Source organism: Perissodus microlepis, chromosome 5 (assembly GCF_051167445.1).
Source record: "Perissodus microlepis isolate ML-2025 ecotype Zambia chromosome 5, ASM5116744v1, whole genome shotgun sequence".
Taxonomy (NCBI): Eukaryota; Metazoa; Chordata; class Actinopteri; order Cichliformes; family Cichlidae; genus Perissodus; species Perissodus microlepis.
This window is the reverse complement of record NC_140465.1, coordinates 30,062,743-30,134,831: the sequence shown is the minus strand read 5'-3', so window position 1 is coordinate 30,134,831 and position 72,089 is coordinate 30,062,743. Positions and strand designations below refer to the sequence as shown.

General features: G+C 36.5%; 2 protein-coding genes across 2 annotated transcripts; both read right to left on the bottom strand.

Moving 5' to 3' along the window:
• Nucleotides 1–1,717: 1,717 nt before the first annotated feature.
• On the bottom strand, nt 1,718–10,701 carry LOC146387578 (immunoglobulin-like and fibronectin type III domain-containing protein 1). Its single transcript, XM_084929282.1, has 19 exons — nt 10,602–10,701; nt 10,305–10,386; nt 10,037–10,229; nt 9,754–9,867; nt 9,210–9,378; nt 8,838–9,110; nt 8,439–8,675; nt 8,176–8,238; nt 6,441–6,556; nt 6,082–6,223; nt 5,696–5,989; nt 5,277–5,579; nt 4,839–5,018; nt 4,610–4,738; nt 4,422–4,501; nt 4,041–4,233; nt 3,571–3,867; nt 2,090–2,416; nt 1,718–2,000 (listed from the first exon to the last, which is right to left on the bottom strand). The coding sequence occupies exons 1-19, from the start codon at nt 10,699–10,701 to the stop codon at nt 1,996–1,998; spliced, it is 3,297 nt and encodes a 1,098-aa protein (XP_084785408.1). The 3' UTR covers nt 1,718–1,995.
• Nucleotides 10,702–25,153: 14,452 nt separating this feature from the next.
• On the bottom strand, nt 25,154–50,240 carry igfn1.1 (immunoglobulin like and fibronectin type III domain containing 1, tandem duplicate 1). Its single transcript, XM_084929281.1, has 25 exons — nt 50,070–50,240; nt 46,741–46,826; nt 45,570–45,605; nt 40,527–40,646; nt 39,614–39,756; nt 39,400–39,499; nt 39,216–39,260; nt 37,973–38,006; nt 37,701–37,884; nt 37,435–37,548; nt 37,177–37,345; nt 36,641–36,913; nt 35,381–36,322; nt 32,629–32,753; nt 30,801–30,942; nt 29,873–30,166; nt 29,474–29,770; nt 28,597–28,776; nt 28,361–28,489; nt 27,964–28,272; nt 27,454–27,539; nt 27,163–27,355; nt 26,775–27,071; nt 25,991–26,317; nt 25,154–25,745 (listed from the first exon to the last, which is right to left on the bottom strand). Exons 2-25 carry the CDS (start codon nt 46,787–46,789, stop codon nt 25,741–25,743), a joined length of 4,593 nt encoding a protein of 1,530 aa, XP_084785407.1. The 5' UTR covers nt 46,790–46,826; nt 50,070–50,240; the 3' UTR covers nt 25,154–25,740.
• Between the last annotated feature and the right edge of the window lie 21,849 nt (nt 50,241–72,089).

The window sequence follows — 72,089 nt, the reverse complement described above, 5'->3', positions numbered from 1 at the left end:
CAACTGAAAATATCTTGATGATTTTCTTTATTAAATTATGTTTGGGACATTATTATAGGTGTAAATTTACAGGATAATCATTTACTAGAACTAGACTGCACTTTCAGTCCTAATATAGGTCTTATCAAATAATACCTTTTTGGTGTGCCATAGTTATAAAATAGTACTAAAAGTCTTGCCGAATTTGCTTGGTTGTCAAAAGCACTGCATAAGAATTTCAGTCAAACCTCATGTTTAAAATATTAGTTTAGCAGTTCTTTTGGGACACTCATTAAAATTACTAACACACATTTTTTTCTAATAACATAAGTTGTACTCACTTTTTGTTTTTTGTCGTCTCTGATCAGTTATGCGCCTTCAACTTGTGCTCTTCTCACTACCCAATATTTCAAAGGGGACACTCCTTTTTGTTCGGTGATAAACGTTTGGAGCACATAGAAACCCTTACATGGATAGTTGGTAAAAATCCATATTACAACACTGGTAAAGGCTCGAGGCTCATCTTACGCATCTCTATGAAAGCGATCACTTTGCAGTTGTCACTGGAAATACATTATGACTGTTCATTCAATCTGGCATTGGAGATTCTGAGTCAACACTTTTCAAACATTACTGTTGAGAACATAAAAATCCCATCAGCACTGTATATTAATATGAAGATTTAAATTGCACCAGATTCAAATAAAACTAAGATGAATTCCAGCATATTCTCATTAATTACAGTTACATTAGGGATGGTTATTACCATACTCCATGGTTCAAGGTTCAGACTTATAAAGCCTATAATTTCATTTTATAGGCAAACTATCTAACTTAAAGGTTTTGACTGGCAGCTTCACGAGGTCTATAGTAATATGATCACTGTACTATGGACTTTATTGGTCAATAAACATTAACATGAGACATTTTATTTGGTAAAATAATCTCTAATTGAAATGAACAGATTGACTGTTCCAATAGGCCGCTAAATGTATCAGCAGAAACTCTCACAGCATGCCTTAGGTATTTGGGAGGTCACACTGTATCTGCTTTGGCATTATAGAAAGGTGGTTGCTCGTGGTGTTGGTGGTATGTTGGACTCTGTACTGAGCAGTGGTTAGCAGTCAGAGGTTAAACAAGCATGGCATATCAGCGCAGTTAGAATAGTTACTGACCTTTTTAAAGTAAATGACTCAACTGCAAGAAAACTCTGATGACATCAGGAATATCACCACTGAGCTGACAATGGAAGGAAATGCGGTAAGGACTTTTACATAATCTAGTAGACATTTACACAATTTCCTTAGGGATTAATACAGTATTCTGATTGTGAGACATGAAGCTGTGTTGCATTATTTTACTCTATTCAGTAACTATACACTGCTAAATGAACAGGTTAGATCTAGTACAGTAACAGTAACTGATTGTCAACATGGACTTCTTTCATAGTAGCTTTACAACACTAGATAAAATGCAAATCGATGTCTTTTTATTTAGATCTACATGAATAAGTATGTAAAGGAAATGGATATATGTGGGAATGAAATAAAATGCACACTTGGATCATAAGTGCTTGATGTAGAACTGTGACGTGCATGTTGTCATGAGCTCATAAATTGGAGCCATGTGGTGCTTGAAACCCATGCAATGCTTTGTATCAGTGAAAACTAGAAAAAGTTCTCAATAAAACAAGAATAAGTGAGAAGGCAGAACACTGAGTACACATCAGTTTGTTGATTTATTGCGGTTACAATTTGACAGATGTTTTTATACTGAAGATTGCCACTTCACTCATTTTAATAGTTATTATTACCAGTGACAGGGTAACAATTGTAGATATTGCACTTCAGACACATCAAATGAGTTTGCATTAAAGCTCTTTTTTTTCTTCCCACACTTTGCATTGAAAGTATATTATTTCTCTTATATAGCAAACCAAAAAATTCATTCATTTTATTTCTGTATTTTCCACAGGATCTCAGTAAGAAGAAAAGCTCCACAAAGGTTTGTTGCCAATTAATCTGTTCAGAAAAAAAGCAAAAACAATTATAAGAATAAACCCTTCATCACAAACTACAAAAATATAATAATACTCTTAAATAAAGCTTACCTCTGACAAAAATTTTAGTGGAACACTCTGCCTTGCCAAAAGAGTTAACTGCGACTACTTTATATTCCCCACTGTCCTTTGGCCGAACTCGGAGAATATACAGGGAGCAGACACCAAAAGAGTTGGTGATGTAGTAATTATTGTCTGAGTTGATGCAGATGTCGTTCAGGTACCAGGATACAGTTGGGGCGGGATATCCTCTAACGGCACATGTCATAAAGAGTTGGTAACCTTTAGGTGGTGTGTGGACTTTCAGAGGGACCAAGATAGATGGAGGTCTCTCGAAGGAGACCTCTGTGGAAATAATTCCATTTGAAGTTACTGGAACTTAAAGAGAAGGAGTGTTCAAAGTTAGTATTTAAAGTCAGATTTTAATAATGTCAATAAAGGTCCAAGAATATTTGCAAAATTTCTTCGTACTAATCATATTTCAAATAGCAGCATTATAACAGTTTTACATATCCAGTGCAACCCTGAACTTTTCTTGATATGTGGTAGAGCTCAATGTGAGAATACATATCCTGTCAGCTCCTTAATGCAGTCTGTGCCTGAGCGAATGTAAGAATAATAATCATCTGGAGAATTTACAGTGACGCTGAAGAAGTTGCCATAGTATGGCGTCCCACACATGATGCAGCTAAACAACTAAACAAAGCCTTTATATTGTGTGCTAAATTTGAGAAAGGACAACTTCATAAGTGTGATGACTCTGCCCAGTCTGCCTGATGTGTGTTTTTGAGGTTGGCAGGGAATGAGGTATGGTAGTTTCTGAGCAGGAGCACAACTGTTGGCTAATTGTTGCATGGTAAGTGCATGGTAGCTATTGTTCTCTCTTGTCCCACCAGGTGAACATATGTTTTGCTTAAGTTTTATTTTGTTTTCTTTTTAAAGATGCAGGACTTTTGTTTTAGGTTAGAAAAATGTATTAAATTAAATTAAACTCCTTTATCTATTAGGCTCAGGAAGCATAAGTATACATTGGCATATTTAATCAAATGTATCCCATTCTTTTAAGAAAACTGACAAAACACATCACACAAACAAATCAGAATAATGCAATCATTAACCAAGACATAGCAATAAAGAGAATGATGAGATGATTTCTGTTTTAAAAAATGTATATACTGTACTTTTAGTTCTTAATACAGTGTATTGTCCACTTTTAACTTGCAGTCTTTTATAATATGTTGGCCTGGGTTAGCCAGGCAGGTTTTAAATACACGAGGAAAACCTCAGAATCATTCTAACAGTTTGATTGTTCTTGATTGTTCAAATTATAGTACCTCTTACATTATTATTATTAATGTAGGGTGTGCCTACAGTGATGACAACAGATTTTAAATGATACAAAATGTATTTCATGAAAATGTTTGTTTCTGACAATTTAGCTGTTATGGTCTCTGGAAAGCACCTAAATTATCAAACTAATGCACCCTATAGTTTAGTTCACCGTTATGGCATAATCAAAATAACTAACCCACCTTTATTGATGTTGATGCCCCATGTAGGTGACGGAGATGGATCTGACAGTCCCATATCATTCTTGGCATAGATTCGAAAATGGTACTCTGTCCCAGGAAGGATGTTGCTAGCTGTGTATGTGTTAGTGAATAGACGGTCTGCTATAGTTTTCCAAACTCTGTTGAGGGAGTCATGTTGAGAAACCATGTAGTACAGGCGGTCATCAAGCTCCTGGTCTGGTGAGGGAGCCCATGATATCACTAGCTTTCCATGTACTGTTTGCTCTAGTTCCACAGGCCCTGGAATCTTGGGTTCATCTAGCAAAAAGCAGAATAAGTTACAGAAAGTGGGATAATTATTTTGCTAATACTCTGGTTCAGTTCGGCAAATTGAATAACAATATAGTCTATTATATATTTCACAAAGTTCAGAAACTAGTAGTGATACAACCTGTTTTACATTAATCATAGGCTGATATCTATGTCCTTACCTGTGACTCTAAGGTCAATGTCAAATGAAGCCTCACCCACAGAGTTTTTGGCTTTAATAGTGTAGATGGCTGAATCCGAGCGCTTTGAATTGGGAATAACAAGCTGAGATGTTCCCTCTGTATTTATGACATTAATCCACGCAGATATTTTCTCGTCATCCTTCAGCCAAGTGATCTGAGGTGGAGGTTCAGCCTGAAGATATCGATATTGGATAAATTACCTTAAATGTGAGGCAAATCCTCCCTTGTCATGCTGTGGTGAACTTACAACTCAAAAAATATGAAAAGGGAAGTAAATGCAGAAAATACTGGCATGACAGATTTAAGAGTTATTAAGGGATGAAAAAATACTTGGAAACCTGATTTTAGGTTCATTCATACCTCAAAGCAAATTTTGACACGAGCAGAATTTCCTGCTCTGACAACAATGAAGTCCTCTGGATCCTTAAAACAAGGTCTCACTGGATATAAAACACACAAAACATTCAAATTCATGCAGGAAAAAAAATCACTGCTCTGGATAACTAAGGTAATCATTTATATTCACACTGAAGCATGTCAAGACTTACTGTTGGGATTCTTTGCACACACCATCGCAGATGGAGGGCTTGGATCTCCAGATCCTGACTCATTGATTGCTGTAACCCTGAACTCGTACTCTGAACCCTCAGTGATATCTTTGACTGCGTACTTTATGTCTGGAAAAATATGATTAATGTCAAGATAAAAGAGTAATTTTTTTTTAAAGACAGGTTCTAATTGTTCTTTAGGAGTAGAAATTATTTTTGTTTTACAAACCTTCAATAGGTTCATTAACTGCATTTAGGGGAATCCACTGATTTGTGTCCTTCTTTCGTTTCTCTACTTGGTACCCAATGATCGGCACTCCTTTGTCATCCTCTGGAGGGGTCCAGGTCAAGTTGATACAGGTTTTTGAAGCACTTACCACTTTAGGAGCACCAGGAGGACCGGCGAGTACTAAAAAAATAGTAAGAAGTCTAATTAATTAAATACTCTCGTCATTAATATTTAGGACATACTTAAATTAATCAAAGACATTTGCAAGCAGTTTCTCTTAAAGATAGAGCATAAATTCCAGCCATGATAAAATGTTAGATTTCTATAGTAGCTGTTCCAATGATAAAGTATTTAAAGCAATCACAAAAGCTACATGAAGGCATTTTCATTTGGATTTGCTGAGAAACACTAAACACGACTTCATTTTTCTACACTCACTCATTATGCCAGCCATTATGCTTTCAGCTGTCTCCAGGGCATCACTAATACCCTCAGGGTTTTCTGCACAGATGCGATAGTTGTATTTCTTTCCATGTGTCACATTCCTGTCTCTGAAGGAGGTCTTGTCCGCTGAGACGTCTCCAAGTTTTGTCCACAGACTCTGTCCTGTCTGCTGCCGTTCTATAATGTAGTTGGTTACAGCAGATCCGCCGTCGTCTTTGGGAGGGTCCCATTTAATCTCAATTATTGATGAGGTAGTTTCAACCGTCTTCACTGGACCCTCTGGTGGACCGGGTCGATCTAGATATCATGTTAAATTTTAAACATAAGTATGGGAGTTAACAAATATTAGAAAGTTTATTGATTTACCCTTTAGAAAATCTCATTTTCTCATATATTTATCTTTGTTTCCATACCAAGCACAATAAGCTTAGATGTGGCCTCTATGGCTCCAAATGGGTTTTTCAGCTGGATCTTTATTTCCCCTGTGTCTATCCGCAGGCAGTCTCTGAACAACAGGCGGCTGTGATTGCGCTCCCTCACAATCTTCACTCCTCCTCCATCTTTCAGCTCAGTGCCATCCTTGAACCAGTTGACCTCCAAAGACTCCTGAGGAGGAAAGGGCATCTTGAAAGCAGCATTTTGTCCCGCTCTTACTATCACAGGTTTAGAGAACTTGTGAAGGTCATCTGGATCAAACTCAGGTACATCTATGAAATACAAAGCACAAGTCCATTTTAAAGATCTGTAACTTTTTTTGCCATTTAATAGAAGTGTAACAGCGAGAGAAAATATATTATACCTCCAACTGTAACCTTCCCTTGTGTGCTGTGTTCCCCTGATGTAAACTGATAAACTCCAGAGCTGTCATCACTGCAGCTTTTAATTCTTAGCTCATGAGAATTTCCATCTTTGGTTATGGTCATCCCAGCACCTGAGTTTAACTAAAAAGGAAATTAAAAAAGCAAAAAAAAAAAAAAAAAAGCAAAGGGAAAGTACCTGATATGGCAATTTTGTTAACACAATTTGTTATATAAAATTAGTTAATGATAGAAACATACTGTAGGTAGAGTTTTCTTGTTTTTCATAATACTGACTTATTCCAAATGCTATCTAAAATTGAAAAATATAGATTTAATAATACTTATTCATTGGCTTTACCTGCTTTCCATCTTTGAACCAGGTGCCATCACTGTCAATGTTCATCTTCACTTGCAATTCAGCTGATTTTCCTCGAAGGGCATAAATATTAGAAAGTCCAGAGGTAATTCCAGGCTCTAGGAAACATAAATGCAGTTAGAATCCTCTTGGCATTCTTTGTGATGAAGCTTTGTCTTTAAAACTGCATGCATATTGAATAAAAACAGAAAACATACAGTATTTAAACGTTTCGTTTTTATTAATTTCAGTAAATAGCTGTTCAAATGAAGGTGATAACTTTCTAGATGTTTTGGAAGGTTTTTCTGTAATTCTTCAATAGTTTAACAAGTTTGTGAAACAAACAAGTGGCCACATCTGGGGATTGCTGCAGTTACTGGCTCCAAAGACAAGAAAGTCCCTATAGACTCCCAACTTAAAATCCACTTTAGGCCTGAGTCTGTATAAGTCTCTATAACACAGACTGAAAATCACCAGTGAACCCCTGGTAACCACCAGTTGTTAGGGAAAATGTGTATTCCCTGACCAGCTTGTGAATAGTTGCTGCTAGATGAAATCATTCACAAAAAGTGCTGTACCAGATACCTTTTTGGAAATACTTTGGTTGCTAACAGATTCCTACTGTTGCCTATTGTTTATAGGAACTGTCTGCAAACACTAATGCTAAATAATCAGCAAGCGGTACTGAAAAACTTGAAAAAGTGCAACAGAAACTATAAGAAACATATGACCAGTGTACTTGTCAACAAGGGTTCCTCCACCAAGTACTAAGTTTTTTGTTTTTTTCTTGGGTATCAAATACTCATTTCACTCAATGAGTTCCAGACCGAGGGCGATTGTAGGCCATTTTTCTTCCATTTCCTAATAATTGCACCAACAGTTGTCACATTCTTACCAAGCTTCTTGTTGATGGTCTCATGGCACATTCTAGCCTTTAGCAGGTTTTATTGATTCACTGATTGAGTTGTAAGGGACCAAATATTATTTCGCTCAATGACATGAAAATCAGTTCATAACTTTTATGTCATTCGTTTTGGTTTTTTGGTTTTTTTGTGTGTTTTTTTTCCCCCTCTGGATTTTTGGTTGATATTCTGTCTAATTAAAATCTATCTGCATTAAAAAAGTAAGCAGGGGTTCGAATAAAACATATATTGATGTTAATGTGTTATTTTTTACACTTCTGTTAAAGTCGTGTAAACTACTATATAGATATTTTATTAGTCTTTCTATATTGTTAGTACTGTAGTGCTTTTTCAGTTTTAAATATCTGGCATGCCTGCATATGCAAGTGGTTGATTTAGCATTTCACTACCACTGGTTTCTTCAGGTGAGTGGCCTGATGGCAATAACAACAATAAGTGATTTAAACTTGTCTGTGGCAGCTTCTCGTTTTGATGTTTCACCTATGTGCGATCACAGACAGTATGACAATGCTATTATTATTATTCTGTGTTTATTGATGATTTCAATGACTTGCAACTCAGTTTCAGTACTTTTATTTTGTCATTATAAGAATAATGATTTTACAACATCAAAAAAAGGTAAAGTCAGCTAAAATCTATCCGTGAAGAGGTAGTTACTTAATGAACTGATTACATTATGAAGTTCAGCCAAAATATTACTGTGACCTCACTAGCAGTTTTATATTTATATTTTGGCAAATGTTTACATAAATAATACTTTTAAATAGTTAGATGTAAGAAGGACTTTAGTTCTCAAAGTAATTTTAGGATCTTACCAGTGGTTGTTGCCTCCACAACTGGTGGATGTGAACCTGTCATTGTTGGTTCATTTACCACTCCTCATCAACCATAAAAAAACAAGTCAGAGGTTGATAGATGAACACATTATAATTACCCACATAATAACAAAAGTTGACTAACCACATAAACAACATAATATTCATATGAAAAGGTGCATCACACTTATCTAAAATGACATTTTCTCTCTCTTGGTTAATGTGGTTAATGTTCATTTAAAACCACTTCTGGGCATTCTTACTTGGTTTGGAAGCTGCAGATCCAGCCACAACTGGAGTGTCAGTGGGTGCAGCAGGTGGAGGTGCAGCAGGTGGAGGTGCAGCCTCTTCAGAAGCTTTCATTTGCTCTTTTCTTTCCTCTTTCTCCTTTTCTAGTTTTGCTTGTTGCTCTTTGGCAATTTTCTGTAAATCCTGCCCAGATCCCCCTGCTCTTGTTGTTTTCCTTGCTGTCTTTTTACCCTTTTGTGCATCTTTATCAGCTGAATTGGGAAAGACAATTAGATTTGTGACAGTGTGCACTTAAAAATGTATTTTATGTCATGAACTCAATAATAGATTAAATTAATCTAATCTTTCAAAAAATATTGTCAGTTAATTATATCATATATTATAAGATAGCCTTTTGGTGGGAGATAATATACCTTCAATGACAAGCCAAGCACTGCAAGATTTTATCCCTGCACAGGCACAATAAATTCCTTTATCTGCCACCATGCAGTCTTTAACCACCAGCCTGTGAATGAGCTTGTCTTCTGAAACCTCAATGTCATATTTATCTCCCTGTTCCAGTGGCATATTTTTGCCAAACCACAAAATCTTGGCAAAGGGGTTTGACAAGACGCACTCAAATATGGCATCTTCTCTCTCTTTTGCCTTTACTTCCTGAATCTTCACCAAGAAATCCACCATGGGAACTAAAAAATAAGACATTTGTTTATTATACTACATTATACATGAATTTATTTCAACATCCTTCATTTTGTTGTGTCATGTGCAATTGTAAAAATGCTTACTTTTAAAATCAGTGGAAAACATATTGACATCCTCGACATCCAACTGGTACAGCCCGGCATCCTCTGGCATTAGGTCTCTCATGCTGAAAATGTACTTTTTTCCAATTTTCTTAAGGCTGTGCTTGAGCTTATCACCCAGTTCTTTTGTGTAAGGGATCATTTCACCATCCTGTGGAGTGTGTATATATACATAGATTGTTATTTTCATTTATTTTTGTACTTGCATAGCACAACGTAGCTGCAAGACAATAGCAAAACAAAACAAAAAAAAGTCTTATTTGATTAAATATTGATAGCATTATAACAAGATTTCATCAAAAAAAAGTAAAAACTCATTACCAAAGCTGCATATCTAGTGTTTAAACATAAAAAATTAATTCAAAGGTTGTTATCTGGTATATATCATCTAATTATCTTGATGTATCTTTGCAAGCACTGGTCATATTATAGCTGTGGTATTTTGGGGTGGTCCTAGATAATGACTCTATTCATTGTTTTCTACTATTATGGTTTAGTAGCGTTAGGACTTCATTCTATCACTTACCTTGTACAGGAATATAGAGCTGCTTTGTTCAATGAGGTCCATGTCTATCTCAAAGGATGCAGTGCCATCTGCATTGACCTGAATAGGTCTCAGATTAGAGAGGCTTTTGACGAACTGGGGCAAAAACAGAGGAAGTAATAAAAGGAAAGCAAACAGACATTTTTTGCAACTAAATAGCTTTATTTATTTTTTCAAGAATAAACTTATAAACAAATTTAAGCTTGTATAGTCAACATCAAGCCTCATAAAGGAAGTAAAAAAAATTGTGAACCGAATCACAGACCTGTGCTTGTTCTTCCTCCCTTTCTTTCTTCATTTCGTTTAATTTCTTGAGCATCCAACGATAGTCAGTTACCCCAAACTCTGCACAGATTCTCTCATAATCTTTCTTGTCAGCGCTAAGTAAAAGCTCCCAAAATTTTGGATCTATTTCTCCCTCTTTTTTCTCAGGTTGCTCAGATTTGGGATGAACCTTGCTGGAAATGGATATAGTAAACAATTTGTAAATCTATAGATGACGCATGGTGATCAGTAGACTACCTCAATCCTACCTTTTCCTTTTTAGAACAGTCTTAAAATCCCCTTCTATTGCATCAGCTGCTTGCTTTTGGGCTTTGTTTTTTTTAAAACCCACTAGAAAGTAAAAAAAAAAAAAGATGATACATTATCAACTATGTAGGAAAAAGACATATGGTAATGAAATAACAGAAATAGCCTTAAGCGTAGAAGTAGCAAAGTATCAAATTTGGCAGAATCTGCATGCAGACTCAAATACATGCAGATTTAATAACTCTATGATTGCTTTCATCACACTATCTCCATATCTATACAAAGCAATTAGTCCTTACCTTCAATCACATTTAAAACAACTGTGACCATGGCTTGTCCATATTCATTTGTGGCGAAGCATTTGTAGGTATCTGCTTGATCTGGGGCAACATTTGGCATCTGGACAGTAAAAGATATACTGAGTGTAATGGACCTAGATAATTAACAACCAAATGTGTTAAATTTCATTTTGATCTAATTTATCACAATTTGTGGTGTGGAAGTGGATAATGTGGTTATTATTGAAATTTGTATAACTGTACTTTTTGTAACAAATATTATTTACCTTTGATGTAATCAAATATCTTTGTCTTCTAGATTGTCTTTACATTATCTGCTTCTCCTTTATGTGAACATGTTGCTTTAGTTTTACTGTATCACTTGCCTCAAATGTATGCTCATTGGAAGTGGAATCGTATTTACTCTGGTACCGGGAAGTATCAGACACATCTCCGTTATTTCTGCTCCATGTTACAGTTGGTGTTGGGTCTCCAATGACAATAGCTTTAAAGAAAGCAAATTTCCCTGTGGGGAAAAAAAAAAAAAAAAAAAAAAGACAGGTCATTCCCTGGAGACAGTGAAGAGATCCAAATATATACTGTGACATTTAGTATGGATATTAAATTGAAATGGGTGAACAGTACCTGTTAATGCATTCACATTACAGAGGCAAAAAGATCATTTGTGTTATGCAGAATAAATTTGGTAACATTGTCACTTCTGCAGATGTTTAGTCACGGTTTATGCAATTCTACTGACACAGGCTTCTTGGTTTTGAAAGGCAGAGGCTTTTTCTTTGGGCAAATTGAATTGATCTAATCCATTTAGCAGAATCACATATTTCCTTGGGATGTTTTTTCCCCTGAATATTAATGTTTAAAATTATTATTTTTTTTGCTATGAAACATACCCTCTTGGATGGTCAAAGCAATTGGCTTGCGGGTGAAGTCTGGATGGCTCTTTCCCTCTGGCAGCGTCTCGATAAACTGTGTAATCATCACTCCAGGGACCTTAGATTTTTTCTTGATCCGAACTGTCAAGAATTGGAAAATGAAATGTCAGTGGCAATACATGTGACACTCGGAGCAAGGAAAAGGATGAAAATCATAGCCGTAATTGTATTCACCATCAAAATCTGTTGTTTTGTAAGCAAGCCCCCTTAAACCATTGCTGAAAACACATTCTATTACTTGATATTTTAAAATGTTAATGTTACTCACCTTATCACCACTCTGAGTTATATACTAAATGTAGTAGCGTTTGCGTTTCAGTCAGATTTACCTCTTTTACATCTTCTGTATGAATCCATATTTAAAATTCAGCCTGAGAACAGATATTTAGTAATACATACATATTCACACAAATGACATGCATATCAAGAAATTCATTGCATATGAGTTCTTGATGCCTTCATGAGCAGTAGGTAGATAAATGGCTAACATTTTTTTTTTCTGTTGCTTTCTTTACCTTCTTTACCACTGTAGTTCTCTGCAGCAGGAGCTCATAAGGCATATGTTAAGAAGAATGTACTGCATGGATCAGCATTGTAGTAACATTGGATTCGACTTAAGTTTAACTGACCCAAAAAACAAACAAACAAGCTAACAAAATAAATAAATTGACCTGCAGAATATTTAATGAATAGTTATGCTATATAACTATTTTAAAAGTAGTACCAATATATAATCTGCACTGTAATGGTTACAGTACACATTTCCTATTATATATTGCTACAGCTTATCAATGAACGTGTGCTTGCTTAAACCTGTAATATTGTCTGCCTGATGTATGGTATAGTCTTAGTAATAGGAGGAATTTAATAGACAATGTACATTCATGACTAGCAGATAAATTCAGAATTATGCAAATATACCTAAATTAATAATTTTCCCTCTAGAGTCATAGTACTTATTTAATTTGGTTAACACTTGCATGTTGCAGATTGATGTTGAAATTAGAATAATAAAGCAAAAATCATTTGTTTAAATTTGTACAGACAGTGTTTTGCTAGTCGATTATTCTGTAGTGCCACTAATAGACAGTTATATGTAGTGCTCACCTTGGCCAGCGGCTGTCCCGTCTGTCACTTTTGATTTTCTAATCATCTTGGGTCTTTTGATTCCTGAATGGATTCAGCAAGAATTGGGGAAAAAAGTTAATTTATTTAGGAAACATAACACAATATTTTCAGTGTACTAATTTATTAAAATAGCAGGAGCATTTTTTAGTTTTGTATTACTGGATTATTGAGTATTATTAAGTATTATTGAAAGAAATTGTTTAAAGATTCAGTTGAAACTGAGACTCAAAAGTTATCTGGCACCGAACAGCTTAAGAGAGGCGTTGCGAGACGTGACCGACCTTTCATTAAATCATTATGTGCAGGAAAGTTTGGCCATGTTTGAAAATGTTCTTCTTTAGAAACTACAAAATTGTGAGTTTTTTGTTTTTTGTTTTTTTTTCTGGGGGACTGATTAGTTGAGGACAAATTCAAAACAAAGAAGGATTAAAAATGTAGAACCTGTTATGAGAGTTCTTAAGGGAAATACTGTGACTGGAGACAAATTCAGACTGTTAATACACGGCAAAAGACAGAACATGGACATCTGTTTTTGCATGTCGTCTAACTCTTGCCCTATGCCAAGAGTAATTAAAGTAAGGAAAGCAACTTTTTAAGAATAGTTAAGGGAAAAAGCCCAGATTTCTTACTTCACTTTATGACATTATTGTGTAAACTATTATTAATTTGTAGTTTTCTTCTTGTGACGTTAAGATACAGCAAGCTGACGTGTTGTTTAAATGATTACATGCTTAGCAAATTCACATTTTTATGATCTTAAAGATCCATCCACAGCAGGGATCTCTACATGGCTTTCATTACCCACATGATTGCTATACTTAGAATGACAAATGTCACTTGACTAAAATAGACTGAACATTAATTTTAATGGATTCAGTGTTGCTGGGGCTTAAGGGGATTTGCAGAAATGTTAATATTTTGTTAGAACATTAATGCATAATTGCAGGAATTAGATATTTTTATCAGTGCTGGTTTTAAGAAAGATGAGATTGTATGAAATGATACGAAAACTAACAAATTCTGTCAATAAATCCTTTTATAACCATCACTCTGGTTGAAATAAATGATAAGCTGATGTATTTATTTATTACTTTTCTGGGTTTTTTTTCTTGGTTTTTTTTTTTTTTTTCCCCATATGTTGAGAAACATCAGCTTGATAGATTTTATAATGACAGGAAGAGATCTGGGATTATATACTGTTTAGTATTGTATGCTGAGATTGTCAAAGCTGTCAGTCAAAACAAAGTCTGACGGGGAAAAGAAAATAAGAGAAAAAAGGAAAAGAAAAACTGTACATGACTATAGGTTTAAATATGAAAACATTGCTTGGATCTCTAATTTTATGTACTGTAAAAAATATCATTTGACAGAGAAATGCTAATGTTCCCTCTTACATTTTAGCAGTTTCATCATCACACCTACATATACTGTAGTTTTTAGTTTGGTGGAGAGGGAATTTTTACAGAATTTGTAAATTCCTGTTGCTAGTGTTATGAAATGAGTTGCTTTGAGTGGATGTGAGTCACAGTCGATGAAAATTTGTTTCCCAAAACTCAGTGTTTCCAGAGCACTTTAGTTCGACCCATTTCCTGTGTCCCAGGACCAGTTAAATGTTCTGTGGGCTGCGTTAAACTTTATGTCCAAATGAAATGAAGTACAGAGCTTATGTTCTGAATCATTGATCTAACAGCATGGAAGGGTGTAAGACGTCTACAGCTGTTATGGCAAAATCCACCAAACTGTGTAACTCTTTCACATATGTGTGAACAAGAAAATAAACTGTTTCTGAATGCCTGAGTAACTTGACTAATCATCATAATTTTTCAGTCTGTATAGCTCTACATTGTTGCTGATTAATTAGATACACTGACTTTATATTTCAGATGCGTGCGACATCTTTCATTCTCATGTATAGTATTTGCACAAACCTAGCACATCCTGGTATAGACACGTGATATTCTAGGGTTTCAGCGCTTCATGGCTGTTGGAAGATGAGAAAACTGGACTGTCATATGATAGGTCACATGCCACATAAAACTGTGAACATCCCATCTTGCACATCTTAATATGCTTGTAAATCACTTTTGACAGGATAATGTCAAACTGAGGTGAAACTTTTTCAGTCTAGCAAATTAAATCACTATAGATTACCACATTTTCTATCTATGGGCACAAAACGGATAACCTTCATAATCAGTCTTTTTAAATTTTTGGTGCATTTACTTATGATTATAGCAGCAACTAAATGGTGAAAAGACTTTAAATATTTTAAAGTATTCAGTAAATATAACAGAAAATGGTTATTGCTAAGCACATTGTTGTATTCTTGTATTCTTAGGATAAATGGGATGAGATTAAGCCCATAACTTGAGCTCCCATTATGGTTGTTCTGCAAAGTTATTTTTTATGGTCAGAAAAGCCTTTGAGATTTAGATTTTTTTTTATTTTTTTGCTCTAGAAATTCTTTTTTTGTGTACTTGGCTTCCAACACACTCCTTACACAACTTTGCTGATGTTAACTTGTCGATGTTAATGCCACCAGCTGCTTCTCTGACTGGAGATGAAATACAGTACGGGATAGTATACTCAGAGACTGAGAGCATCATAAATATGATTAAAAGGGAGACACTCTGAGGGGCATGTTCAGAAAGCATGTGGCTATCTACGGAGATGACGCTGATGCCAGTAGCTTAGAGTGCCAGGTTTGCTTAAATTGAATTTTTCCAGAATTTCACCATAAGCTATTTTGTATTTTTATGCAGCTCATTTATCTATTTAAATCTTCATTTAAAACTTTGAGGGGCCATAAACTGATAAGCTGATGGATGAAAAATTAATAGAGCAGATTAGAGTAACTATTCATGAAGAAAAATTGAAGTTAGGAGTTTTAAAAAAAATAACATGCTCTCAAAAGGATGATTCTTGGTTCTGTGATATTTTCAAAGTTTGCCCTATGTTCTTGCACATAGAAAAGTTATGAGTAGTAAGGATTTTTTGCCAACTGGCTACAATTATATACAAGATCTGGAAATCACATAAAGTTCATTTTATTTGAACTCATGTAAGCAGTTACTTTTGTATACTGACGTGCATTATTGTTGCATTTTCAAAATTTTTGAAAAACCTTTTGAAATGCATATTTAATGAAACATAGGAGCTGAGTAATTAGAAAACAACTTCACTGTACTTAAATAATGTGAATGATGGAAAATTAAACCACTTTCATGTGCACAACAAAGAACTTTTATTAAGTCAGCTCAGTTGTGTTTATAGGCAAATACTTTGCACAGTTTATCACATGGACTTACTGTTATCTTTAAGATTTAATATGGCCCAGAACTGAGTGTTAAAAACTAGAGCCATGTCTTAATACTTAACACCTTCATCTAAGACTGGTGATGTATATAAGATGAATGATGAACTCACCACAGTACTCCTGTGATCCTGTTCAGTAGTGCTGCTTCCCTGGCTGATATTCGAGTGTTGCCTTCCTGGTCTACAAGCTATTAAATCCTTACAGAAATGCCAATGACTCTGCGACAAGCTCCCACGTTGTCAGACACAGTGCCTGCCAAGAAAGGGGATTGCTTTTTTGTTTTTGGCATAAATCACAACCTCTAGATAGGAAGACGGAAAGCCAAGGCTGCCTGCAAGCCTTGTGCTGAGATGACCATAACTGGGACTTCTTGTTGACAAATACATAAGCTTCCTCAGGACATTTACTGTGAATGACACACCTAAAAATGAATCTTGTTATGATCACACATACCACTTTTACAAGACTTTACATTTTACATTCTCCCTGTTTCAGTTCCTTTATTCTGTCCCTTTCACACATTGTTACAGATCATTTAGAAATACTCAACTAAGCAAGTGTGTACACTACTGTTAAAGTCTTCAGCCACCCCCATTACTTTATACTTAGCTTAAAAAATGGGAAATACAACTGTGACCACTACAGCCTTCTTACTTGCAGCTGATAGCCTCACACCCTCTACTATTTATTCTTCAGTATTTGAATGGGCTTAATTAGCCACATGACTTGGTAGTAATGCTCTGAGAGGACTATAGGTGAGCTTTCTTCTGGGATGGTTGAACTAAAAGGGCCAAATTATAACAAATATGCATGGAAAAACAATAATATATACCAAACTATATTCTTTATATACGTTGCTGCACAGGAAAGGTGCAAGTCACTGACAGATTTTTTTTCCTCCTCATCTTTTGCCCCGAGAACCTTCTAGTGGACCCTGTGCTCTCTGTCTGGCACCATGGAGCCCGATTGGCATTTGCCATAGAATACCAGAACTGGCAGGTCCACCTCATACTGTTTACAGACATAAAATGGTGTGGAGAAGCTGTTGAGAACATGCTGCCTGTAACATCATTCAGCATGACCTGTTTGAGAGTGGGTCAGTCATGGTCTGGGAAGTCATACTGTATCCTTTCAGGGATGCACAGACCTCTACAGATCTGGATTTTTGGGGTGTCTTTGATTTCAGACCCCCATAGATTGATAATTTTCAGTGCAGTAAATTATGTAGGATCTTTTAATTTCTAATACATTACCCATTCCATAATGGGGGTCGGGATTCCTGCGATGAAGGTGATTCCTTTTAATTGAGCAGTGTATTAACCTACAAGGACAGCTTTTCTGTTCTGCTGTCATTAAAATTTCTTCTTTTTCTTTTTTAATGAATCAGCTTTGAAAGGGCGGGAAATCCTCTGAGGAATTAAAGTACTGCTCATTCCAAAGCAACTTTTCTTGAGCACAGGACAGCAATCATTCCCACGAATTAAGACTGTATTATTTCCATTGTTTCTGTATTTAGTAACAATGCAATTCTACATAGTTGAACTACACTGTTACCTCCAATTGATGTTATTTTATACATCCAAAAGAATGTTTAACAGGGTAATTTTGTATTGACCAGGAATTGTAAAACTACTTTTAACACATCACAGAAAATTAACTTTTTTATTTATTTATTTATTTAATTTATTAGTAGAAATATCTTTTCTATTTAATGCACTTACCACCTTGGGGCTGTTTACTTACATGTTAGGAGTCATTCAGACTTATCATGGAGTCACGGTTGTTGGCACTTTAGACCACTGCCCAGTTATTGTGGTACCATAATAACAGAGTTATGCTCAGTCTGAGCATGAACTTGTGTGTGTGTGTGTGTGTGTGTGTGTGTGTTCAAGATGTTTAATAAAAGTCGGATGTGTGACACAAGAACTATGAGGTTCTCAGACAGTGAAAGCTGATATGAGAGGCTTGATGGGCTTGACGGCATTTATTACAAAAGGTCACAAAAGTCAAAAGCTTCAAATTCTACCCTCCAAAACAATGATGAAACAAGCTAAAATTGCACAAAGCAGTATAGTCTGAACTAAGGTAGTGTGTTATCTGTGTGTTACCATCACTTTTCAAAAGGTTTTTCTCCCTTTTTCGTTTAAATGCATAATACGTCAGTATACATAGTATAATAGCACTACAGTTAAATGGCTGAAAGATAAATCATTTATGGCATATATTTTTATGTTCTCAAATGAGTGCTTATTTCAGGTTGTTAAATTAAGGGTATGCTTTTTTCCTTACTGCATTACTACAGAGAATTTCTACATACCATTGGTATGTGGTTATAGGCTTCCAAATGTCAAAGCCTAATAGAGGAAACTCCTACTAATGATGTGTGCCACTAACAATAGGATACAATGTGGCTACTGATAATGTTTGCATGTCTTAGCACTTTATAAAAGATGTATAGTTATTTCACGGTTGTACTTTGTCATCCACATGAAATTGTATCACTTATGACTTTCCCTAGCAACTTGCAACACCAGAGTAAAAGATAAATTTGAAGCCAGGCATGTATTTTCACACAGTATACACAGGTCTGTAGGAAAACTGAATGTTTTTGCAGTAAACAGTGTTTAAAAAAAACACATCTAACGTTATTGGTGGTTTTATCTACAGCTACTCTTAGTACCATTGATGTTAAGTTAGACTCTTTTTCTCCAATTGATCTTTCTGAGTTAACTTCAATAATTACTTCCTCCAAACCATCAACGTGTCTTTTAGACCCCATTCCTACAAAACTGCTCAAAGAAGTCCTGCCATTAATTAATTCTTCGATCTTAAATATGATCAACCTGTCTCTAATAATCGGCTATGTACCACAGGCCTTCAAGCTGGCTGTAGTTAAACCTTTACTCAAAAAGCCATCTCTAGACCCAGCAGTCTTAGCTAATTATAGGCCAATCTCCAACCTTCCTTTCATATCAAAAATCCTTGAAAGAGTAGTTGTCAAACAGCTAACAGATCATCTGCAGAGGAATGGTTTATTTGAAGAGTTTCAGTCAGGTTTCAGAGCTCATCACAGCACAGAAACAGCTTTAGTGAAGGTTACAAATGATCTTCTTATGGCCTCTGACAGTGGACTCATCTCTGTGCTTGTCCTGCTAGACCTCAGTGCAGCGTTCGATACTGTCGACCATAATATCCTATTAGAGCGATTAGAACATGCTGTAGGTATTACAGGTACTGCACTGCAGTGGTTTGTATCATATCTATCTAATAGACTCCAATTTGTGCATGTAAATGGAGAGTCCTCTTCACACACTGAGGTTAATTATGGAGTTCCACAGGGTTCAGTGCTAGGACCAATTCTGTTTACATTATACATGCTTCCCTTAGGCAGCATCATTAGAAGACATAGCATACATTTTCACTGCTATGCAGATGACACCCAGCTCTATCTGTCCATGAAGCCAGATAACACACACCAATTAGTTAAACTGCAGGAATGTCTTAAAGACATAAAGACCTGGATGGCCGCTAACTTTCTGCTTCTTAATTCAGATAAAACTGAGGTTATTGTACTCGGCCCTGAAAATCTTAGAAATATGGTATCTAACCAGATTCATACTCTGGATGGCATTACCTTGGCCTCCAGTAACGCTGTGAGGAACCTTGGAGTCATTTTTGACCAGGACATGTCCTTCAACGCACATATTAAACAAATATGTAAGACTGCTTTCTTCCATTTGCGCAACATCTCTAAAATTAGAAATATCCTGTCTCAGAGTGACGCTGAAAAACTAGTTCATGCATTTATTACTTCCAGGCTGGACTACTGTAATTCATTATTATCAGGATGTCCAAAAAACTCACTGAAAAGCCTTCAGCTAATCCAAAATGCTGCAGCAAGAGTACTGACAGGGACTAGAAAGAGAGAGCATATTTCTCCTGTTTTGGCTTCCCTTCATTGGCTTCCTGTTAAGTCCAGAATTGAATTCAAAATCCTGCTCCTCACATACAAGGTCTTAAATAATCAGGCCCCATCTTATCTTAATGACCTTGTAGTACCATATCACCCTATTAGAGCACTTCGCTCTCGCTCTGCAGGCCTACTTGTTGTTCCTAGAGTATTTAAAAGTAGAATGGGAGGCAGAGCCTTCAGTTTTCAGGCCCCTCTTCTGTGGAACCAGCTTCCAGTTTGGATTCGGGAGACAGACACTATCTCTACTTTTAAGATTAGGCTTAAAACTTTCCTTTTTGCTAAAGCATATAGTTAGGGCTGGACCAGGTGACCCTGAATCCTCCCTTAGTTATGCTGCAATAGACGTAGGCTGCCGGGGGATTCCCATGATGCATTGAGTTTTTCCTTTCCAGTCACCTTTCTCACTCACTATGTATTAATAGACCTCTCTGCATTGAATCATATCTGTTATTAACCTCTGTCTCTCTTCCACAGCATGTCTTTTATCCTGTCTTCCTTCTCTCACCCCAACCGGTCGCAGCAGATGGCCGCCCCTCCCTGAGCCTGGTTCTGCCGGAGGTTTCTTCCTGTTAAAAGGGAGTTTTTCCTTCCCACTGTCGCCAAAGTGCTTGCTCATAGGGGGTCATATGATTGTTGGGTTTTTCTCTGTATCTATGAAGCGCCTTGAGGCGACTTTTGTTGTGATTTGGCGCTATATAAATAAAATTGAATTGAATTTAAAATAGCATATCTATATTGTCTTTGTTTTAAAATCCCTTCCCAGACGCCTTAACGCCCACTCACATGTTGGGCCATTTCACCTCAGGAAATCACGTGATAGGGTGAGGCTAGGTTTCACAGCGGGTTCACCCGAAGCCTTGGTTGATTGTGACCCACACCCGTTTTCACACCTTGGCTCGTGTGATTAGGTGGAGGATCAATAGGGGATCCATGCCCCCCTTGGGGGACACTCCCATAGGGCTTAAAAAAATCTGGGTCTCCACCATCTGCTCTTAGAACTGAAGAAGCTTCTTGAATGAGAGGTGAAATGTCTTGAAGAAAATTAACGAAGTCCGGATGCTTTTCTTTCAAAGCTCTTTAGATTGTTTGTGGGGGTTTTCACACCACTTTTGTTCAAATGCAGCATTTTGCGATGTTCTAGACTTCAAGTTTCTCAAGAGTATTAAATGAAAGTATTAAAACAATCCTTATATTATAATTGTAGCACAATTTTTTTTTTTTTTTTTTTTTTTTTGCACAGTGAACTCTGAGCCAATGTTTAAACATGAAAATCTAAAAAAGAATATTGGTAAACTATATAAACTATAAAAGATAAAAGCCTGAAATATTTACTGATCTGTCTTACCATTAGAATGAATCAGAATCTTTAATTTGGAGCAAATACATTGAAAAATGTCTAAATACTGATTAGATAAAATTTGAAAAAAAAAAAAAACAAAAGACAAAAAAACAACTTCACATTGCAAAAAAAAGTTTCATGATTGGAGATGGAATGACGCAGATCTTGAAAATAAAAGAAAACATTTACATATTGAACTAAATTGTTCAGAGTACTATCAGGACTACTAATATTTTTGTTTTGTAGTTGTAGTGTGACAGTTGAATGAAAAATTGCATTTTCTTCATTTTTGTGTCTAAGAATTTCATGTTAAAACGTATTTTACTTGCTTTATTTTACAATATTGTGTAATTCAACAAGATATCATTCAGAAGTTGACTTTTGCAATTTCAAGTTTTTGATTTATGTATCCTCAAATGTGGGACTTTCAGTAGTGCTGATATAACCAATATTTAGACATTTTTGATACATTTGTCCGAAATTACAGATTCACATTGATGGTAAGAAAAAACAGTAAAAATTCAAGCTATTATCTTTAATGCTTTTTGAGATTTTCATGGTCAGGCATTGCCTTAGATTTCAGTGTGTGAAAAATGGGTCATTTATTTATTTGTATACTGGCTACGGATACTGACTACGGAAAGAAGCAATCATCACCCACCTCCTTTACATGGATGACATCAAGCTGTATCCCAATAGTGAACGAGACATCAATTCACTGAGCCAGACCACCAGGATATATACAGCAACGACATTGACATTTGAATTGGAGAAGTGTAGTCAGATGATAACGAAGAGAGGGAAGATAGTCAGAACTGAGGGGATTGAACTACCAGAAGGCAACATTGCAGACAACGAACATCCACGAGTACATCAGGAAGAAGGCCACGACTGACCGCATGCTCAGTGAATACCTCAAGCAGCAGAAACCCAAAAAAGAGGAACAAGAGGAGGAACTATCAAGCCCTGGACGGTATGTTCCACTGGCAGATAGAGGAAGTGGCTGACATCCACAAATCCTACCAGTGGCTGGACAAAGCTGGACTGAAAGATGTCTCAGAGGCACTAATCATGGTGCCTCTGAGGAACAAGCTTTGAGCACAAGATCCATTGAGACTGGTGTCCATCACACCAGGCAAGACCCCAGGTGTAAAGATGCCACTGAGCTAATCCAGCACATAACATCAGGGTGCAAGATGCTAGCAGGTAGGGCATACATAGAACATCATAACCAAGTGGCTGGCATAGTATTCAGAAACATATGTCGCCTGGCAGGTCTCCTGCCATCCCCTTGACATCAGAGTCTGGCTGTGTGCACTATGTCCAGAATCTCTGGGTAAAGAGCTGTAAGCCATATCATCCTTCAAGCCTTCACTGTACGGCAAAAGAAATGTCACAGTTAAAATATTTTTTCTTGTATGGCAACATTTTGCTATTGATGATATATAACTGTGCTTGCTTTGTATTTATATTTAGATGAACCTGAAATGTGCTTTTTTTCTTGCTCATGTAGTTTCCTTAGCATCCAGCAAAAATCAGTAGTTTAGAACAGATGCTCGTGTAATCTTTCTTGCCTGCACTCATCAACAGTTTGCAAAACTTGCCATTGATTTGTGGCTTTGTCTTTGTTTTCAATGTCAGCCATCCAAAAAGAGGAAAAAATGCAGAAGTCTTAGAAAATAGAATTGTATCTAAAAACATAAACCTGTCAAACCAAAGCAGAACAACGTTTCACCTGCTGTTGTACCTGCATGGTTGTTTTCTGCATAACTGAAATTGAGGGCATTTGCATTGTTATGTAGCAGAAGACGTAGCACCATACTTACATGACTTACAAATGAATGTAGAAAGAAAAATAAGATTTAGATTATAGATACTTTTGGCAATGTGTTTGCATATTTAGAAGATTCAAATTGATTGTTCTCATGTAATGTCAACAATATGCTGTACCACACTGTATCTCAGGGAAAAAGCAATGTGAAAGCTGCTGTTCTCAATATATTTATGCTCAGTCTTCCTTCATTTATATGGTTCAATAGTCCAATGACAGTATATTTGATAGCTACTTAAGCTTTCTCTATTAAATTTAATTAAAATGAATCATCTGGGCTCTGTCAGTTAATAAAAGGCCTACATATTTAATGGGTTTGTATGCTTGGTGTACTGTTGTGAAGCCATATTTATTAGAGTTGGCTTTTGAACGCTGTTATAAGTGAACTGATTGATTTATAACATGGACGTGCATATCATGTAATTTTCCCTTTTCTGTTTGAAAGAATTTTAAAGTTTCAGAAAAAAGGTGTAAAAATCTCAAGAGCTACATAGTAAATATAAGCATATAAATGAGTGAGCTTGTTCTGTGTAGTTTATCTGGTTCTTTTCTCTCATGAATACTATTAACAATATATTTAGTCAATTTCTCTCCATAATGACATTAGCATGAGTAGTAATATGTTTGTTTTTTTCACAATCATGCTTTTATTAAATGGTGAATATAAATAACAGCAATGTAGTTTGTCTATAATAAATGAATAAATAAATAAATAATCTCTTAACAAACTGACTTGCCCAAATGAGATGGATCTATATACTAATGTTTTAAAGGATTTTAAACGAAAAAGGGGCAAACCCCAGAGTCAATAACTAAATTTAATACAAAGACACATATCACACAGAAAGCTCAAGAAGATAGAAACAACAACTACTTTAACTTATGTAAATTCATGGCAAAACAGTGTAATCAAATGTGCACACCGACATTTAGAATATAGTGCAGTGTCTTGATGAGAACAAAAAAAGCTAATTGATTAAACCAGTCATTTAGTAACTGGAAATCTTAAATGTGAAAATAAGTTGGCAGCATTAAACCTTATTCTGTATCTGATTTATATGATTGTGAAATATAATTAGTAATACTAGAGTTTTTCAATTGTGTGTTTGTGGACACGATCATCACAGTGTTCTTGGTCATTTTACTTACCGTATTTTCAATTTCCATTGTCTGTTGTCAGCTAGGTTTCAGATGATTCTTGAGTCTGGGCTTTTTTTTTGAGATGCAGTAAAGCCTTTCAAAGACCCTCAGAACAACCTTTAACCACTGTTTTTTACTTTTGTTTGTTACCATAGTTCTTGGAGGTTACTGACATAAGCCTTGGTATTGGATTCCTATAAGTTCTTGAAAAGGTGACAGCAGATAAATTGCAGCATTAAGGCTCACTAATATAATCCTCAAAACTGGAAAGTCAACTTTAGAATGGCAGCAGGGTGCTTCTGTGCTGTCTTATAGGATCTGATACAGAGGGTTATAGTGCCACTGGTGGAGCCGCCTCGGCATTGTCTGATCTTACATGTAGGCTATCTGATATGTATCTGAACATATAAGAAAAGGAATACATTTTTATTTGTTCATCAAAACAAAGCAAGATAAACCTCATTCTAAAATTAAGTTACCAATGAGCGACAGTTATTTTATTGCAGGTTTAGGCTGAGCGTGAATATGACCAGATTTAGCATTTATATTAATTTCAGTATTTGAAACTGAGCTGTGTCACCCTGCATTCAGAATTTATGTATGGCTCAGGGTTTACCTAAGCCTCTAGTTCTTATTGACTCTAAACTTGGAATGATGGCTGAGCCTTTCAAAATATGCTTAAAAATGTAATATAAGAAACACTGGACATAAGTTATTATTCAGAAAGTTTCATGAATGTGAACAACACACATGAATTTCAATACTTGTCCTCTATGCTGAGGCTTGACCCAGGGCCACAATAGTCTATAGTAACAAAAATCTGTCCGGTACATTTTTATTATTATTTTCAGGTCAAAGTGACTTGCAGGTCACATTAAAAATTCATGTCACGATGCTGTTTGAAATGTTTATTTACATCAAGCTCACACAATTTTCATATTGATGTCATTTTATGACAGCAGTGTCATTATAATGTAAATATCCTGTCAGTTCATATATTTTCTCATTTTAGTTTTATTCTGGGGTCTTCTACAAACACCTACTATACAAGCCAAAGATCCTTGCATCTAAAAATCTGTTAAGACACAAGTAAGTTGTTTCATCACCTTCAGACTAATAGCAACTAATCTAATAACAATCAGTGCTGTGCAGAGATAAAAACTGTATATAGTTTTCACAGTTATATTTCAGTATTTTATTTCATTACTGCTATACCCTTGAAATCAAAATAGACACATGTTGGTAACTTTTATTTAAGCAATTTTTGCAGGCCTAAGGCTTTATTGTTACTTTGACTTTAGATGATGTTTTTTTTGAATTTGTGAATCAAATAAGGAAGGCATTACTAGCATAATTTAAAAAACAACAACAAAGGTTTCATTCATGACAGTTCTCACTTAACTGCAAACAATGTGGCATTATCATGAGCTTGATTTATGCTGGCATTATAAAGGAAGTCTGCCATCTTCGGTGTGTCCAATTATTCTGTGAAGAAAAGGTAAAGCAAAAATAAACACATTCTGGAAAGAACCTGTTCGAAACTGGTGAGAGCAGCCTGAAGTGAGCGTTTTGCCCACAGGAATTATTTTTCCTTTATTATTTAAAACATGAGATGATTTACATCATACTAGTATATACATCTGATATACTGATACATATATATATATATATATACACTCATTATGACAGCAAATGAGGAAAGGCATAAAATGTCTCTTTGAAAGGCTTACCTCTGACTGTGAGTTTAGTTGCAGACTCTGCCCTTCCCAAAGAGTTTTCTGCAACAACCTTGTACTCCCCGGTGTCTTTCGCGCCAACCCTCAATATGAGCAGAGAGCATACTCCACAGGTGTTGGAGATTAGGTAGTTAGTGTTTGTATTCAGACTGACACTGTCGCGGAGCCATGTGACATGAGGTGTTGGATCCCCTTTTATAGCACAAGTCATATAGCATTCATACCCTTCAGGAGCTGTGTGGGTTTTCAGTGGGACAATGAACTTGGGAGGACACAGCAGATTGCACGTCTTTGATTCTGGCATTTTCACAGTGAACTTTTCTGGAAGAAAGGAAACATGCAATGCATTCTAATTGTATTCATCTAACATTAGAAAATGTGTCAATACTGTCTTGATGATGTCGCTACAACAGAATTATTAGAAAATGAAAGGAGATACTAGTCCTGTTCGTGTACTAGAGTTTGTCATAATCATACAGCAAAGCAAAAGGGAAACAAGGTTAAAACTCTAAAGTTTCAAATATCAGTGGATAAGTCATAAAAACAAATACAGATAAATACAACAATGCATACCCATTGTCCACATTATATATATACATGGCCTTATAACATCAGTGTCAGCGCAAGTTAAGTAAAATAGATAGGGTCACAGACAGTTAAACTTTATTTTGTAGCTAAAGAGTCATTTAGTTGTTAATATTTAATACTAGATTTTCTTAAAGCTGTACTCTTCAAACTAACATGTCTTCCAAAAGGACAAGCATAACCATGTGCATACCTTTTTTGGCAGGAATCAGCCACTTGGGCGATTCAGAGGGTTTGGAGGAGCCCATGTCGTTCTTTGCATAGACTCTGAACTGGTATTCTCGTCCTGGCATTATGTTACATGCTGTGAATCTGTTGTTGAAGATTCGATCTGCAATGGTGTTCCATGTTCTTTTGCTTGAATCACGCTTGGTCACCATGTAGTGCAGCCTGTCATCACGTTTCTCATCTGGAGATGCTGTCCATGAAATAGTCACAGTACCATGCACATTTTCATCTAACTCCACAGGACCTGGAGGCTTGGGCTCATCTGGAGTTAAAAAGAAAGTTTAGTTTTTTCTTTTGTCCACAGCATATGAAATGGAAGTTTTACAATAAATACAAGATTATACCAAACACACCTGTGACTCTAATTTCAATGCTGATTGTTTCTTGCCCAACAATGTTCTTGACAATGATTGTATAGACTCCAGTATCTGAGCGCTCAGCAGAAGGAATGAGAATCTGGGATGTACCCTCTGCATTACTGATGGTCACTTTTTTAGACACTGGCACGCCATCTTTTAGCCAGATTACATCTGGCCAAGGAGAGGCCTAGAAAGAATACAAAGATGTAATTTTCTTAGTTTGTAAGAAGATAAAATAAGATCCCTATATGTCTGTTGTCACAAATATAGTAATCAAGTTATTACCTCAAAGTTAATGTTGAATCGTGCTGAATTTCCTGCTCTCACCACCATAAAACTCTTAATTTTGGCATCAGTGAATCGGGGCCTCACTATGTAAACGGCAGGATGAAAGTTTGTCAGAACAAAATTTAATATTGGGTGAAAGTTACAGGAAGACAAATCTCGCAAGTAGGCTTTGGTGGTAATAATTTGGCACAGAAGAAGATATTTATACATGGAGCAATTCAAATGTACCATGAGCAGTGGAGACACTGGATGCATTGATGCTCAAGGAAACTACCTCAGATTTTAATCTGGTATGTATTGCCAAATATTGTGGTTGTACCTTTTATGCTGGTTATTAGATTTCTGAAGTATGCAAAATTCTGGTAATTACAAGTAATTGAAACTATATACTTAACTTGAGTCAAGCATTGCTTAGTGGAAACAAAACAAAGAATAATTACTGAATTTATCATTATTATGTTGCTTTGTAATCATGACATTAAATATAACATTTGGAAATTTTCTCACCAGGAGGAGGCATAGAGATATGGTAGTTATCCAGTTCCTGTGGCTCTCCATGGCCTCCTTCATTGATAGCAATGACTCTTACCCAGTACATAGCCATTGACTTCATGCCTTTTACTGTATAAGACGTCATGGTTATTGCATTCAAATTACAGCGATCCCACTCTGTGTTTTCTGCAAGCCTGATCTCCACAAAATATCCCTTTGCTTCATCTTCAACCCCCTCAATGTCCTTGGGTTTTGTCCAAGACAAGGACATGGTTGTGTAAGTGGAATCTGTCACTTTGAAGTCACTGACTTTACCAGGAGGTTCTGTAAAATATGATTCAAAGACAAACATTATTTTTTACACAAAGCTAAATATAGTCTAAAAATGCCAACCGTATCAGTTTCCACCTACTTTTAGGGTCTCTGGCAAACACGAATTCTGAAGGGGAGCTGAATTCACCGGCTCCAGAGTTATTGATCGCAGACACACGGAATTCATACTCCATGCCCTCAACTACATCTTTCACAGCAAATTGCTTCCCTGTAAGGGAAAAATTTGAATTGCAGCAATAAATCATTAGGACATCACTGTTGTGCTGTCAAGTTATTCTAACATAAACAAACAGAAACTGGCTGTGAATAAGAAACCTCTAATCATCTCATTGGGTGGATTGACAGGGCCCCATAAGTTGCTGCCCTTCTTGCGTTTTTCAAGGTTGTATCCCAGAATACTGGTTCCTCCAGTATCAGCAGGGGGAGACCAGGAGAGAGTGATACAGTCTTTGAAGGCACTGACAACCTTGGGTGCTGATGGAGGTCCAGGGTATGCTGTATACAGAAAAGAGTGGGATTAGTATGTTTTTCATTTATATTTTTTTTGTCTAAAGGTTCATTAAAAAAAGGTTGTCTACTTTTGAGGAACTCTGAGAATGACACAAAAGCTGAACAATAACTTTATTTCATTAGAACCCATAGTGGTCAGTTGGAATTAAAATATATTCTTTGCATTCTCTTCAGTTATTTAGCTACCTTAAATTAGAAGTCTTGCCACATGAGAAATTAGCACAGCAAAATGTTTCCATTCATTTTCTTGAAATGTACACAGCTAGATTTATTACATTGTTAATGAAAGCTTCTGCCTGACTTTTAGTTGTCAGTTTTTTTTTCCTAATTCAACAAAGATTTGAATAGAAAAAAAATGTATATGTGAAAATGAAAATAAGGTTGTTCAATTTATTGTCATAGAAGTAAGTTTGCATAGTTTATTTAAAATAAAATAAACAGTGAATGTCCTATCTCGCAGCTGTCTGCAGACCATTCCCATTTTCAATTTGTGAAAATTGAGGAAAGTCAATTTTATGGTGAAGCACAGGAGGAAAAACACAAAAAACAAGTACCTGAGTTTTTCAATAAAAGGTTTTCTTTTTTTACCTGTAAGATTTGCCTTTTGGATGTTGATGACCAGATCATTAATACAGTGGTATTTTGAGAAGATGGCATTTAAATAATTGTTATCTTAGTTCACCTTTTGTACCAGCTTGAATGTCCTCTGTTTCCATCAGTTCACTGATGCCCATTTCAGTCTCCACTCTGAGGCGATAGCAATACCTTCGGCCATGGTCTACATCCGTGTCCCTGTACTTGGCCTCAGGACCAATTGGCCCCAACTTCTTCCAGGTGTTACGGCCGACTTGTTGTCGTTCAAGGATATAGTTTAATATCTTGCAGCCACCACTGTCTTTTGGGGGTCTCCACTTGAATTCAACTGCAGAGGAGGAGGCTTCAACAATCTCTAAAGGTCCCATTGGAGGAGTAGGTTTATCTGTTTGAAGAGAAAGTACCATACAGAATATTCATCTGTGCAGAACCAAGATTTTTAAGTGTATTAAATCCAGTATCTTATGCAAAAGCTCTATACACACACCCAGTACAACAAGTTGGCTGAGAGCCTCCATAGTGCCAAACTCATTTTTGAGTTTAAATTTGATTTCACCACTATCTTTACGCTGAAGCTTCAATAGCAGTAGACGGCTAGACCCCTCTGAATGCTCTATCTTGATGTTTGCCTCCTCCGAAAGCTCTTCACCCTCACGGTACCACTGAATTTTTATAGGTTCCCGTCCAATAAAAGCCAAGTTGAACGTAGCTTTGTGTCCTTTTTTCACAGTGACAGGAGTTTTGAATGCTTCCAGATCTTCAGCATTAAATCGTGGTGGATCTAGAATGAGTCATAAAAAAACAAAAACATATTTCAAGCACTGTTATGCTTTGTGGATGATCTGATATCCTCGTGTCGGTGTTGTTCCCACATCATCATAATAAATGTTGTTCCAGGGTCAACATTGCAAGTGACCAATGACAATGTTGTGACATCCCTCTTTTGTGTCTTTGAAAAATACTGCTTTAAAAAAATCTACTTCACTTGCGAGAAGAGAAACCGCTTCTGTCCGCCCATCCAGGAACTTGAATTCTTTGCATTTCAGGATACTTTTCTTTAATAAACGGTAAGCATTATACATATTGCCCTTACAGAGGCGGTTTCTCTTCTCGCAAGTGAAGTAGATTTTTTGAAGGCGTTTGCTTTTTTCGAGGTCGCGGATGACGTCAGGAGAAGGTGATTGGTCACTTGCAATGTTGAACCTGGAACAGCATTATTTATGATGACGAGGGAACAACACCAACACGAGGATATCAGATCGTCCTATGCTTTGTAGTTACTGTATGTACAATAAATAAACTTATTTTGCACTGCTCTTAAAAATTATTTTTCATCATGAACTAAACACACTGCTTAATGAATGATGCAAACCTTGTGAGCAAGAAAATAGCTATTGCAATACTAATGTTTTTACCTTCAACAGCAATCTCAGCCTCTGTCTTACGCCCGTCTGCTTCAAATTTATATTTCCCTGCAAATTCTTCTGTGACTTTATGAATTTTCAGTCTGTGAAATGTTCCATCCTTTGAAATAGTTAACCCCTCAGATGATTTAATCTGGAATAATAACAAAATAAAAATGCAGACATAAGTGTACAAATTAGGTTTTGACTGATAGTGAAAATTGTTTTCTTTAAAAAATAACTTTCACTGAACTAACACAGGCAATCCCTCAACATGTTTGTACTGTCTGCTCATATTGCTCATATTAAATCATGTTGTGCTTTTTAAAGAACCTATTTTAACATTTCGATGCATTCTCAATCATCCAGGAAAGTAAATCTCCAAAAAGTTGATTCTGTTCATCTGGACGTAGCATTTTGTGGGAGAAATGTTTCGTCACTCATCCAAGTGACTTCTTCAGTCTCAGCTGACTGCAGGTTTCCCCAATCTTATAAACATACATTTGCATAATGACTGAAACCAGCCCACTGAAGGAACAATGGGCTGGGAGGTCAGTTCCTTAATCTTAATTATGCAAATTCTCATGACCATTGATCAACAACCACTGACCAAAGACCACTGATCAATGGCCATGAGTACCATTCACAGAGAGTTGGGGAATGGCTGCAATCACAGCATTTTAAGATGGCGAAAGATGTACCCTTAGGCCCCCTCCTCGATTCAGAGATGGTCTTTCCCTTTTCACGTAAATGGCCTCCTTGACTCCACCCTCAAACCAGCGCTCCTCCCTGTCCAAGATGTGTACATCCTCATTCTTGAAAGAGTGTCCACTGGCCTGTAGGTGTGAATAGACTGCAGAGTCCTGGCCTGACGAGGTAGCTCTTCTGTGTTGTGCCATCCGCTTCGCCAGAGGTTGTTTGGTTTCCCCGATGTATAAATCCTGGCAATCCTCCTGGCACTTAACAGCGTACACTATGTTACTCTGTTTGTGTCGGGGGACCCGATCCTTGGGGTGGACCCGTTTTTGGCGCAGCGTGTTTAAAAGTGTTTAAAAGCCACAGAGACCCGGTGTTTAGAAAAAATGTGTCTCAACTGCTCCACTCTTTCAAGGATGAGGATGTACACATCTTGGACAGGGAGGAACGCTGGTTTGAGCGTGGAGTCAAGGAGGCCATTTACGTGAAAAGGGAAAGACCATCTCTGAATCGAGGAGGGGGCCTAAGGGTACATCTTTCGCCATCTTACAATGCTGTGATTGCAGCCATTCCCCAACTCTCTGTGAATGGTACTCATGGCCATTGATCAGTGGTCTTTGATCAGTGGGTTTTGGTCAGTGGTTGTTGGTCAATGGTCATGAGAATTTGCATAATTAAGATTAAGGAATTGACCTCCCAGCCCACTGTTCCTTCAGTGGGCTGGTTTCAGTCATTATGCAAATGTACTGTTTATAAGATTGGGGAAACCTGCAGTAAGCTGAGACTGAAGAAGTCACTTGGATGAGTGACGAAACGTTTCTCCCACAAAACGCTACGTCCAGATGAACAGAATTAACTTTTTGGAGAGACTATTTTAACATTGCACTCAGCAACAAACAAATCCTAACAAAAAAGTAACTTCAAGGGTCAAATTGCATTATATTTCTTCATGTCAATATACAGTGTTGTGGGACTCGAGTTTGAGACCCCTGATATAGCGCTTTGTTCTATAATAATATCTGCCTGTCATCCATGGCCGAAATACAATGTCTTTAGATAGTGGGGTGAAGCCAGAGTACCCAGAGGAAGCCCATGCAGATAAAGTCTAAATGCAACATGAACAGATTTAAGACCATGAGCTTACCTCTTCTCCATCTTTGTACCAGACTCCCACACAGTCTTCACTGCTCACTTTACACTCCAGCTCTGCCGCTTCTCCAATAATGGCTTTGCAGTCAGAAAGCCCAGCATGAAAGTGAACTCCTGGGTCTGAAGATTTATCAAACATTAAGTTAGTAATTGCAAATACAGTTTATCTTTTATTTCATTTTTGTAATTGTACATTTACAGTTTTAGTGATTTGAAGATTTCCATTCATGTATGCAGGAATGCAATTGTGGACATACTTACCTATTTTATTTTTTACTTATGAAAAATAAGTTTTTATGACAGAAATTTCAGATTTGTAGTAGCTGTTTAATCCAAGTTGGTAAATGATGCAATAAGAGTGGGTTTTTTGGGGAAAAAAATGACTTGATGAAGATCTTTTTATTTCTTTTAATTTGTAGCTTGTCTCGCATGGCATTGGTCTTCGTCAGCTCAAGCCAACTCTTGGCACAGCTCAGGAATGTCTTCACAGAGTCGTCCATTTGTCTCTGTTCACTTAATTAGTCTTGGAAAAAAGAAAGATTTACTATTAAGATGTCCCACTTGGGATTCGCCTTCTTGGTCAGTGAAGGAGTATGTCATTTTTGCTGGCATAAATTCAGCATCAAGTGAAATATGGAAAAAAAAAAACCACACCCATGAATCTGGTTTAGTACATAGTCATCCTCCAAGGTCTGCCCAAGTTGTCTTCCATCTTCCAGTTATGTAAGAGTGCAACTGCACAAAGTATTTAAGTGACCAGTTAAAAAAAATAAATGACTCCAAAGCACTGATTCATCCTGAATTAACTTTTAAAATGAAAGGCAAGATTGTTAACACAGAAAGCACACAAAGCACAGATGCATAAAAATCACATACACACACCACACCCAACCTTCAAATACATACAAAGACACATGTAGACGCAAATAAACAAATTGTTGGCAGCTAATCCACTTGTAGGTCAAAAAAATAAAATTAAAATTATATAAGTAATGGTGTTCTGTTACCTAAAAAATATGTGAAGTAGTTTTAACAATTCTGGGACAATTAAGCTAAAAACCATTAGTGTATCAAATTTAATTGATGTTTCCTAAATAAATGCATGCTCAAAGTTAAATCCACTTGTCCTGACCTGTAATCATTGTAGGAGGTAATGTCCAATTAGACATTAAATCTGCTCTTCTTCTTAATGATCACACACTACTATTAAGTCCCAAGCCACTGGAAATGTCATCAGCTCATCATATGACTTCCAGTGAGATTGCTTCCCATGCAGCAGTTAATATAGCACCTGTAATCTTACCACCAAGTGTCTCGTCAAACAGTCAGCCTTGCTGTGCACTGCCTGAACGTTTGCCAGCTGCTGCTGGCTCATCATCATCTGCACCCTCACCATTTTCAGGAGATTCATCACTGCCTGCTGATGGTCCAGTGCCATTATCACCATTGGTATCTCTTGCTTCTCAGTTTTTTGCTTTTCAAGTTTAAGGGACATCACCATAAATACCATCAGTCCAGTATTTCTCATTTGCTGTTGGTTAAGCCTTACAAATAACATTGATAAAGTCAGTAATAATAACAAATATTTACATAGATAATAAAAACAAACAGCAATCGGTACAACAGAGTGGTGGAAAAGGTGATCTCTAACTTGGATAGTATTTCTTGGTATATGTGAAAAATAAATAGATGAAATAACCAAAAGCAGTAATACATGTGATAAAAGTGCTGATCCTTTTTAAATTTTCTAGTGCTTCAAAAAGTGGGCAGTTCATGATTAGATATGTGGAGTTGTTTGGGTTTTAATAATCTTTCCTATTTGCCTACTAATAGAAGACCTCAAATGATTCAAACATGACATTTATACAGCATAAAAACAAACATGAAAGCACAATACACATAAAACACAAATACAGATGACTTTCCATATATGTGAAAGCTTTAAAAGAGAGTTTAAAATGTAAAAAAACATATATGCTAGTTTTCAAGACAAGACACAAAAACAAAGAAAAGCAGGCATAATATACAACAGTTTTTTTTCTAATTTATTAGCTAGAGGTTTTCATTGTTTCTGGACTGAAAACCATGTGACCTGTAAATACATGGTTACACTTACAGATTACTCATTAAATGACATTATATTTGAATGTTGGATTGTCAAGAAGCAGTAAACTTAACCCTTTAGTTTGTTTAACATCCCAGTGTTCTCTTACTTACTGAGGTTTAACAAGACACTTCTGGAATTTGTTATTATTATTATTATTTTTAATCCACTTCGTGGGGCTTAATTTTGCAGTTGACATAGCAGAGTACTGAAAAACTTTGTAAGATATCAGCTACTGCTTACGCACCTGCATCTAAACTGAAGTATTTAGAATTCCCTACAGGTGTAATGATAGCGATTTTCATTCCCAATGACTTATTTGTCAGTAAACTACAGCATGCAGCCTTTACGTTGCTTACCAATAAAAGGTTCTTCAAATGCCACATTTACCTTTTTTCAGCGTTTTTCTTTTTCAGAGGAAACCACAAGTCTCCACGTTGATTTGTGGTTTCCTCATCATTTATATTTCTAATTATTTTTATAGCACTTTTATACAGAATAGACTGCTAGTAATATTAACAGTGTAAATGAAAAGTTGTGTAATACAATACAAATTAAATAAATTGAAAGAGAATAAAAATGGTCAACTCTTTTTTTTATTATATAATTCTGTGTGTAGTGCAGTACAGTATTAACAACTTACCTATTACTGTATCTGGAACCAGAGGACCAGCTCTCACACGTTTTCTGCGTTTTCCTCCTTTACCTCCCCCCTCTCCTCCTATACCCCCTTCTCCTCCCTCTCCTCCTTCTCCTTCCTCTCCTCCTCCTCCTACACATCCTTCTTCTCCCCACTCCCCCTCAAATTCTTCATCAGAATCTTCAAATGAATCATATTCATCTTCTCCTTCACCGCCACCGACTCCTACTCCAGCTGCACCTTGAGCTCCACCTTTTCCAATGGCTGCAGCTCCATGTCCACCTTCTTGTCCACCAGCACTGGCACCACCATCAACTCCAGTGCCTGCACCCCCTGCACTTCCTGCACCCCCTGCACCAATACCACTGGTACCACCAGCACCTGCAACTGCAGCAGCACCACCAGGACCACCTGTCCCGCCAGCACCAGCTGCACCGCCAACACCAGCAGCACCCCCGGCACCAACAGTTCCATCAGCACCACCAGCACCGGCAGCCCCACCAACACCAGCAGCACCCCCGGCACCAACAGTTCCAGCAGCACCACCAGCACCGGCAGCCCCACCAACACCAGCAGCACCCTCGGCACCAACAGTTCCATCAGCAGAGGCCGCGCCACTTCCAGCAGCGGCTCCTTTTTTCGTACTTTTCCTCGGAGCTCCGTCTTTACCAGCTGCTGCCCTTTTAGCTCTTGCAGCAGCCTTAGCTTTAGCTTTGGCTTCAGCAGCTGCCTTTTTAGCTGCTTCTTCATCCTCTTGGGCTGCTGCTCCAGCGGCTTCTTTCTCGGCTTGGGCTTTCTTTGCAAGTTCCAGTTTTTCTTCCAATTCTTTCTGATATTTTTCTTGCTGCTCCTTTGCTATTTTCAACAGCTCCTCTTCGTTGCTACCTCCAGCCATGGTGGTTTTCCGAGCCACCTTTTTGCCCTTACTTGCAGGATCTTTGTCAGCTATGAAAAACATATCAGATATATTTGTAACTTGCAGCTGGTTTTGGAAAATTTTTTGGAATATTACATTTTTTAATGTGAATTTTGTGATTTTTTTTTTAAATTAGATAGATAGATATATCTATATATAGATAGATAGATAGATAGATATATCTATGTATAGATAGATATAGATATATCTAGATATATCTATCTATCTATATCTATATATAGATAGATATATCTAGATATATCTATCTATCTATATCTATATATAGATATATCTATCTATATAGATATATATATACATATGTGTGTGTGTGTGTACATAATTCTCACCTTCAACTATAAGCCAAGCGTTGCAAGATTTTATTCCTGCCACAGCAGCATAGATACCGGCATCCAAAGGCATGCAGTCCCGCACAATCAATTTGTGGATGAGCTTATCCTCAGATATAGTAATTTCATGTTTTTCACTATTTGACAGCAGAGCACTTTTACCATACCATTTGATCTCGTTCATGGGTGCAGATAGGACACATTGAAAGAGGGCGTCCTCTCGTTCTTCTGCCTTGACTTCTTGTATTTTGACAGCAAATTCGACTGGAGTTACTGAAAGGTTTTAAAAAGACACAAAAGAATCAGAGAAAAATGTATTTAACAGCACTCAATCCATTATCTAAACTGCTTACCCTGTTCAAGAACTCTTTCATCAGAGCTGCCTGAACTTAATGAGTTACATTAATTTAAGCTATAAGTACATTTCAATCAAATGGAAAAACACGATTTATGGTTAACAATTGTATAAGTAACAATAAAAGAAGCTGAATAGACCTAAACCTTATCTAATCTTAATCCCTGGATTAAAGACAGACCTTTAAAATCAGTGGAGAACACATTGACACCCTCAACATCCACTGAGTAGAGTCCAGCATCTTCTACTCCTAGTTTTTTGATTTTGAATATGTATTTTTTGCCAACTTGTTTCAAACTATGTTTCTGCTCATCAGCCTCATCTTTGGAAAATGGAACCATGACACCATCCTGCAGAATTTAAAGATGTATTAACATTTTGATAATACGTTTAAAAAGAAAGAAGCAAGACAAAACGTAATGAGCAGTTAATTTCTTACCTTGTACAGGTACATTTTACTGGTGGGATCCTTGAGGTCCATATCCAACTCAATTGTTGCATAATCATCATCTTTGACCTCAATAGGCTTTAAACTGCTGATATGTGTGACAAACTATGGCAGAGATATATCAAAAATTATAAAAAATAGTCAAGCGACAGTATACAATACAGCAAATTTAAAGAAAACAAAATAGGCCTCTCTGAATAAAAGCAGTTTTGTTGGAGAGGCTTTTGATTAAATAAAACAATGCCAGAGTTCTGTACCTCTGCGACCTCCTCTTCTCGTTCTTTTTTCATTTCATTAAGTTTCTTTAGCATGCCACGGAAGTTTGTGATACCATAGTCAGCACAGATACGCTCATAGTCTTTCTTGTCTGCACTGAGCAGAATTTCCCAGACCTTCTCCTCTGACTCCATTGGCTTCTGCTCACGTGTTCCATCTGGATTACTGTATTGACAAGCACCATTAAGTTAGAATTCACAGCTGTAAAGAATACAAAAAGTAAGAATAGTTCACAAGCTATAAAAAAGCTCACCGTTTTTTTAGTGTCTTTCTGAAGTCAACTATATCTGAGGAACCATAAAAAAAACAAACTTAAAAAACAAATCTGTCAGTCAATATAGAAATATCATAAATGTGGGAGGCTCTGACCAGAGGAGGCTCTAGTAACTAAACCACAGCATAGCTTCATAATGGCAAGCGTCTGGGGGCTGAGGTTAATATTTTCAGAAAAAGAGTCACTGATGTCTTAAGTGGCAGTGCACAGTGAAACTGTGCTGATGTGACAGACAGATTTTTCCAAATAATTCAAATCACTAAGTAAAATGTCAGCTTGCAATTAAAATTAATGGGCAAATTGTGTAGGAGAAAAAGTGAACCACTCTATACTAAATAGTGGTAGATTTAAAGAAAGCCCATCAATATCCATTTAACTTATCTTGCCAAGTTCCCTAAATGTCTTCTGTAAAATCTAATAGATGTTTTCTGAATTACATTTATAGTTTGGTTGTAATGCAGTTTGCTTATTTTCTAGAAAATGTTTCAGAAGCGCTGTAATGCATAACTTGTCCTGGCCTGATAACAACCAATTCAATTCAATTTTATTTATACAGTGCCAAATCACAACAACAGTTGCCTCAAGGCCCTTTATATAGTAAGGTACACCCTACAACAGGGGTGGGCAACTCCAGACCTCGAGTGCCTGCAGGTTTTAGATGTGTCCTTGATCCAACACAGCTGATTCAAATTGCTTAATTACCTCCTCTGTCTTGAAGTTCTCGAGAGGCCTGGTAATAAACGAATCATTTGATTCAGGTGTGTTGACCCAGGGTGAGATCTAAAACCTGCAGGACCCCTGCCCTACAATAATACATACAGAGAAAAACCCAACAATCATATGACCCTCTATTGCAGGGGTAGGCAACTCCAGGCCTCGAGTGCCGGTGTCCTGCAGGTTTTAGATCCCACCCTGGGTTAACACACCTGAATCAAATGATTAGTTCATTACCAGACCTCTGGAGAACTTCAAGAAATGCTGAGGAGTCATTTAGCCCTTTAAATCAGCTGTGATGGATCATGGACACATCTAAAACCTCCAGGACACTGGCACTTGAGCCCTGGAGTTGCCTACCCCTGCTCTATTGAGCAAGCACTTTGGCGACAGTGGGAAGAAAAAAAACTCCCTTTTAACAGGAAGAACCATTTAGTGAAGGAAGCACTAAATGCTTCTAAGAAAACATTTCAAGGTCATACAACACCAAGTGTTTATGAGCTCTTACCTTCGACTTGTGCCTTTTGGAGTTCTTTGGTCTTGGAAAATCCAACTGTGAACAGTAAAACATAGTTATTTATTTATTAGTTTTGTTTTTAATTCATCATAAAGATACCAGTTGCTCATGAAGATATGTAATTCAGCTTTAACACATCTGAAAGAGACAGTATTTCAGAGAATAAAAGTCTTACCTTCAATAACATTTAAAACAACAGTGCAAACAGCCCTTCCATATTCATTTGTTGCAAAACACTTGTAGGTGTCAGCATCTTCTGGAGAAACTTTAGGGAACTAATGAAGCACAGAGCTGATGTCATTTTTATTATGTTTGACTGCATATTAAGTGTTGTTATTTATTTCAGCTCACAATCACTTGTACCTTGAAAGTGCTATTGTGGAGCTTACCTCAATGGTGTGTTCGTGGGTTGCCTCATCATATTTTTGTAGGCACACAGAAGGATGAAAAAGTATTTCTCCATTTGCTCTACTCCATGTCACAGTAGGGGTTGGGGTTCCTACTATTATGGCTTTAAAGAATGCAAATTTACCTATAATAGAAAAAGTTGAAGATTGTTTAGTATTGAAAAAATAACTTAATAAATGGAAATGTTCCAGATACAAATGTTACAGAACATGTTAATACATTAAATTAAGAAATTCTAAAATGATTTCTGTTGCCACTGCCACTGAGTATGCAGAAATGATAGGTTTGAGGCTTTTCCTAGTTTTCTTCATTTTTATGATATTTATTTCAACCCAATATTACAGGTGATGTTTGGCCATAATGCACAACACCATGTCTGGCAAAATCCAAACAAGGCATTTCAGCATAAACGCCTCATACAAACTGGCAAGCATGGTGGTGTAGGGATGATGATTTGGTCTTGTTTTGCAACCACAGGTCCTGGGCATCTTGTAGTTACTGACAGTGACATAGTGTAGTATGTCATGTGTTTTTATTCAACTAAAAAAAACAAAACCCTCCCAGTACATAAAACCGCAGTGGTCAATAGCATTCAGTAACCCAGATAAGAACACGCAGTACCCCTTTTCTTCAAAACTGGATTAAGAGCTTCTCAAAAACCTGATCACAAACATGATCACATGCATCTAAAAAGTTTCACTCACTGGAATTTATCTTTGTCATCTGTTTAATAGATACTTTTGTTAGTGACTTCAGTTTAATTACATCACCAGAACAATTAGGACTTCCCAGTATTTCTCAGTAATACTTGTGTAGGTTTAAGGTGTAGGTCAGTGTGCAGCACATTTTTTTGTATTGCATTGTGAAGCATTTGAGACATGACATGAGACTTACCCTCTTGAATAGTTAGAGCAATCGGTTTGCGGGTGAAATCTGGAGTTGTCATCCCCTCTGGAAGCTCCTCCATAAACTGTGTTATCATGACACCAGGCACTTTTGACTTCTTCCTGATGCCTAACCAAATCAAGGCATATTAGGCAATTAGGCAACCCTAATATTTCAAAGCAGACCAGACATATACAAATTTGTGTGATCCAGACTGAGGATAATAGATCACTTAAAATGTTAAAAAAGCAACTCTATAAGTCTAAAAAAAAGTCATATTTTGATCGAAAAAATAACCAGCACATTTAAAGAAATTAAAAACCCAGACCAGAAAAAAGGAAAGAGGTCAGGGTCAATTGCAAACACAGTCACATTCTGACATATGAATCAAGTATGTGTGAAGAGAGTGCATATTCTGATGTTAAAATGCCACAATACACGCTCAAATTTCAACTGCTGCATGACAAAATGGCTAAGAAAAGCTGCATTTTATAAGATTATCTACCATTATTTTCTTTACAAACTGCAAGTGCTTATTCTAAGTGAAGGAATAATACTTTAACAGTCAGCTTATTTGGGAATGAAATATGTCAGCTATCAGCTGGGATAGTTTGATATTGCTGAAGGTTTGTTGAACTTGCTCCCACAGTTTATCCAATTCCTAGTGCTGTTTAAGTAGGATAAAAGCCACTTACATAGAGAAAGGTGAACAATCATAAACCGTTACTTACAATGAATGTATAACTGAGATATTTAATTAGGTTTTTTAAGTAACTTTGTGAAAGAAGACAGAGTTGCCTATAACAATTTAACAAACCTATGGGCATTTGAAGTAGTTGTAGTAGTGATTGTGTAGTGTTTAGTGATATTAGCATGTGCCATATTTATGGGCTTGAGTCTCAGACAAATATTTGTGTGAGTCTCAAACCCAGTAAGATCATAGTTGGTGCTATTATAATAATAAAATCAGTCTTTTAGCATAAAATCAGCACTTTGGTCATGTGGAATAGGTTATGCTTGTGATTAAGAGTTTTTTCTTCTCAGTCTATTTCAATTTATTGCATACATACTCTTAAAAAACACATTTGTAATTTACTAAAACACTTACAGCTTTAGTTGTATTATTCTCAGCACAGTTTATTCTAAATTTGTGAGTACCAGAAAAGATAAAACTGAACAAAAAGGTCGAGGTTGCTCATGCATTCTGTATTTTAAAGTATGTGTCAACAGAATCAGACATGGATCTACATCCATGTGCTGTACTATTAGAGTATTCATATGAACTAACCCTCAGCAATATCGAAGACTTCATCACTGATTGCTGTTCACAAGGATAAAGCTGGCTCAGGGATCCCTGGTCTTTAATTATTTTCACCTTGCATGAAAGACCTGCAATAGGCAGAATATTAGCTACAAAATATTTATATTTTTATTAAAGATTGTGAGAGCAGAATGCTCCACCCAGCATTTTGCAGTCTGAAGCACACTGTTAAATTAGTTAGTTAAATTAAATAAGTTAAATTGCTTGCCGCAGGAGTTACTGAATAGTATACATGGTTTGTATGCTGCATGGTGGTGATAACGTTACACTGGTGTTGCTGCTGTTAGCAAGCTGGATGTTCACACTGTGGAATTTTTAGGATGATGCAACAATAAAAACAACATGTGTGCATGAAAATGTTGATCAGCTTGATTAGAATGACATGAAAGCCAAGCATTGATATCATAGGTCAATTTGCAGATAACATTTAAAAATAATTAGCATAAATGTGGTACGAAAAGGTTTAATTCAGTTCTGTCATTCTGAAGTAGATTGAACAAGACTTATGTTCTTGATTAAAAACAGGGTCTTTTGTAAGTCGAAGCACCCATCGCGCCTTTTGAGTGAAAGATAGGCTATAGGCTAATTGCTAACTGCAACGACAATACATCATTCAAGTGGAACAGTGAAGTGCAAGTACGAAAGCCAAGGGGGTTGTCACATGATTGGGAAGGCATTGTGGGCATTGTAGGCATTCTGGGCTCAGCCAAACAGAGCCAGCGGATTTCGTTACGCGGGCATTTTGCCGTAACACGGGCAGAAATATTGCTGTTAAGTTCCTTTGTAACTTGAATTTTTCGTTAAATGGGGTATTCGTAAGTCGGGGTTCCACTGTATATTATATCTGAGTTGTCTTACATTACTTTTCTCAACATCACATCCCTGATATCTTGTTTTTTTTTTAACTTAAATGATTGCTGTCACTGAAAATTTGCACTACCGTCGCAGTGGAAGTGTCCCTGTTTTGTTTGAGTTGTCTACCAAACACAGATGCGACAGAAGAAATTTTACTTTTGTGTGTTTTTTGCATCTTCATCACTTGCAATGAACCTCTTTTTGGAATGAATTAGTAATAATGATAATTACTGTACCATCTGTTCTTAGAGTCTTTGTCCCTCAGTGTTTTCTTAAAAGCTGGCAAACAAACTCATAAAAGAGATTCCACTTCATTTTTTTTTAAACAAAATCTACTTAAGTAGTTATACCCTGCACACTTACACCCTGCAAATGAATGCAGGAGGATAATGCATTTATCTTGTTAATGTCTTTCTCCTTTTACCTTGTTTCTTTTTTCTCTTTTTTTAAATGAATATTTTTCCCTTTTTGTGTCTTTGTGTCTCATAAGGCTCTTGTTATTTGAATGACGTTTTATACACTTTGCTTTCCTCAGCAAACAACTGTACAAAAGAATGAATGATATGAATGAATAATGAGTCTATTCAGGTAGACTGTCAAAACCTGCTCACTCTCCAGTTTGTTCTTATTTTTGTCAGATGTTTGTGTTCTCAACAGTACAGTTTCAACCTTTTCGTCAGATTAGACTGACAGGACTGAATAATGTATTTTCTTTTTCATTTGTAGATAAGTAGTGCTGAACTGTTTTTATTTGATACTGTCCTACTGTAGTTAAACTCTATAGTGCGTTTTTTGTTTATGTTTATTTTTTTAAAACCTCAACTAATAAAAACCCTGGAAAATGCTCTCTAATCCTCCAAATTATTTGTTAATTTATTGTTAAATCCCCCTGTGTCTCACAGGAAAATGGGTTTGCATACGTTTTATCTTGTGAAAAAGCTCTGATGAAAAAACATTTTGGTTTATTTTTGTTTAATTTGCAGGGTAGAGACGTTTAAAGATGTTTAACTACACATTTAATCTCTTAGATATCTTAAAATAAGATAAAGAAGTGCAATTTCAATAGCACATCTCAGTGTTTCTTTTTACTGAAAACTATTTTGAAATGTAATTGTTTATTTATTATTTAACTACTTTGGTGTAGCATGACTGGCTGTGGGGGAGGTCTTTATCATCAGGAAAAGCTGTAAAACATATAAAAATACAGTTAAAGGCCCACAAATGTTGGCCTGCTTCATATTTTCTAAAGCTGTCCAGCGGGCCGATTTGACAGGCCAATTCTCACACCTCTGATCTGAAGACTGAGTCATTAATGTCTGGTTTCACATGCAAAATAAGTACAAATAAATATGTGCAACTTTAAATGCAACTATGAGAAAGGATTTGTTGTGCTATTATTGGATTAATTAAGATGTCATACTAGAGGTTATAGGAAGATTGAGTGAGTATGATTGTAGTACAACTGAGTACACTTTGAAAATTGGATTTAATTTAGTGTAAAATTGGTGTTGTTAGTAGGGTTGCATTTATACTATATTACATGACATCACCACGACATCACTAAAACATCACTAAATTCTGCAGCAGAATAAGTTACTCATTGTGCTTATCGATGTAAAACTTAGCTGTTAGCTGTTAGCTGTTTTGGTACCGCAAAGTTTCTTAAAAGTCAGGGTCAGAGTTGGTCAGGTCTGCTGAGTAGAACAGGCCACTAAACGCCATTGCACTAGTCGCAGTGTATAAATTGTGAGATTTGCGGTAAAATATGAGTTTTATTTTTATTTATTTATTTTATACCTTAGACCGAGTAATGATATAATACATTATAGGCCCAAAAGTCCCAGGCCACTTACATATTTACACCTATTGGAGCTACTTGGCCATAGGAAACCATGCCGTCAGTCTCCTGTTGCACAGTTTTTGTGCTGAAGTTAACACCAGAGGAGGTTTGTAAATCTACATCTTTACATGGTCTATAGCAGAGCTGAAGAAATTTCATGAACTCTTTTGTTACAGTGTTGTGCCATACAGTATTACAGTAGGTCTTTCTCTTCCACTCTTTGTAAAGGTGGACTGCAGGTGCATGATTTTATATTCCTCTAGCAATGGGATTAAAACTCTTAAATTCAAAGGTAGATTGAAGGTTTTTACCCAATGCTTTTGTCTGTCGTGTATAAGACATTAAATGATACTGAGAATTGTCATTTTAGCTGGTTACCTTGACATTTCGCAGTTGAGCAGGAATACAAAGGTCAAAATATTTAAGAGGGTACAGAATGGTCCAAATTAAAGGAAAGTACTCAGATATAATTTACTGGTAATCTTTCTACTTATACCAAATGCACGCCATTTGCAGTTTAAAAATAATTACAATGTAATTATGTTAAAGCTTGATGAAATTTGCACTTTTTAAGGGTCCTTAGAAAGTGCAAAAATCTATCTAATGTGACAGGGTGGCAAGTTGCATTAGATAGATTTTAGGAGACATTATGCCATTCCTGTAGAGCAAGTTCACTTATTTAGACTGAACTGTGCCAGCATATTGTACAAGGTTACTTTGCATTTGAATACATCTTTAAAAGTGGCATTTTTTTCTTGAAATTACAAGCTACAGTCAACAGATGGCAATCAACCGCAGTGCCCTCTAGCAACAGCCTGCAGACACTATTCATATGAGGGGTTTGAAAATGTCACAATGAAATGCATCTGTTGTGACACTGAAAGTCATATCATCCATTCTGGATGACACCTTTCAATGAATGATGAAGATCATATCATACATGCAACTCACCCATCATGGAATCATGCATTTACAAAGATGAATCGTTCAGGTAATTCGATTTTTTTGTTTTGTTTTTTGTCTTTCGCTCGCATACCTTTGTCGTCTGGGTGAACTCCCTCAGAACCGCCGACTTAACACGCAATGTGAAAGTGGGAGAGGGAACAGGACAGGTAAATATTAATCCTGACAAAAGCACCATGTTGGGTTGGAACTTCGACAGGATTATAACATATAATAGACATAAAACACCACAATATACAGTATATACCCAGGAATCGAAAGCGCAAACAGACAGACTTGAGCAGACCCGAATATTTAGAGACACATTGCACATCAAATTATTAGTTGCAGACAAAAAATAAGACAGAGGTTAGCAATGTGTTGTTACAGCAAGCATGTAAATGCTGTACTGTACAACTGATGATTAGACATAGCTTCACACTTTCTTACGCATTTTCTCATGGTAGACATCTCAGGATGTTTCCTGTGCAGTGCTTGAGAGAAATTATGTATAAATAGAAAAGCAATTTGTGGAAAGATGATTTCAGATAAGCCTTCATTTTGTCTTCTATCAAACAGAGACACAATTTCATTTTCAGCTCCCTCTTTATTTGTGGCAGCTTCAAGTGTGTGTTGAATTAATCTTCGATGATCTTGTTTTGATCTTCCATGTCCCCAATGGTTGCATTGCCAGCATTGCTTCTCAGATGAATCCTGAGTATTCTTTGTCTTTGGTCATGAAAAAATCTTTTTTAAACATGATGAGAGCTTGTTTGCATCTTCTCTTGTGTTGTCAGTGATGCCGCTGATCATTTCTTTGATCGATATCTTCATTCAAGTGGAGAAGCTAGTGACCGAAAAATGGCTTCTCTTCTTAGGCAGAAAAAAAAGAAGAAAAATAGCATCTGTTTTCTCATTGCCACACAAAATCTCGATATCTTGCAGGGATCTTGTATCAACTTCTTCCACTGAAGAAAATAAGCAGCTGTATTGTTTATCTTCTTTTTAAGTTGTTGGTGATGGCCTTCATATTACACATTTTATTGTAATTTTATTCTTTAAGTACCATTTGGCATGTCATTTTTACCTGTTGCTTTCTTGTCTTAATTATTCTTGAATGCAGTGTCACACAGCTCTTTAGTTTTAATAAAGTTTAGTTGATTGCTGTCTGTGAGAAGGATCCTGTTCTTGTGTGTCACTGCAATAATAGAACGTACAGGGTGACAAGGCTGCAATACCAACCGTTGACTGGCTTCTTTACTTACCCGCCTGCCCAGTGGCAGTCTGATCGGTCACCTTTGACTTCTTCGACATCTTGGTTTTCTCTTGAGCTCTGCTGATTCAGAAGGCTCTGCATTAAAAGACAGAATAGGAAATCTAAAATGTACTGTACAAGTGTGGCTCAAATCAAATCCCTGATATAAGACATTTGTGTCAGAGTTTGAGGTGTTAGTCTTTTAATTTTGGGATTGTTTTATTTTTGAAAATGTAAGCAGACGCCATTTAAAAGTTTTCATAGAGTAATGTAGTGCTTTTGAAGCAGACTGCTCTAATTACTTTTCCAGTGGCACAACGTCATTTACAGTGAATGTCAGACTTAACATGGGATTATTCTGTGTCTCAGGATTCCTTTGCATACATTTGTTAATTAACCGAGGTGCTCAATGAAACCTCATATAAACATGGAGAAGATTTGGAATTAGATTGAAACTTGTGCATGTGTACCACCGTGTCAAATCACCTTTTTTTTTAGCTGCGTAAGTGTTTGAAAGCTGAAGAGATGAAGCTATAAAGGAAAATTGTTTTTCCATCTTGACTGAAATATTGTTTCAGATGCTCAAAAGTTAAGTTTCTTTGTTGTTTTGGGGTTGGTTTTTTTTTAGAACATCAGGTGCAACACAACACTTGACAAATTAGCATTCGTCACAGTTATAAAAGGTCATGCATATGGATTTATGCCATTACTATTTTTTGTTCTTGTAAAATTTGAACCAAAGAGTCATGTTAACACGTCTTAACTTCCTCATTGGACAGAGATTTACAGTGGGTGTGGTTACTTATGCGTAAATAATATTATTGTCATTACTTTGTAGCTCAACATGGATTTTTAGAAGATAACGTTGATGTGAAGAGGTAAGTCTTGTTCACATATATATGTATATATATATATATATATGTGTTTGTATATATGTTACCCCTGGTTCAGGATGTGTTTGAACAGTTTATAGTGTTTAAAACACGTTTTAGTTCCTGTGTCACACTCTACTAATGAAGAAACAGCCATAACCAAAATGCTCATGACTTTGAAGTGTTGCTCATGTAATTCTTAAATTTATGCTTGCTTTGTTATCCTGCTTGTTCAATGTTGGTCTTACAGAAATTCAGGCATTCAGAAAGCATGTGTGCTTGAACCTTTATGAACTCCTCTAATCATTTGAAGGTTGTTAGGCTGGGTGAATTGAAAGCTGGTGTGTGGTGGATATGGGTGATCTATTGAAATGATCTTTTGAGAGACTGACATGTCCACACTCAGCTAATCTGTGCCCATGCACTCATTCAAGTAGCTAGGAATGAGTAATAAATATTGAAATTAATGCTGAAATGTATTTTTATATATATATATATATATATATATATTGGACAATTTGGATGTCAAATAGTCTCCACATTAACATCTCCACAAATAACTGTTTTATTTATAGTTGTGCACATGCTCTAGCATATGTTAAAAAGGTTCTGGGCTCCAGCAGTGATCTTGGCACTTGGTCTGTCTTGAGAATGAACAACACATATGGTAAAGGGAAAACAGCACGCAAAAGGAGACATCTTGCAAAAGGCAACGCTCTCATCTTCTCTTCCACTGAATAGTTGTTACTGTGCTAGCTCTTATCATTTACTGTTTTGCTGCGGCTTGCATCTGTTTTTTTTACATTTTGACTTGTGGGGGAGGGAATATTCTAGACATGTTTTTATTATCAATGCATTCCAGAATAAATCTGTCTTAGTCACTGTCCCAGAGATTCACGGATTTGTGCTGCAGGCTGCATTTCATTAAATGTTGTTACTTAAAAAAAAAAAAAAAAAAAAAAAAACACGCTTCAAAAAATCATTACATATAACCAGTATGTAGGCAGGCTGGCTGTCACTGCAGGCAAGATAACAAGCCACCACGGCTGAAATTAGAGATGGACTATCTGAAATGCTGGGCCACTGCTACAGAAAAGTATTGGTTGTTGTTGCCTCATATGTTTTCCTGTATACTTCACTAATGTACTTATTCATTATTATGTTCTTCATTTTAATTAAAAGTGGAAAAAATAGCACTGATATATTTATGACTGTTTTTTTATTATGTAATGAAATCTATGTATTTCTTTTGCTTACAATACTGAAATGATCTCTTTCTATGTTACCAACATGAAATGGAGTCTCAAACATATAGAAATTTGTAAAGAAGACTCTTGAGAAACTTGAGAAACAGCAGACAACTAGACTGCACCCAATACGTAGGAGCGCATGTGACACCTACTGCAGATGACTGCACCGCTGACTACATATTCTGGAAATGGCATCTGGTAGCTTCTCAAATGTCCCTCACTGCACTTTTCTACACATCACTGATTGCAGCTGAGTGCACAAGATGCACAGCTGAAGTCACTTTCTAACACAAAACTGAGTCTGATGACATGTCTTTTAGTGTCCAAGTGTTAATGGTACTATTTGAGCCTCCCAGTGGATTTGTTTATATGTTCGGTTGATAAATGCTATTCAAAACATGTAAGAAATACTTAGCCTACATGTAATGTGTATGTTGTAATGAGTCTGCTGGTCTTTGTCTATTTAAGCTACTAACTGGACTGAATACAGCATTTTGCTTTGTTTTTTCAATCTTTAAATGCAAGAGAGATGCACCGTATGTGCTCAGTGTTAGGAGGATTTGTACATTGTGAACTGTAGCCCTGTGAATTCATTTAATGTAAAAAGAAATCCAGTTCTCTGCCAAAATACAACCCACTCCCTCTATGCAGCTTCTTGAATCTTAGGTCACATATTGATTTGATACCTCCTTCTAAACTTAGTCATCACGCAACAACCTCACAGCTCTGACCATACTGCTATGATGAGCTTCCCAGATTTAAAGCTATGAAATTCAAACTGAGAAGCCTACATGCCTTGCTTAAGTGATTTCATGCAGCAACATCAATTCTGTCCTCTTTGTAATTAAATCATGTCCTGTAAGTTTTAATGTATATCTGAATTATTAATATGATAGCAAACCTTGCATGCACTGTAATTTTAGAAACTGAAATCAGATACCACATTTGTGACTTATATGCACTTTTAAGCTTCAAGCTCAGTCTTTGGATAGGAAAATAGAAACATCTCTTCATGTCTCATGCATTTACACATTAGCTTTTTTATTGCAACCTTAAGCACCTGTTTACAAAGTACTGACATCTTTCTGATATAAACAGTGATGGTAGACATTGTATTTATGCAGATTGCGCTCCCAGCTGCAGACTTACAGAGGATAGGCTTTTGCAATTCATTTCTACATTTACTTATCCAGCCTTCATTTTTGAGGGCCACCTACCTGCTCTCAGTCCTCTTAGCACTCTTCCCTTTCAGACAGCAGTCTGGTCACACTGTGCCTTCTCCTAATTTTTTCAGTGTAATAGATCCTTCCAGCAGTGTGCAAGTCTGAGCTCAATGCTCCTCTACTGCCCGGACCCAGTGACTGCCAAAAGCTGTTTAGGCTTTTTTGTATTAGTCGTGACCCCAAAGACATTGGAGGTTGAGTGGGTGGTGAAGTAGGGAGGTAATGTGAAGGGGTGGGGGGGTGGCAGCAGGTTGAACACCTATTAAAGAATTTTTTTTTGTTAATCCAGTTTCTCTTTTTGTTTTGAAACCTGAATCTTTCCCTCTCTTTCTGTCTCTTTCTAAAATGTGTGTTTATACAACCAGCATATAAAATGATGGACAAAAAATTAATCGTCATACCATTCAACACAATTTAATTATAAACTAAACCCAAATATCACCTGGAAAGGGACGTTGCAAAACATTAAACAAAACTACACATTTTCAGTGCAGAGATGATGTCCTGTCATCCAGTGCATTATAACTTCATAACCTAACTTTGGCATTCATCAGAAGCAATCCATTCTTGACTGCTGGGACATAATAATTATCACCCTGTCAACTTTTATTAACAAAATAGGGAGTAGCTAAATGGCTAATATTGATGTGGCAACTGGAGTAGAAATACGTATTCATGATCATCTTAAATGGGTAAAGTATGATATCCAAAGAAGGTTGTTTTCAAAATCTTCATAGCAGATTGGCACATTAGAGTTGATAAGCATCATCATGTAATATCTAACAACAGGTTTGCCATTAATGTGTTGTTGTTTTTTTTCTATCCTATTTAGGCCAAGTTTAAAGGCTGCAGCTATAAATGCTTTTGTATCATGTCTTTTAATACACACTAGGATATTGCAGACTGAATGTCATGTTTAGAGTTGTGGTATTATTTTAAGATTTGCTCTAGAACTTGCCAGACACTGTCTACAGAGGATTAAATAAAGAGATGATGTGTATTGTAGGTGTGTCATATTGTCCCCTCCCATTGGGTGTTCTGCCAATCACCAGGCAGCTGTTGAAACTTGCTCATGGGTGTTGACGAGTGTTAGTAACTGCAACAAAAACATCCTTACCGGAAATACATACATACTAATACCATAAAGAATTTAATGATTTAAAAAAATTCTAATATTCAAAAGTAGTTACGCCAAAAAAATTTAACACATGACAATATTTCCTTAAGCTTCCTGCCTTGACAGCAAACTTTGACTAAAAATAACTAAAGGTCTCCAGGCAAAATATACTAATATATAGGCCCACCACTATTTAACTTATGCTTAAGTAAATATATAGTTCATTGTAAAAATAAGAGAAAACCTATTCCAGAAAATAATTCCACTACAGAATAATCCTGCATGAGGATTTAATTTGTCATAGAGTGAGGGAGCAGTAACTTACTTGTTTCTACATATTCTACATACAACCATAAACACTTAATAAACATACATACATTTGCATCAGATACTTAAGAGGTTTATGCGTTCACTCACATGGAAAAATGATACCACCGGCATAATTTATTGGCTGAGGTTAGACATGTCACTGGGTCAGGTCGAGGTCTGGAAAGGTCTGATGAAGACCACAAAAACTGCCTCTTGCTGTTTTTGGATGCTGTCAGCCAGCAAAAACAGTATTAGTTAATAGCAGTAGGCTCTTTCAGAAAACAAATTATGCACCTTGCGACAGTGCAAAAAATGTTCAGAATTGATTTGAGGAATATGACACTATGACATTCAACAGATGTGGTGTCAATGCTCTTATGGAGCCACTTTTGCCTTCTGTTCCTTTGAAACTATTTTGACAAGTTAGAAAACAAAAAATTATTTACTGTTATATTACACTGGATAGGATAATTCCCGGAGAAAGAAAGTCACGACAAAAGAACATCAGACATTAGCAGCCTGCTACGACTTTGAATCACCTGGGAATTTCTCGGAGTGCATCTTCTCATATGTACTAATATCAGTGATTCTAACTTTGGGCCCTGCAGTTTTATGACTCTGTGCCAGCTTTTGTGGCACGAGGACGCCTTAAGAGGTCTTTTGGAGTTCATGCCTCAGTGGTTCAGAGCTGTTTTGTCAGCACAAAGGGGAGCTACACAGTGTGAGGCTGCTGGTCTCAATGTTGTGGCTGGTTGGTATAGAGATCAAATGTACTGGTTTGATCTAGTTAATTAAATTTGACTTTTTTAACAACTTTTTTTAAACTCCAACTAAAACATGTTGCTATACAGTGCCTACCAAAAAATTTTATTGAATCCATATTAAATGAAAGGATGCCCCCCAGGTCATATATTCAATTTAAATTATTCTACATTATATAAAACTTCAGTAGCTTTTGAAAACATTCAGAAGGAGAATCTCTGATTATATAAATTGTGTTTACAGTGGGGTTTTTTCTCAAAAGTGTCAAAAAGAAAGCAAGGGGACATAAATAAATAAATGCATTTAGTTTTTCCCAGTGTTATATAGGTCATGCTTTGCAAGTGACCTATGGATTCCATTGCAGGCATAACATAAACATAGAAACATCTTTTTATTCATTCATTCATTCAGGTCAGTTCATATGAATAATGGCTGAAATGTCTACATTTTATAAATGCATCAACAACAACATCATGTTTCTGTGTTAAAGGATATATTTACATTTTTCCATTAAAGCCTGTTTTTAAACAATAGTCAGGCATCCATAAGAAACTTGAATCAGCTTCTTTTAATATGAACATTTCTCATCTTGACACTTTAAATGAAAGAATTACAAAAATGCTTTTAGTCAAAGAGATGGAGAATAAAATCCACTGTGCTGATTCACGTGTCAAATAATCCATTGTATAAATCTATCCTCAGAGAAGCAGTATGATTTTATTATTAGTATTGGTGACGTGCCTGCAAACTGGTGCTTTACAGCAGTGTGTGTCTGTTTCTAATGGTCTGTCAGATAATTCACACTCCACTACTTTGTCTCCTTTCCACTCCATTTACCAAACATATCTACCTATTCTTTGATATTCCTGTCCTTCCTTTGAATCTCTTCTTGCATGCAACATTTTATCCTCCTTTTAATCTTTTACATTTTATCTTGTAAACAAATAAATCAGTGTTGATCCATTTTTTGTCGTTGATTTGTCTTTTGAATGATTCATTGGTTTGTTAGCTTGCATGTTTTTGTGAACTGCAATAGACAGACTTCAAAGTTTTTTCCCAGTAAGCAGTATGGGTCAACAACTAGCCTTCATGTGGCTAGTTTTACGTGGATAATTTTAATAGCGTCGGAATGTTTTGGAACTACAGGGAGTGCACCAGGAAAAGGTGCGATCTGGAAAGGTGATGGCCCCAATTCTTAAAAGAGGTAAGTGGCTGATGAGGTCTCTCCCTGTGTCAGATTCAATGCCCTGCCAGCTTTGCTACACCAAACCTAGGACTGTGGCCAGAGCAGCATGTAGTGTATGAATCAAAAAACATTATTAATACCTTTTGTTGTGAGAGCACTTGTAAACATGAAAGGCTTTTCTGGTTTTGTCCAGTTTTGTGCTCTTACTGTGTGAATATAGCTTTGTATCTGTCATTTTGATTCTCAATTTTTGGCACAGTTGAATACATTGAAAAAGTGAGATGTATGTATTTACAACTTTAAATGTAATGATCACACAAGTTTGTGTTGAGAAATGTATTAAGATTTAGCCTCACTTCAAACCACTTGCACTTTCAACCAGAGAAGAGGAAGAAGAAGCTAAATGTCTTACTTTAAATCCAAAATAATTGAATTCATGCCTTTTACACTTTCCCAACCCTAAAGTGGTGCTCATCTTGTCCCCGTCACACACTCAACAGCATGGAAAACCCCATTTTGGTTTAAGTATACTTTCAAAGTATTACTTTACTGAAAATATACTAAGAGACATTGACCAGGCATCTGCTCTTAGCAAACTCCTCATCGCATCCAGAGAACTTGAGGTCTGCACAGTACATAGCATTACCTCTACTTGACTGCCAGTGAGATGCGTACACTCAGTAAATTAGTGGTACAGGTTTTGTATGCAATTTTGATACCTATGAGTACTCAGCCTTGTATTGTTTAATCACTGTAATCTGTTTCTGTTATTCAGGCTGTAAATTTTTGTATCATTCTTGTAACTGTGTAAATTGTTAAATCTATGAGGATAGAGGTAGGTGCAGTTGTATGGCTCTAGTATTGTCCAGTTAACAGATGGTTGAGCAGAACACATGTATGAGAGATGATACTGTTTTCATACATGTTAATTGACAATTTAGCAGGAATGGGAAATGGGCACATATGGCATGTCACCGTTGCGAGTTGCGAGCTGATGTTAATCTGTCAGGAAAGCACCGTGAGTCAAGTAGGATCACAAGCATGTGTGATTAAGCATAAAGTTTAATCTAATCCAATTAGATATGAATTAGGTGTGCGTAAGTCAGGCTGTGGCAATTATGTATTACATCTTTCTTAAAAGAATACATAATTGCCACAGCTTGTACATTGTGTTTAAAGCTAATGTGCTTTTTGATCTTGTATGAGATCCCAGTGTTTATACTCCTAATTAACACAAATATCAAATCAGCCAGACGTGTTCAAGACTGCCTGTTGAAGTTCAGCAGAATGCGGATGAAAGGTGATTTAAGTGACTTTGAATGTGTCATTGATGATGGTTCCAGACAGGGCAGTCTGAGTATTTCAGAAACTGCTGATCTACTGATTTTTCTGCACAAAAGAGAAAATATCCAGGCAGCGGCAGTTTAATAGGTAAAAATGTCTTGTAAACACTCTTTACACTACTCATCTCTGAATAGACACGCTGAACCTTGATGGGGATGGGCTACAGCTGTATAAGACCATACTGGGTACCATCACTGTCAGGAGAAAAATGAGAACATTTTACATCGCTCAATATAACTATACAATAGACCATTGGAATTATGTTTCCTGGTCTGATGATGCTTGATTTCCACTACAAGAATCAAATTGGTTCGGTTACAACCCAGTAATAGCAAAGTGTATCTAGTCTAAGTAAGAGTATAGATTGATCTGGCATGGGTAGGTGATATCAGGATTGTTTACCATATTTGTATTTGTAATCAAGTCAGTATGACCTTGTTCTTCAGAAAACATAAAACCAAACCTCTTGGAGTGTAGTTATATGTAGTTATTTAATTTATTCATATAGGTCGTTCTTTATGCAACTTGGATGGATGTCATGCTCATTGATTTGGACTGAGTAGGCCACAGTCTTTTAGAACTAAAATTCTTTGAGGTCATCTGACTTGAGGCATGATCAGAGGCTCCTTTAGCATGACAGAGTTAGGTAGGGGTCGAGGTTAGTGTGACCTATCTGGAATTCTCTGTTCATCATGTGTCTTGGCTGCTGAAGAAAGGTTTGGGATAACTGACATGTCTCTGTTTGCAGTCAAGGAACAATCTGTTCTTTACAATGTTAAAAACAAAAGGACAAAGTGTCTAAATCTTTTTTTTTTCATTTCATTTCCTTCCTCTTTGTATTTCCTTGGTCACTATCTCATCCATGAACCTTCAAATCCTGCTCCCTCTTCCCTTGCCCATCTCTCCCTTTTGGTCGTGGTAATAAACCCATAGACGTTTCTGTCATGCAACACTTTTGGCACTCATAAAGGTGCCACCTGTTGCTAGTGCATACCAGGACACTTGATGATACTAGTTAGGATACTGCAAACTTGGCGATACTCATTTACTGCCCCCACCCAGTATCCTTTTAGGGTAGCATTAATTGAGTCAGTGATGCAAGTACTCCACTGTGCAGATATTCACTCTGAGAAATAGTAAGGATATTGATCAGCAGTTTGATACCAATGCACTTTACATCATGTGCTTCATGTTACAGACTGCAGTCAAAGATTAAAAATAGGGCATTGTCTTTCATTTTTGTAGCACATTCATTCCACATTGAAGAAGATACTGTGAAATGTAGAATAGAAGACAAGAAACATGAAAGGATTTCCTGTGTGCTATAATTCTTAATATGGCCTATCTTTATGTTGGCTTTATAAGAACCTCTAGCAGTTGAATGACTTATTACATAAGAAGCATTTTTAGTGCAACTACAGTGCACAAGGATGTAACTATCGCTCATTTCTCTATGTTTTACTTCCAAAGCCAGATGTTCTTGTAATTTTTTTCAAAATCGCCTTGAGCAGTAATTCTCTGGGCTTTCTGAAGGACTTTCAAAGCAAACATAACAGACAACTTGGGAAAGAACCCGTTTTGAATTGTATTGTTAGGCACATTCTTACTGGCAGGGTGTCCCAAAAAATGCAAAATTTGTTCCAATTTCTTTTCTTTAATCTGTGAAAAATGCCAAGGATAACACAGTTTGACAGTCATAAAATAGTAATTTTGCAACAACAAAGGGGTTAGCAAAGAACAATTAGCTGAAAAGTTGGCATATCTTGGCTCCTACCTCAAAGCACACTGTGCGCTGTCGATCTTGCATGCTGCACAATAATGTTTAATATTTAGTATTTTCTTTTTTCTTTCTCAACAGGTGATCCAGGTGATTGATATATGTTTTTTTTGTCTGCTTATTTTGTTGGTTTTAGTTTTTTGCCCTTTATCCCCGTCCCTCTTCTCTGCTGTTTTTCTTTCCCTCTTTCTTTCTCCCTTTTCTTTTCCTCATTCAAGTCTGTCCCGTATCTAACAAGTGAAAATAAAAAATAAAATAAACAATAAAAGGTGAATCAAATAGATCATTACGGCAAGGCTGGGATGGTCCATTTGGTAAAGTAAATCCGTTGGGCATCTTTCTTCGCCTTTAGACAATAATTCTAATGGCAAAAGAACCAAACAGGACAGGCAAAAAAAAAAAGAAAAAAAAAAGAAAAAAAAAAGAAAAAAAAAAGAAACGTTGGCATATCACAGCATGGTATGAAGCAGAGCTGTAAAAAGTTTGAGGAAACAGAGCAAGTGGAGAACAGAAGAAGGGACAGACCAAAAAGCCCATTGGTAGCACTTTTTAAGGGGTAATAATGTTGAAGAAAAATGGTAATAACATGGAACAGCAAGTTATTACCACTGGATTACCAACGTAATATCCAAATAATGCCCAATTAACCTTCCTCTATCAACAATGGTTATAGTTGAGTAATATTACATTGGCATTTAATCTAATGGTGTAACAATGTGCCAGAAACTGGGGGATAATGTAGAAACAAATGTAATCTATAAAGCAAAACAATGTGATAACCTGTTAGCAATAAAATGGCAATATCTGCACATTACAGTGTTTATATACTGACTTGTGGTAGTAACCTCAGAATGATGCTGCTTAATCATACCTTATGTCAAGGTAGGGGTGTTGGGTTGTTGACCCAGTGTTCTGTGTTTTGGACCTTTTGTGTTTTGGAGTTTTACCAAACTACTGAAATTGTAGAGTTTTGTAATCCCTGGTAATTTCTCTGCTATATTATTAGAGGTCTCTAGTTTAGTTTTAAGTTACTTCATGGTTATCAGTTTATAGTCCCACTCCCTTTTTTCTGGTCTCTGTGTTTTGTTCCCTGTCTGTCATGTCTCTCGCCCTCTCTGTCGCTCGTCCCTGTTTCGTCTCTGTGCTCTGTCTCCATGTTCTTCTCCCTGTGTTTCCTTTGTCTCCCCCAGTCTGTCATGTGTTTCCATGTTTGTTTACCCCTGTCGTAGTGTCAAGTCTGCATGTCCTTGTCTTAGTTTTGGTGTGTGTGCTACTTCCTGTTTTATTTAGACAGTCCCTAAACTCTTGTGCATTGTGTTCAGTTTCGCTTCTGCTGTCTCAGTATGCCTGATTTGGGTTAGTCTACTTTTCTGAGTCTACTTTTGCCTTTTGTTTTCTATTCTTGTTTGTTTTTTCTCTCAGCCTAAATACTTTTTTTAAATAACACTTTTTGTTAAATAAACCTTATTTCCCATTCTTCTTTGTTTGAAAGTAAAAATGTAACTTAATTAATCGTCATGATTACCTGTAAACACCTGTGATAGTTTTAGCAAAATAACCAAAATTACACATTTTTGCTACATTTCATAGTAATATTTCCAACACTTGAAAACCTAGGACCAAAAAAATAGTATTATATTATATTATATCACTGGGAAGTAACGTATTTTTCGGACCATAAGGCACACCGGTTTATAAGGCGTACCGTCGATGAACTGGTCTGGTTTCATACATAAGGCGGACTGGATTATAAGGCGCATTAAGTGAAACAAAACAGTCAGATAAGTCAAACTTTACTCAACCCATTCTTCTTGTTTCCTCCACTTCCGTACCATTGATTCATTAATGTTGAATTCTCTCACAGCTGCTCTATTCTCATGTTGCAGTATATTAATGACTAACCTCGTAATGTGGATGGATTATCTCAGCTGTTCTCCTGACTGAAGTTTGTTGTTTGGTCTGTTTACAGCATCCTATCATGCGATTGCATTTGTCCCTAACCCTCGGGAACACTCACATTAACTTTTATCAAGTGGAAAAAAGTTAGCATTCATCCTCCAGCTTCACTGTGTTTATGTTACATCTAACATAGCTGTGTCGCTAGCGATCACGTAGCACATCATTATATACCTGCTAGTCCAACTTCAGTAACCCTACAAACGTCACTGCTGTTTAGTTTTCTGTCTTCATTTATGTTGGAAGTGATAGCAGAAAGAGGTTTTAATTTTTTCAGAAATCTCTCAGTTAGAACATGGTATATCATGTTTAGGTGGAAACTAGCGAGCTAACTTCCTGCTAACTTCTAACTCCATTAAATTTAATAAATTCTGTCTGTGAAGGTTCTCAGTCATCCAGGTCATCGTAGTCAAAGGAGCTTGCAAAGAAAAGCGTCTGGACTTAACGTCTTCAAGCAACTTAAAGAAGTCCAGACGCTTTTCTTTGCAAGCTCCTTTGACTTTAATAAATTCTGTTTTCATGGATGCCTGGATGTTAAACTTAATTGTTACACCTGGTAAAACAGCAATGCTGATCATTTTATTAAAGATGAAAGAATTTAGACAGTTTTTAACTCTCAGTGATGCTGCAGTGTTCGTTTGACTTTGGGACCTGAAGCTGACAGAGTTTTGGACCCAGATTACTCCTTACTACGGTAGCCGTAATGCTCCGGCAGTCCATCAAGCGGTGCAGCTTCGTAGCTTACCAAAGTTGTACTAAAACATTTTTTGACAGATTTTTGAGATTATAAGGAGCACTGTCAATTTTTGAGAAAATTAAAGGATTTTAAGTGTGCCTTATAGTGTGGAAAATACGGTAAACGCTTTATATACAGCTGTACAGACTGAATGTTTAATAGATGACTGTTTAAATTATAGTTCAGAAAAGATTTTGATTTTTAGATTTACAAAGTGTGATGACAGAGCCACAGCACCATCATCTCACCATAATATCTGTAACTATAAATAAACAAGAAATTACCAAATGCTTACATTCTGACCATGTGACAGTTTACAGTTGTATTTTACTACTAATTACTAAAAGTTTCTCTAAAAATTAATTTGAGTTTAAATTTATAATAATATAGATTGTAATATATAATAATATAGATTTAAAATGTTTTAAATGCATCAAATGTCCTCTTGTCCAACCAGTTTTTTTTTTTTAACTGTATTTTAGTAAATACATGAAATCTGTCAGAAGTGCACATTATCAAATCAAATTTATAAATTGATTATTTGGTAGCTTAATTCCATATTAAATTTCTATGTTTTAGTATTTGAAAAGAACATATTTGTGGACATAAAACATTTTGTAATTTATTGATGTTAACCTTTACTTACAACATCTCAATGATACTCGTTCAGTCTTTTCTAAATCAGCTTCTTTTGACTCTGCAACGAGTAATGCATGTCTGTGAAAGTTAGAATGGATGTGATTTTGTGTTTCGCAGCTGTTGTAAAGAAATTATGATAATCTTAAATAATTTCCTTTAGTGCAAAATCTGTTTACAAATTAGATCTGAAATGACTCACAATTTTATTCCTTTTCTCTTTCAGTCATTTGGTAGGTTTACAAAATGTGCTTTGTGGTTAATGTTAAAGCATTCCACATGAAATCTTAAGCTTTGGATCTTTTAATGTAAGCTCTGTTGCTCAGCAACTGTCATAATTGCAATGTATTTGTAATTATAAATCCGTTGTACAATGACAATAAAGGGCTTCTATTCTACATATCTGGGTTAAGTCATAGAAGTTTTGTTTTTTTGTTTTTTTTAAGTGAAAAGCTACAGTTTACATATTCTTAAATTCCAGATTTCTGTTATTGATGTGCAGATGTCCAGATGTTATTGATGTTCATTTGCTAGAGGTCCAGTCACAATCACTCTTTCTCATTTTCATAAAAATTCAGTTAAACCTTGGCCATAAAAGTGGTAAATTAGCACCAATAAAAGCTTTTTTAGGTTATGACAACACTGAGTCCTGAGACATCCTGAGACTTTAAAATGGGAAAAAAGATCCAGAGAGAATCACTAGAATGAGTATTAAAGAAAATATATCCAACACTCCAACAAAACAGTTTTGTAAATACAGTATTCTTCACACTCTTCAAACAGAAATGGCTCAATGCACTTAGACATGACTTAATATACAATGTTTAATTAGATACTTTCACAGTAACAGTTTAATTTATGGTCAATTTTCAGACTGCATTCTCTGCTCGAGGGTGTAGCTGGGGTGGAGGGTCTTTTTTCTGTTCTGAACAGTTTGGGTGTTTTATGTTTTGTTTTGTTTTCTTTTTCACTGAATATTGCAAAGAGTATAATGTTAAAGCTCTTATATTTGAAGTTTTGATCTTGATCTTTGTAAAGGTGAACTTGAAACAAGACATGAGATTTATTCATCCTTCTTAATAGATTAAAACAGAATTATGACCAGGTTTTTTTTTTATTAGTGGATGTACCTTGTTTTTCAGTGTTGTGCATAATGAACTGGGGTTATACGGAACACTTTTCTACTGTACTGTACTGGCAGTGGGAGTTCTGTCTAATGCAAGGGTGTCGAACTCCAGGCCTCGAGGGCCTGCAGGTTTTAGATGTGTCCTTGATCCAACACAGCTGATTTAAATGCCAAACAACCTCCTCAACATGTCTTGAAGTTCTCCAGAGACCTGGTAATGAGCTAGTCATTTGATTCAGGTGTGTTGACCCAGGGTGATATCTAAAACCTGCAGGACGAGGGCTGGAGTTTGAAACCCCTGGTCTAAAGTCTTTAAACTTCAAGTGATTTGGTCTGGCATCTGTTACTACATCTCCCTATCGTTCTGTCACCCTCCCTTTTGACTGACTCCCAACTCCTTTTAAAAAGTCCTACATCCAGGTGGTAATAATGAAGTAATGATCTTCTATCAGTTCATTCATCCATCTGTCTGTTTTCTTAAGTGCTTTTCTAGTTTTAATGTGATATAGGGCAGAAGTTAGGGTACACATAGGCTTTTTTAAAATCTAACTAAATAACCCACATGCTCATATAATCAGTGTTTCCTCACTGACCTGCAATTTCTTAGCAGTCGATTACAGAGTATCTTTGAGATTAATCTTTGAGATCTTGATGATTTTTTATCATCAGCTGGAATAGCCTGACTGTCACCAGTTTCCCCCTGTCCTCTCCTGCCCAGCAGATGATGGATGATTCTGTGGTCCAAAGCGTCTGACCCATTTCGACCTGACTCTGCAACAGTAAACAGAGGCCCCTTTCGACATTTGAGCCGCAAGCACATTCTTACCTGAATGGTTTTATCATTTTTCTGTACCCCCAATATTTCTATGAGATGCTGCAGCAAACTGTTTATAGATAGACTTAAATCTATACCCTTCACCTAAATGAACATGGACATGAGGTGTTTGTTCACATCCTATATCTATATCCAAGTGTAAGTTTGTGCCAGAAGCAACACAATTTTTAATTACTATAGGAAAAGTAGCCACTGTGATTTGGTAATTGGTAGTGAGTGTGACTGATTAAACACAAAAGATTAGCAATTACAGAAAACAAAAAAGCCATGACACTGAACACATAGCGATAACATTCTCTGAGCAATGCTCTTTATTTACATCTAAATGAAAAACATAAAAAGCCTGACCCACTTAGAAAAATTCAAATACACATATTTTCTCCATGTTCATCTCAATTTGATTTTTCTTCTTAAAAACAGAATGTAAGAGACCTTCTTCCAACAGCAAAGCATAAGGATCACTGGAGCTGTAAGTCTTAAACTAACTAGGCAGGCCCTTATCTACTGGCAAGTAAAGCCGCAATCACTGGTGTTTTTATCAGATATATTATGATGACTTAATAACCACATAGATGCTCATATTATCACCTTTCTGTCAAACATATTTTAGTGAAATGTGAAACCATCTGTCACTGTCAAAAAGAACTGATATTTTGATTGAGAAAAAACACTTAGCATTATGGATACTAATGGCACTCACTCATTTTTAGAATCAGACCCATCTTTATTTGGTCATTTGGCCATGTTTGTGCACACCGACAAGGAATTTGACTCTTATTTATATATATTTATATATAAATATGAAGAGAAGATGAAAGTAATAAATATACAGAGAGTTACAGAGAGTCTTAAACTATAAAAACTGTAACAAACTACAAATGGGTGTGAGTGATAGATAAAAATAGGCTGAACATGGATGAACCTTATTAATCTAATTTAATTGTCTTAATTTTTATGGTTTTTGGAAGCTGATACTTTCTTTATTCTAAACAGATGCAGGTACATAGAAGAAATGTAGATTGTCTTTTATTACCGATAATTACTGGTAATTATCTATAATAGTTTTTCTTTTTTGTAAAAAAGTTTAATCAGTTGCACTCACTACAATCAGTAAAGCTAATCTTAGAGGCCAGGTGGATCAGAGCATCCTGTTGTTCTGGAGTAGGTGAAAATTAGTTCTTGTGGCTTTCTCTTGTGTGGTTTCATCAACTGCATATTTATATAAACTAAGACAAAGTCTGTCTGTAGTATTTACTTTAGCATTTCATTCACTGTGCTCATATTAAGATACTTCATTAAACATAATGTTGAAAAAGGGAATTAGTATGTTGCTTTTCTTAGCCTATGAAACATGCATCTATCAGCGCCCGATGAAGGCCAGGGGCATGTTCTGGTGTTTACCGTGTGGCCAGCGGGGTTTAAAATAGTTCTTGGGAAACTGATCGTCAGCGCTGAGCAGCCATGAAAACCACATAGATCATATTTCTACTTAGTGTTGGAATGTGGGCAAGACATAAACGGCCCCATCAGCATTATGAAATCACATTATGGACTCACTGTTTAAACAGTCATTTAAACTGAAAAAAATTGTAGTCATTTCCAATGGAGATTCCAACATCCAGAGCTTAACATGATTCCTTGACATATTTGTCATTGTTATAGTGTGGACAATGCTGCCACTAGATGGTGTTGTTACGCTTTACTGTGAGGACAGGCTTCCCTCACAACAGGGTGTGAATTTAACACATTTTAATCAATTAAAAATCAAAAGCTGAGGAGTCATGTGGCACAACTGGTCAGAATGTTTATACCCTGAATTACAATGCAGTTTTGAAGCTTGAATTCCATTTTGTTGCTGCAGTTAGTGAGACCATGTAATACTGATTGCAGTATGAAATTCCCTTAGATAATAAATAATGTCTTAGTAATATATGTATTCCTAATAGAAAGACCTCCACTTAATCTTTTTTTGTTATGTCCACCTAACCATTTCTCATTTGGATAACATACTGGAGGTGGCACTGAATGACAGTTTATGAATTCTGTTCATATAAAATCAGAACATGGAAAGCTGTCTCAGAAATGACAGAATGACACTATCCAGAGACACTAAGTTATGGTTGACTAGACCAAAGCAATCATTTAAATGTTTAATCTGATTTATGCCTTTGAAACACCTTTGCCAAAGTGTGGAAAAATCTTTGACAGCTGCAGGATGAAAGGATTTTATTTATTTACTTATTTCTTTTTTCCCCTCCAAAAGATCTCGAGGCTAAATTTCAAGCATGAAGCTTCAAAGTGGGAGGTCACCCAGGAACAGGATAAAGCTACTAGTAAAAATGGTTTTTAAAGGGGCTCAGGTGTAGTTGTGCATCCACCTTAATGTGAGAGCCAACAATAGCATGATTCATAGCCGGAACATGAAATACCCTACAGCACACTTTTAAGAAGATTAGCATATCATTCTTTTTGGAGAAAATGATTTCAAGCATCAAACCTCCAAATTGCTTCTTTGTAAAAGCAAGCATTGAATAGGAATACTCCAGGAGTATTTCTCTTCACCACAGCAGGTTTTGGTTATGTATTCTGAAACCCAGGAAAGCACTTCTAACTTCTCTTCAGTCTTGCAAATGTTGTTAAATATGCCCAATCATCCAGAGACCATTATACTGCCACAAGTCCAAATTTTATGTGACTATAGGCAAAAATATCTCTTAAAGAATCATTTATAATGAAAATATCATATTAAAGTACATTTGAATCTAACTTGAATTTAGCAGTACATTTATTGAGAATCAATATGCATTATTTCTACTGATAATATAACCTACCATGTGCGTGCATTAAAAGCAGCGACTATACCATTTGTCAGATATTTTGAGCCAAACAGTGACACCTTCTTGACTTTTAAGGATGGCCAAGTCAGTGACATAACTGCAATTCCAAATGATGTCTCTCTTGGTAAATACCAGGCTGCAGGCTACAAGACTAAAAACTGGCCATAGTCCAGGCCTGGCAGAACACCACCAAGGACCAAATGTCAGCTGTCCTCACCAGAAAACAGCAGCACTGGCGATCAGTTTTAAAAAAATGAAACCACAGATAATTGTGTTCTTGAAAAGAAAACTATTTAATCATGACATCATTAGAACCTTGCAGATATCCACTGAAATCCAGGGTAGGGAAATGAAAGTCTTTGACTCTGGAGACTGCTGTTTTCATCTTTTCTCCTACCAGCAGTCAAAGTTGGTAGGAGACAGTTTGCCTGTCATGTTCGAATAGGTGTATAAACACAGAGTTTTCTCTCATTGTGTGTTTATACACCACTTTGCATTTAATCATTAGTTATTATTAAACTCTGGCTCTCTTCCACTGTGTTTCTTTCGTTCTATCTCCCTCTCTTTATCTCTTACCAGTCACAACAGATGGCTGCCGCTCCCTGGAGCCTGGAAGTTTCTTCCTGTTTAAAAGGAGTTTTTCCTTCCCGCTGACACCAAGTGTGCACTTATGGGGAATTAGCTAATTGTTGACAGATTGTTGTAATTTGGCACTATATTAATAAAACTGAATTGAATTGAATACCATTAAGATATTGTGAATACAATATAATTTAAATGAATAGTGGTTCATTAATACTATTTGTACAAGGTGAATAATAATTATTAACTTAATATAATCATTAAACTATTAAGTATGCCTTTATTACTTTTTAAAAATGCAGCTCATATAAAACACACACCCTGCCACACAGTCTGCATACTTTGTATATTTGACTGAAGTAGACAAAAACATTCTATTTGTGTGAATAGCTCACAAATATTAACATAACATTAAGCAATGATCAATAAATTCCTGTAAAATAAATGTACCTTTTTCCATCATGTCTTTAGCAGCAGTTTAGTTACCCCTGTGCTAAATTAGCCCCACAGGATGTTTATCTAGATGCACATCAACTCTTAATAGGGTGGAAATGCATGTTAATTGCCATTCTTTATAGCTGATTTTCTGTAAATTACATCAATATTTATGGAAAATGTGAATGGAAAGTATATTCACGTCATTCATTTCAATACATTATTAAATATAAGTCAGTGTATCAGATTCACGGCTACTGCATGGCTGCAAGCAAATGCATATAGGATGACCTTGTTTGTGCATATCCATTAAAGGATGGTAAATGTTCATCATAGTGCAGTGATGGGATACTAGAACTGAGCTTGTTAGCCTGCCTGATACCCACCTACACTGACAGACAAACCATTTTTGTATTGTGCTTTTTGGTATATATCACAGCCAAACCCAAGCACCAGCAAATAAGCTCAGGCAAAGCAGTAATTTTTCATATGATGCTTTTCCATTATATATATCTCTGTCTTGGTCACCATAAGTCTTACTTATAGGAGCTGTTTAAGAACTGCAGTGTTACCAGAGACAGGAGCGATAACTCCAATGTAATAATGGACCTCTGCACAGCCACGATGACAGACGAGCCCCTGTTGTGGGAATATATTCTTTTTTACACACTCCTTTCTTTAAAGGACCTTCTTGTTGAAAACCTCATGTGTGAGAAAACTCAAGAGTGAAATCCTCCACACAGCTACTCTATGTCTGAGCTGACCAAGGCTGTAACTATGCAGAATAAGTTATTGTCTCTTAGTACTGGAGAATTCTCTGCAAATATATTTCTTTCACCAGTGGTGAGCACATCTAACTGAAGTGCCAGAATCAATGCCATGCTGGCAGCTCTCAGGCTAACAACGTTGGTCTAGATTTAAATATCAATATTTATACATTTTGTACAGATATTCATGGTGATCATAATGGTCCCTTGACTTTTCATCTAGCACAAGCCAGTAGTAGCTACTCATAGTGTGTGCAGCATACGTTCTTATTTGTTCACCATATTAGTGACAGTAGTAGAATTTGTTTTCTTTACGAGGGCTAAGCTATAGTGCACCTTTAATGGGAACATGGCAAAATCATGATTGAGTGGATATGCAGCATTAACATATCTTGCTAATAATCTATGCACTTTTGCATAGTTTAATATCATGGTACTTATTGCTCACCAATATCATAGTGTCTTTAACTACACTAATACTGAAACTAACAGGCCCATAACCCCATGCTGTAGATAGCTAATATTAATCCAGTACTAGCAAATTAGATATTTAATAAATGTTTAAGTCATGTGTTTCGCCTTCAAACAACAAAACTGCTGACCCGTCCATATTTTCAATATGCATAACCTTTGTCCATCCATGTATTCCTGTTAAAACAAAATCTCCATATGGCTTTAAACATTTCCTAGTCATATTATAAACATTTTCCTTTTTTGAGAAGTGACATTAAAAACTGAGTTGGTGTTTTCCAGCATGCTTGAACAGTACTTTGCCTTAAACTACTTTTACTCTAAAGTTATGACTGCTAAATAGACAATAATGCAAACAAAAAACATTTAAAAAAAATCAAACACACTTTAAAACACACTTTAAAACAATAAAAACAATTACTGGTTAAAACTAATAAGCGAACACTAGCATGCTAAACCAAGTTGCTAAAAATGGTTAATATTACATCTGCTAGCCATCATCGATTGTAATAGTTGTAATCATGTAACTTCACTGGTATATACAATCCTATGCCAGCATAGGCTTACTGTGGACTTACTGCCAAAAAAATTTCTAACTAATAAGACTGTAACTTAAATTTTCCTTTCTGTTCAAATAGTTTCGAACGTTAGACCAGCTGTCATCACTAAACTTTTCAATTTCATTATATCTGGTCACATTCTGTATCTATCATTCTTTAAGTATGCTGCTACTGAAATTGGGCCTCTACTAGTATAATGTTTCCTTCTTAAGTCATTTCTTTTTCTCTGTTGTGGCCATTATTTGGCGCTCAACAGCCTTATCCTTTGCTAGGGGAAATAGTGGTCATCATTTAGGCTAATATCTTAAGGTCCCCATCTCTGGCTTTGCAGAATGCCATCCATCTGCCGATGAGCTACCTCATGAGCCTCATAGTAATATTCCTGTGAGATACTTACCCATCTCTGCTTCTTCATATGGATCAGGTGAAGACACAGGCAGTTGGAGTCTGAATGTAAAAACAGGTTAACTTTTGTTACTTGAGCCATGATACCAGTTGAGCAGATCAGGCATGTAAATCATGCCTGCTGGTTATGGATTTGTATCACAGCTTAGTCAACTTGCTGTTAGTCTGAAATAACCATACAGTTGGTTACAAAAACATTTATACCAGTTACTATTTTCGAATTCAGTTTTGTCCAAACTGGACTTTGGCAAAGGAAGTCTGCTTTTTTCTAAAGTATGATGGATCGGCTGCTTAGGAGGATAAAGACTGTTTGCGGAAGAAATTAGACAGGAAGGTGAAGCCACAGACATAGTTGTATTTTTTATGTGGAGTAGAATTGCTCAGTTATTTCTTTCTGCTGTCTGGGCTTTTTCTAGCTGTGGAAACAGCCAATAAGAAGTAAAAAAAAAAAACAAGTCTGATTGTGCTGTATTTCACCTTCCATCATAATAGCCATTTATCCTCCAGTCTGGTTGATCCAGCTTCAAACCCTCACTGTAACTATATAGGAAAAAACAAACAAACAAAAAACCCCAATAAAAATAGCAATAGGTCACTAAACTTCACTAAAAAGGTGTGTGAAGAGTATGATCAGCTAAACGTTTACATGCATTTTAGATGTTATATTGCATCTCCACATCTGTTCAGTGCAAGTAGGTGTGAATGACAAGTGTAGCCTCAAGGTCAGGGGGTAAGGAACCACAATATTATGTTATTGTAGAATAGACTGAAAACGTCTCCCCAGGCTTTTCACTTGTCACACTGTATGAGCAGCAGCGCTTCGTTTTTTTTAAAAGCTCCTCCAGCAAAAAAGAAAAGGAGCAAAAGTATAACATTAATAAAGAAACTCCCCTAAATCCAGGTTTCCTGTGGATGATTCTCCCACAAGGAACTGACTGTGACTCATTGCTCAACAATGACATTGGCTGTACTGCTAACACAGACATCTCAGTGTACATAGAAATCAAGAGGCTAAAACCTCAACTGTGCCAGCCCTTTCATCATCACTCACATTTCTTCTCCATTACCTGTTATCAGCATGTTACCAGTGTGCTGTACATGCAGTTTCTCTTTCATTTTGTTTAACTACAGCAAATTTATCGTAAAGCCAGACTATGGAACTGTGAGTTTCAGTAGGTTTGTTAGTCAATATTAAAACTAAAGTTCTATTTCAAGTATTTAAACCAGGGCCCTTCATCCATCCAACTTCATCCATTCATTAGCTTATTACTTGCTAATTTTAATTCTACAAGAATTGCCAATAAACATGTTGAAGAGATCCCCTACGGTCTTAATCCTTTTAAATATGAGTATTACTTCATTTGTGTGTGTGTGTGTGTGTGGGGGGGGGGGGGGGGGGGGGGGGATAGTAAACTCTTTCTATTCTCCTGGATATGAATGAAATAAAGCATCATCCATTTTTATAGGTCCTTAAAGTAGAAAAAGAGAATCTAGTTACAAATGAATGAAAAGCAAATTAAATGGAAATGTTAGAGTGAGTCATTGATGTGATCCACTGGTGCAGCAATAACTGCAGGTTACTGTTTCCAGCAACTAACCTCAGATGAACCACTTTCATGCTGTCCACCAACTTACTGGGTTAAGGTCAGGACTTTGACTCAGACTTGATTGTGTAAAACGTTTTCTTTATTCTTCCTCAAGCATTTTTTGGCAGAACAATGTGAAAACTGAGGGTTATTGTTCTTCTGCATGACTCACTTTTTGTTGAGATATTTATACTGATGTTTTTTCATTTTTTATAGAATTCTCTGATATAATTTAGAATTAATTGTACCACCACAATGGTTTTTTTTTCTTTCTCCAAATGTAACACTTCTAATTTAAACTAAAAGGTTCTATTTTGTTTATGTTATTATATTCTATGTTAATGTTATTCTATGCTAATGCCTAGTGTATCATATTAGATATATGAGGGTTTTTTGTTTTTTTTTTGTTTTTTTTTAGCTTTTGTGAAAAATCAAAATAATCTAAATAAGCAATACATTGCAAAAAAGAGAGCTGGATGTAGCAAATATGATACAAATTAAAACTGATATATATATAAATTAACAGTTTTTTTTTTTTTAAGATTCAAAACTACCATTTCAAAAAAATACAACTTTCTGGTAATTTTTTCATGGTTCAGGTTTTTAGGGTTAATTTGTATACACACTGGTGCCTGTAAATTGGTGGAGTCCAAACTCCAAGATGGTACCCTTTCCAACCTAATGAGTACCAACAACTTTTTTCCTGAGATATCTACTTTTCCTGCCACAATATACTTCCAAAATCTTGAGTTATGAAATTTAGATTTTTTTTTTAGATTATCTGTCTATAAATGCCCACTGCTCACTGCTGTGAAAGCAAAAAAATTGCAGTCAAGGATTTGCAATAGCTGGCAATGAGTCTTTCGCATCACTCTGGAGGGGCGTTGGCTGGCTGTTTTTGAAGAATTGTTTTAGTTCAGTCACACTGGAGGGTTTTCCAGCATTGACAGCTTGTTTAAAGGGTTCAAATGGGTAATTGTGTACATGTAAAATAAAGGTCCCCACTTGCCCTATGAGGTGGTCTTTATCCTTCATCCTTGGGTTTGCGCCATATCTTTGCTGTTCCTTGGACTGCCATGATTAGTGCCTCTGTGCTGTCTTTCAATCCAGCTTTATCTAGCCACTGGTAGGATTTCTGGATGTCAGCCAGTTCTTCAATCTGCCGGTGATGCATGCCATGCAAGGGCCTGTCGTGCTCCTCTTCTTTCTCAGGTTTTTTGCTGCCTGAGGTATTCACTAAGCACATGGTCAGTTGTAGCCATCTTCCATGCATGCTAAGGAGTTTCCTTGTGTCAATGTCAGTGGCTCCTCTGTCTCCTCCTTTGGCCAGCTTATTATCCCAGCAGGGTATCTGATCATAGGGCATAGATGTTGATTGCCTGGATCTTTAGGACTTGCCTGACCCTCTGCAGGTATGTGGTGGTTGCAGCTTTCCTGGCAGTTTCATCGTGGTTCCAATCTGCCTGTATGATTCCAAGGTACTTGTAGCTGTCATCTACAAGTCATCTACAATCTTCCCTTGTAGTAGTACAATGCCCTCAGTTCTGAATACCTTCCCTGTCTTTGTTACCATTGAACTACACTTCTCCAGACAGAATGACATTGTTTTATATTCTAGTGGTGTGAACCAGTGAATCTATGTCTCGTTCACTCCTGACTTACAGCTTAATGTCATCTATTTAGAGGAGGTGGCTGACAATTCTCTGTTCTGTACTTGGTATCCATCTTGTCAGTAATCTCACTGAGGGGGACTTGTGCGACTGGTTTGAAGTTAGCCTCTAGTGTTGTTTGCCACATCCCCATCAAATTCCTGATGACAGCTGTTATGGTCCTGTTGAGGTTGTTGAATTGAAGGCATTCCAGGATCCACATGTGGGACATTGAGTCACAGGCTTTCAATCCAGGTGGTGCACAGGTTGGTAAGCCTGGTCTTGCCATTTTTGGTGACTGCTTTATCTACCAGTAGCTGATGTTTCACCCCTCTGGTGTGCCTGCCAAGGCCTTTCTGTGCTATGTATTGATATGAGCCTGTTCATCTTTGCTGCTATGATGCCTGACAGGAGCTTCCATGTGGTACTGAGGCAGGTTATTGGTCGGTAGTTTATGGGATCTGTCTCTTCTGGGGATCCTTGGGGATCAGGACTGTCTGACATTCAGTTAGCCATTCCGGGTGTCTCTCTTCCATTAGCAGCTGGTTCATTTGTGCCGCCAGATGCTCACGGAGTCCAGTCGGCTTCTTTAATCAGTAGTGAATCAGTGTGAATCATGTTGGGGCCTGGTGCTGTCTAACTCTTCATACTGTAGACCTTTTCTTCTATGTCTGCCACTGTGATCCTTAGACTAAAAAAATCAGGAAGGGGGCAAATACTTTGTACTTCAGATCAACAGAATATAACATTTCATCTCATAAGATATTATTAGGGTTCTATTTATTTAGGTTCTGTTTATAAACTTTTTCCCTACTGTTTTTCTCTATATGTATTCTAGTTTTAGAAGTTGTGTGAAAAGATGTCACACAGAAATAGAAAAGAAATGCTCAACAGTTTATAAAAAGAACCTTTTTATTTTTTAATTTAGAGCCAGTCAA

What these genes read in the sequence shown, in the direction of transcription:
- LOC146387578 (XM_084929282.1), bottom strand. Translation starts at nt 10,701, where the DNA reads ATGCCAAATGTTGCCCCAGATCAAGCAGATACCTACAAATGCTTCGCC. An exon ending in TGTTTTAAATGTGATTGAAG is followed by an intron (nt 10,387 to 10,601) that starts GTAAGGACTAAT and finishes TTTACTTTCTAG; the next exon opens with TGGGTTTTAAAAAAAACAAA. An exon ending in GTGTGCAAAGAATCCCAACA is followed by an intron (nt 4,502 to 4,609) that starts GTAAGTCTTGAC and finishes TTTTATATCCAG; the next exon opens with TGAGACCTTGTTTTAAGGAT.
- igfn1.1 (XM_084929281.1), bottom strand. Translation starts at nt 46,789, where the DNA reads ATGTCGAAGAAGTCAAAGGTGACCGATCAGACTGCCACTGGGCAGGCG. An exon ending in GTTCTCCACTGATTTTAAAG is followed by an intron (nt 36,914 to 37,176) that starts GTCTGTCTTTAA and finishes AAAACCTTTCAG; the next exon opens with TAACTCCAGTCGAATTTGCT. An exon ending in GCTGATTCCTGCCAAAAAAG is followed by an intron (nt 26,318 to 26,774) that starts GTATGCACATGG and finishes CCTTTCTTCCAG; the next exon opens with AAAAGTTCACTGTGAAAATG.